The following is a 70,942-nucleotide window of genomic DNA, read 5'->3' on the forward strand; positions in this document are numbered from 1 at the left end:
TATCGGTAATTATTATTAAATAATACATAATATATATTTTTAATAACACTTTGAAATTATATTTTAGATAAGATTACTTAATTTTAGCACAAATTACGTTTATTCATATTTTTTGTTGCTTTTTATTTTAAAATATTTTATTTTGGTGGCAGCGCAAATCACGTTTTGATGAAAAGGCTACTCGGCAAGAAAAAAAATCTTTGCTTTACGTCAAATGTATGAAGACTTTGAAAAGTTTGAAGGGGACGAAGCTAGAAGCTCCTATCGTTTCTGCAACTATTGGAAGGCTTTGAAGAGGATAAAGGGGACGAAGCTTTGATGGTGATGATTTTCAGTTTTTGGGGGAAATTAGGATTTTGATAGGTGTTAATTAATTTCATTGCAAATTACGTTTATTCATATATTTTATTGCTTTTTATTTTTTTTTCAAAAATTATATTTTGGTGACAGCACAAATTACATTTTGACGAAGAAGCTACTCAACAAGTAAAATATCCTTTGCTTTGCACTAAATGTACGAAGACTTTGAAGGATTTGAAGGGGACGAAGTTGGAAGCTCTAATTGGAAGACTTTGAAGGTTTGAAGGGGATGAAGTTTTGATAGTGATGATTTTTGGCCTTTGAGGAAAAATTATGGTTTTGATAGGTGTTAATTGATTTGATTGTATTCAAAGGTAAAAATTAGGGGATAGATGTAATCATTATTTTTTATGAGTTTGAGTTAGTCATGGGGTATTTATGTTTTGTTGATAATTGTATTTGTTATGCAAGTTTTTTTATTTAGGTAAGAACATTTAAGATATTATTGCATTTCTATTTTATTAGTTTAAATTAAAATTTGATAATTTATCCAAAGACATTGGATTTGCTATTTTTCTTTATCATATCTCTCAAGACAAACTGTTTGGACTCACATTCCTTTTATATAAACCCCAATTCCTCCTAACATTTTGGTTTGGGACATGATGATGCTCAAATTCAAATATCCTCAAATTGCTTCCTAATCACAAAATAGACCAATCCATCATCTTCCTAGTCGCTGATTCAACCTCTCATCTCTACTCTACGGTGTTAAATAAAATCTTTTACAGAAGGATTTTTAATATGACAAAAATATTTTTATCCTTCCAAAAGCATTTGAGCCTAAATTATTTTAAATATGATGTTTTTCAATTTTTCGTAAAAGTCGAAATAATTAATGGTGTGTGCAGAATAAGTTTTAATTCAAGCATTCCCTTATGCCCCTTTGATATAAATAATAATTGTTACACATTAATGTCCTATCTACCTATGTGTGGAGTTGTGGACCATCAATTAATGTTCACCATTCTTTAAAATTCCATTTTTCATGGTTTTGACTCATGCTATCAATGCTATACAGAGTAAATAAAGTTATTGAATATTAATAAATTTCTAGAAAAACTTGAGAGAAATCTTCTTACAACAAATTGAGAGAAATCTTTTTACAAAAAACTTAGAGAGAAATTTGTGAATTTGAAATTTGAAGTTGCCATTTTATTAGTTTTGATTATTTGATTTAACCTAACAAACATTTAGTTTGATATAGGAAAAAATTTGATTTGTTTTAATTTGGTTTGATAATCTCCAAATATATTTATTTATTAATAGACAATTATTTACATTCCATTAACCAACTTGAAAATATCTTTTTTGAAAAATATAAAGTGAGTATACATTTGGTTTTTTCCACGTTACAAAAAAAGAAAGTATATAGATTTTATTACCAAGATTTAGGTTTATTTTATTTTACCAAAATATTTTTCATGTACCTACAAAATTTGTCTTACCAAATTCAAGATTTAATTTGATTCTTTTGTTTTATTATTTTTCTAAAACCTTTTATTAGATTCACTTTAATTTATTTAAAAGATTTAAATATTTTTGTTTTTAATAATCTAAAAGTTTTGATTGTCTTGGAATACATCTTTCTTAACCAGATACATCACAAGGCTGGTGAAGAAGGTAGATTTAAGTATTATTTTGTGACTCTCGATGCTTCTTTAGATGCTTGGAATTTATATTTACCTATAGTATCAGTTGATGGTGCATCTATGAAAAATAAATACTTAGGCACTTTACTTGCTGCTTGCACGCTTGATGGTAATTCAAAAATTGTCCCTTTAACTTTTGCTATTGTAGAATTAGATAACGATTTGTCATGGTTTTGATTTTTTTGCAACATTAAGGCTGCATTTTGGAGAACCTAATGATCTTGTTATTGTGTCTGATATTCATTAGAGTATAGCTAATGGATTTAGTTCTATGTATCATTCAGCAAAGTATGGTTTATGTGCATTTCATTTGTACAAGAATTAAAAAAAAAAAACCACAAGTCATGTTCAATTGAGGATTCTTTTTCATAGTTATGCTAGAGCATATACTACCTTTGAGTTTCAATATCACATGAGAAAGTTGGACGATATTTCACCGTCTATTAGACATGAGGTAGAGGAGATTTGTAAGCCGAGGTGGGCTAGGGCCTTTTGCAAAAAGAAAAAATTATTCATTGATGACAATCAATATGTCTGAAAGCATTTGAATTCATGGTTGAAAGAAGCACGAGAATTATCTATTATTTGTCTCCTAGAATCAATTTATGGTTTGGTTCAAAAATAGTTTTATGAACGTCGTACTCATTGGAGTTTCCAACATACACATTTTTCTACATTTGCCGAGGATATGATTCTAGAAGCATTAAAGGAGAGTCAAGCAATGAATGTAAGACTTATTTTATTTCAAAAAGTGTAATCATCATTATTAAGAGTAAAATTTGCAACTTATATCATAATTATTTCACTACAAGAAATCGGGATTTTCCCGACGCCGAAAAACGTCGGGGAAAGTGAAAAATATGTCGGGAAAAGATCTCCCGACGCAGTCCTCGACGTCGGGACAAACGTCGGGGTAAGTGAGTCGGGATAGGCTTTCCCGACGCTATGTTGGTCACGCGTCGGGAAAGCCTCTCCCGACGTCGTCTTTCCCGACGCAAACCACGACGTCGGAAAAGGCTCGTCTGCTTTTCCGACGCCATGTACTGCGTCGGGAAAGCCTCCCCCGACAGGCTTTACCGTGCAACTTTGTTAAGGAACCAGTTTGTCGACACTATACTGAAAGCTCGAGAAAAGCACTTGAAAAGGTTCGTTAAACTTGAGATTTTTCTTGTTTGTCCAATGTTAGGCCAACCCTATGATGCACAGACGCACACATATTCATTCAATGAAAGTTGTTTCAATAAAAAAAAAAATTCATTTAAGATATATTTGTTTTGAAAGTCATTGACTGACTTAGCTACAGGGTGACAAACGGGATCTTGAAAAAGTGAGAATGGAGAGAGAAGAACTTGAAGAGAGAAAAGAGAAGGTTGGCGGCGAGCTACGGACGGAGGAAGGCTGAAGCTGAAGTTGCAGTTGTGACGACGGACGGCGGCGACGGACGACAACGAAGATGGAAGGGACGGCGACGAGCTACGGACAACGACGGTTTCTCTCTTCTCCAAACCCTTGCCCTTTCGTTTTCAGTTCTGTGTAAAACAGAAACGAAATAAATAAGCAGGGGATCTCTCGACGCACTACTTACGGCGTCGGGAAAACCTAGGCCTTTCCCGACGCACTACTTGCCTTTCCCGACGCACACCTACGGCGTCGGGAAAACCTAAGCCTTGGGAACACCCCTTATTTTCCACGTGAGGCTTTTCCCGACGCACTATTTGCAGCATCGGGAAAACCTAGGCCTTTCCCGACGCCCTACTTGCCTTTCCCGACGCACACATACGACGTCGGAAAAACCTAAGCCTTGGGAACACCCCTTATTTCCCACGTGAGGCTTTTCCCGACACACGACTTACTGCGTCGGGAATACTCCTTATTTCCCGACGTCTTGTGGCCGACGCATGAATTGTGCGTCGGGAAAACCTCTTATTCCCGACGTCTTACTTTATGCGTCGAGAATAGCTTTTTCTCCCGACGTCTTACTTTATGCGTCAGAAGAACCTCTTATTCCCGATGTCTTTTATGCCGACGTCTTTTTTGACGTCGGAAAAAGTCCGATTTCTTGTAGTGTTTGTTATCAAATTTATCCTATAAACCAGCAAGAGTTTGAAGTGCATCATGAGACAGAACAATTTCTTGTCAACATGCTACATCGTACTTGCTCTTGTCGATGGTGGGACCTTGATTTGATCTCATGCTCTCATGCATGCATTGCATTGTCCTCAAGAAAGTTTCATATTCATATGTACGCTCATCAATTCTACCATGTTTCAAATTTGGCTCTATTATATAGGAAGGAAATACATCTGTTTACACGAGATTTTCGAAGAAATTTGATTCGTGGAGTTGAACTTGTGTTGATGTTGTATTTATGTTGATTTGATGCGATGTGGTTTGATCTCTAGAATTTGATCCTCTGATTCTCTCTCGGCTGGATGCTTACGCTTGATTTGAGTAAGCGAAGTACGTGATGTTCTTGGAGTTGGAGTCTTCGAAGAAAGCTTGGATCTTCAAAGGAGCTTCAAACTTTGAGGGTGTTCTTGAAGTTGGAGTCTTCGAAGCAAGCTTGGATCTTTAAAAGAGCTTCAATCTTTAAGGGTGTTCTTAAAGTTGGAGTTTTCGAAGAAAACTTAGATCTTCAATCTTTGAGGGTGTTCTTAAAGTTGGAGTCTTCGAAGAAAGCTTGTATCTTCGAAGGAGCTTCACAAATGAAGAGAACTCCTCTATTTATAGAGTTTCCTGGTGGACTTTTATGGACTTGGGTTGGTCTAGTTCATGGACCATACCCATGGACTTAATCACATGGATTTGGGTCATTTTCAATTTTGGATTTAATCACATGGTTAAATTAAACTTATTTTTGGACTCAATTAAATTTTAGCCCAACTAAATAATATTTAATTAAATCAAAATAATTAATTGGACCCAATTGCCATAATAAAGACACGTACATCATTAGAATTCTCCAATTTGTCTTTAAAATTAATTTGGGACACATGCCAATTTTTAGTTAATCCCAAATATAATTATTTTAGTAAATAATGTGGCAATTTGTGATTGGTTCCAAAATTTCTTATTCAACAACATCCTATTAGCAATGTCGAACAATTTACAAATATGCACCAAGTTGACTGATCCAATTCTTCCTCCTATGTAAAATTTTCTGCTAGGAGGCCTAAAAAAAAGAATTACTTCTTATTTGGAAAAGAAAGATACAGTTTGTTGTAATAGGTGTGGTGAGAGGGGTCATACTTAGATCTTGTAAAGAACCTTTACGACATTGAGTCTTATAGTAGTTAGTAACTTATATTTTTTTGTAGTCTGTTCATTAGTTAAACTATTTTAGGATTTTTTTTCGTAAATGAATTCTCTGCATTTTTTATTGCTATCAATTGGAATCTATTATTTTTTCCGCAATTTAACAAATTCGAATTATTGGTTAATTGACCAAGTTCGATTGCATTGATTATTTTATAGAATTACAGTATATTTGTACATGGATGACAAGTACTATTATTTTCGGATTAGTTCCATGGTATTTGACATAATGTATAACATATGTTGCTGATGGAATTACACTCTATGTTATGCTTTTAAACAATATAAGAAATTGTTGATTTTCTATCATGTTCACATATTCAAATGTTAATATGTATTTGCTCATCTATTCATATACCTTTTTGTGTAATCCATATACAGAAATTTGTAATTCATGTGTTTTATTTGGTGTATACTTTTCCAATCCAAGATGCTTAACATTTGGATGTATTTGTTACAAAACCAACAATAAGAACAATTTCCTAAACAGTTCAATTGAATTAATCAAGGTTGTTTAACTAACTAAACTTTATAATAACAAATAGAATTAGGATGTCCTAGACACAGTATATGTCGAGTATGAATGATGTTATAAACAACAGATTTGGGATACACGTCATTCACAATTTTATGATATCAATATGTCTATAAAGGTAATTTGCGCAAACATATATTGTTTCAAAGTTAAATACAATAAAATCAAAATAAAACAGTGCCAAATGTAGGATGTAAAGGCTTCAAAATCAGAAGCTTTAAAATAATTAAAATCTTTGAAATCAAAAGTTTTCTAAACAATTCAATTAAGACTAAACAAGTTCCTCACACAAAGTCTACTTCATAAAATCTAACGAAACGAAGATAAGCACAGTATAAAAGTCTAAATTCAAGTACGACATGTTCATGCTTGGCTTAGCTATAGATGAAAGGATGAAATATCTGGAGGAGTGTTTTCATCATTTTTCTTGGTTGGTGCTACTATTCCTTTGGCTGCATCTATCCATATACCATATACCTTTTGTTTCTCGCACTCCATCAATAGGGTCTTGATTTTAGGTGTTTTCACCTTCAGCCTTAATCTCCATGCTTCATTTTCAATGGACATTTCCACCGTTTATACTTTTGTTGTGTTTAGCTAACAAGATAAAGAAGACAATCAATAGTCAATATCACTTAATTGTGTAAATAAATATCAATTTAAAATATCGTTGATACTTACATCTTTCAGTATGATCATCGTTGCAGAATTATTTTTATCATTGTTGGACAACCTATTATTCAGGTTCAACTTCCTATTTAACTTTTAGTTATGATCAAAGAAAATAATATTTATTAGCAATCTAAATTAAGGTTTCAAAAAATAACTATATTAGACCATAAATCATCACTTGAGTTTTTGGTATGTGTTTTTTTCTTCAATCCCATAATGGTCGTACTTTGTCCTTTTTTTTTTTTGTCGTTTGCATGGGACCAATAATCTACAAAAAAGATTATTAGTAGTAATATAGTATATAGTATACGAATAAAGTGTATAAGTATATTTAATGTATCATACCTTTTTGTCCATTCTTTCCTTTTTTGATCTTTTGAGACTTTTTTATATTTTGGCTTCATCCATTGATAGTATAACATTTATTATTGCCTTCTTTGTGTCTTCGATGTTCTATGACAAATATCTTCATATGTAAAAAACATGCAATGGTAACGGAATCAATCTAACATGAATAATTGTGTTTCAAATATACCTTGCATTTGCTTCCTTCAGTTTGTTGCCTCACTGTTCCACTTGTTTTGTCTATTGCCTTTTCTCTATTTTTTTCTCTCTCCCAAACTTGAATTCTTATATTGGTTTCCATTTCTAGGTTGGTCTGAAGGAAAGTGATGCATGCGCAACAGAATAAGAATCTAATCATACTCTAATTGCATCTAAACACTTTAGAAGTTAACATGAATAATTCTAAAGAAATACTTACCTTCAAAGCCTCCCGATCCTTGAAATCTTCTCAAGAACACGATCACAGGACCACCACTAGAGTTAACCCGCTATCCTTTGGACTTAGAACCAGGTCATGGGACCCATAAGGTGGAGGAAATTGAGAGAGATGAAATTTTGGAGATGAAAAAAAAGGTTCAGAGATCTTAGATAAGATTTTTTTCACTTATTGTTTTTTTAATTTCAAAATATTAAAAATTGCCCAAAAGTGTTTTTCAATTTGAAAACAACAAGCTACTTACATACAAAATTGCATGTAATTAGTTTATTAAATCTCAACACCTAATAATCCACTAACCATTAGTGGAATTTAGTAGGCCACGTGTTTACATCTCATGTAGCCACCTATCCCACTAAGTGTTAGTAGAATTATCCAACAAAATGTTGGATTTTCCCACTAACTTAGTCCAAGGGCAATATGGTCAGTTGACCTTTTAAATTAAAGTCAAACTTTGACTTTTTCAGGTCAAAAGTCATCATTTTGACTTTTTTACCATTTTGTCCATCTTAACTAATTTCGACCTTTTGAGCATGAATCCGCATTTATTTTTTCAAAATTAAAATCACATTTGAATACAAAGTTGGTCAAGGTTTGACTTTCAAAGTCAAAAGTCGACATTTTGACCTTTTACAGCTTTGACTATTTCCATCAATTCTCAGCTTCCGAATATGAATCTGTATTCATATTTTTAGTATTTAAATCACATTTAAACATAAAGTTATATCTTAAAGCTATAATCGATTTCTCTCTCTTTACCTAATTCGAATAATTCGTATTATTCCAACATATTATCATAAGCTAATTCCATAAGAGCTAACATGGGAACCTAATGGATCTATAGATCATAGGCTCCAACAATTTGAGATTAATTGGCTAAACCCTTTTAGATCGAGCTGATTAACATTCGTTAACTAACAGGTCATTCCACTAAAGTCCCGTAGTTGCACTCCCCTCACTATATATTTATTTCTATTCATCTGATATAACCATAATTAGTAAGTTAATCATTTACAGGTTATTCGTAACCGCGGTTGGGTCAAAATACCATTTTATTCTCAAGGCTACATCTTGTTCCTTAAGTCTTACAGATCCACTATTGAACAATTAGTTTAAGGTCTAACCTATAAATCGAATCCCTATCGGGCTAATGAGAAGGTGGGGTCCCTTGTTCAAAACTTAGATTCAGTCTTTAAGTGGGTAGGAGTGAATTACATCTTGCACCCTATGTCTATAGCCATCCACCCGATCTTACCACTGAAATGAGAGGCTTATTGGGCCAGCGTCGTTGAGCTGCCCTCAACTATGCAAATCTAAGGATAATTCCATTTGAACAAAAGTTCATAGTTAGTTCAAGATTAAGATTAAGTTACCTAGGTCATCATAATCGAAATAGTCAGTTTTATATAGTCAACGGTGTTGTAACTTAAAAGTGACTATTTCATTATTCTAGTCTTATGTAATCTGTTTACATAGGATGCCCCACTCGCATGTCTCTACATGAACGACTCAGGATCACATCATTTGTGCTAAATACAGAGCAGGTTGCATCCATAACGTCTCTAGAATAAGACACCCAACTTTATTCATACACACTATAGACCATTTAGGCTATATACTCGAATTTGGTCATATTTTATGTCTACTTAAAGTTTAAGTCTACACTAGATAGCCTCGGAAACTTAGTTTATTGGATTCAAGATTATAGTATTCTATTTTCATTATATATGTCCTCAATAACCATTTTATTAAATAGAATGTAATTTAAACTACAAACTACGAGTTTTAGGACATAAATTCCAACACTATCTTGATCACCGATTCTTTTGTTGAGCACTGTTGAACATCAGATTCGAGATCTAGTTACTGTTTTTCTTTGTTTTTCTTATGGTCTTTCTCTATATCATCTATTTTCTTCTCAAAATCTCTTGCATCCTGTTTGTAAAAAATCTATTAACTACATTTATTGTCAAATATCTAAATATGGTGTAGGTTTAATATATATTATATGTAGTGTACTTGATGAAGTTTCAATTGGTGGATTCTTGATGTATTCGAGCATTTTGTTCACAGTTCTCACCAAATTTTCTATTTTCTTGTTCATATTGTCTTCAAAAGAATTTATGTACTCAAGCATGTCATGCGATTCTTTTGTTTGGTAACTCTTGGCACCTTTCTAGCACTTAAGTGATTCCATCAACATAAGAGGTAAATGGCATGCCTCTAGTTAATGAGAGTTGAACTACTCTTTCAACAGGTCCATTCTTTTTTAGCTCTTCTTTCACCTCTTTCAAGATTTGTTTCTCATCTTCAAAGAATAGTGTAAAATATGACATGTTTACGTCCTCCAGTGTTGCTAGGAGAGGACATATCTCGAGCTATGACAAAATATTAAAAGAGTATTAGATAAGAATTCATAATTTATAGACTTGCTACGAAAGGACTTAAATTGCTCATACGGCCTTTGTAGAATCAAATACTTTTGTCTCCAGATATATCCATTTGGGTTATGTATCCACAACTCAGTTAACTATTCGTTGCACTTTGTTTGACACTTTCAATGCAAAGAAATTCGATGAAGTGCTTAATGTAGGGATCACATCTCATATGCCCATGCCAGAAGGGGAAATACAAATCCTCCTAATAATATCCTCGTTTGCTCTTTAATTTGCTAGTTATTGCTCTATTCATGAATTCTACGAGCAATGCAAACGAAACGCATTCTCAAGGGTAACTATCAAACAATTCATCGTCGTCTACGATAAGTATGTGATTACAATCTAGAAGCAATCCTTCTTGTTTCAGTATAAGAAAACTCTTAAGAAAGTAAAACTTTGTCAACTTGATCCTATCATCGTTTGTTTTATCGTGCTGAGGTTGAATATGACATTAAGATATTGTCTTATTATTGATTTCAGGCTTTTAGAATACCTTTTTTTTCTTCAGATTTCCTCCTCCCTTTATGCTATCTTCATCAATTCTCGGTACCTCTCCACAGTTCAACCCAATTATAATTGAAAACTCACGTAATCCAAATTTTAGTACCCTCACCTCTATGAGGAGGTTTAATTGGGTGATAGATTTTGGTTTACATATCCTCTGAATAAGGTCTAGCAAGTGTTCGAAAATACTGTTCTTAAACCTTTTTATTATATGTTCTCCTAGGTTTTCTTTGATTTTGTCGATTACCCTACTTCTTGTATGCAAATTTATTTTCAATGGTTCATTATATTCCTCATCGAAGAAGGCATTAGGTACATACAATCCTAATATATGTTCAATAAAAAATATGTTATATTTAGAGTAGTGGCGGTTATGGAACACAAATACAATGTGTATTACATTGATATAAAAATATATTGCATTGGGTTGATAAAATGATACAAGGTAATATTACTTTAATAATGAATATCAATCATGAATTTTATGAATTCATTATTAGACATATATTATTTTACTTAATAGATATAACGAACATTGGTTTAAGCTATGAAAAAAAAGTTGTATCTTAACATATTCATGCATTCCAAACAAATTTGTCATTATCTCTTTAACAAATACCAAGGATTCAATTATAAGTTTAATAACTATAACTCACAGCAAAAATATCGAATACTAAATACTTTAAACTATGTACTAACTAAAAATAAAGGATATGCTAGATAAATGTTTGAGGTTGAAGACAGAAAATGCCAAATACTATGTATTGTAACGAATATAGTTTGTTAACATATATCAACATGAGTTTGAACTTCAACTGAGAGGTTTCAAACAACTAGCTATTTAAGGTTGATCTAGTTTACATGATACACGGTAATATTTTCTACCTATTTAATAGTGAATTTCAAGCATGATTTGGATATAAAAATATTAGAAATATAGTATTTTGACAATGAACAAATGTCGGCAAGTAACGAACAGATAGTTGATTTGTAGATGGCAATGAACGATGGTGGCTGCTTTGACAATTTTTTTCGACGGTGGCTTCTTGGACAAACGAATGTGGTTAGATTTCCTCCTCCGTGAACGTCAACAAGCAACAAACAAACCAGCGATGTGAAACCAACGACAATGACCAGCGACTGCTTGGACAAATGACTACTTAGATGAACGAATGAAACCAACAATGCTTGTGAGGCCCAGGTCCAAAAAAGGGAGTCTTATTGACAAGAAGCGTTGAAGAAAGGAATGATTATTCTAAATGGAATATATTGATCATTCTAAAGATAAATTTAGAGAAAAGATAATGAGAGGAGAAGTGTCAACGTCTAAGGATTGTCGTGATGAAACAGGGGTTTTGATTGAGAAAGTTAGACATTTTGTGTAGCATAAGGGAATTAAGTCTGGCGAGAAGGAGCGAAAATTCATCGTCTATCACAAAGAGAAGACAGAGGAAGAGTTCAGCATTCCAAGAAGATAAGTTTAGCATTTCAAGGGAGACGTCTAATCCTAAGTTGAGCATTCGAAGAACATAAGTCTAGAGTTCCAAGGAAAGTAATTAATCCTGAATTGACCATTGATAACGTGTTAAGTTATAATTGGTTACATGACCCAATAAATAAGTGAGTTGATGTGTGTAGAGTTATAATTAGGAACTGGCGGGCAAAGAGAGGAACCAGTCAAAAGAATTAGTATAAATAGGAGTGAAGATATCAAGAGGAGTATTGTTACTAGAAAAGTTGTCAAGAAAGTGTTAAGAGCTAAGTTGCTGAAAAAGCCTAGGCGAGAAGAGAAGAGAACTAGGTGCCTTGAAAAGAAGGAAATAAAGTGTTTTCGTGAGTGATTTTCGTAAAACTAAGTATTTGTGAATGATTTCTCAAAGAAATTAAGTCTGTGGTTATGTATATCTACTTATATATTGTTGCATTGATATGGATGTTGTCGTTTGAAATGAGAAAATTGTTGATTTATATGTATTGATTATGATGCTTGTGTATGAGCAAACCATTATTATAATTATTTCCTATCAAGTGAGCAACTATTATATGGTGTGCACATAATGTGTGAAGGTGTTGTGTGGACGACCTATGCAACAAGAAAGAAAAATCGGGAAAATTCTCGGACGCTATGGATGGAGAACATCACAGTAGTCAACATGCAGGATGATAGGAAAGTGAATTGTAGTAAGTTTTGGCGTGGGGAACGATTTTTGTTCTCGGTAGAAATGAATAAGAAGCTAATGTGTGATTTATATGAAGGGAAACTGAATTTATGTGTTTGTATTGTATTCCCCAAAAGGTTTTCTAAAGCACTCACTAAGTATTTGACTTATGTGCTGAGTTTTCCCTTCCCCTGGTGTTCTCAGGCTTGAAGTCAAGTAAAAAAGGTTAAGATGGGTTGTTACATGGGAAAGCTGATCCGTTATCGAATATTTTGTGTGAGGGATGAGCCTTTGCCTTAGGATGGGTTGCTAGGCGATCAAGGAGGAAGAGTGGAAAGAAGTGATTATACTCCTAAACACCTTGAGCGCAGAGGTCAGTGTCCCAGTTTGGTGAGAGTCAGGCGAGGCATTCAGAGCCTAAAATTTACCTTTGTACTAGGCGAGAAAGGAAAAAGAAATTTTACAACATTGGGTAGAGTAATAAAAGTAAAGTTGTATTTTCTATTTCATTGTGTCGTATACTTGTATTGTGCTTATTGTTTAGAAGCTTGAAAGCTTAAGTTTTTTTTCCCATCGGGTTGTGTTGAGAAAGTGTCGTGAGTTCTAAGTTGGAGCTCTACATTGAGACTGGCTTAAGAAGTTTTTCTACTTAATTACTAGGCATTCATCTTTCATCACGCGGTGTATTGATACACTTGTTGGATGCTTAGGCGACACGCCTTCACTTGGTTGCAAAGAGTGATTAAGTTGGAGCAGGGGGTTACAACATTAAACCAATGGTGGCTGCTTGGACGGAGGAACGCGTTTAGATTTCCTCCTCTGCGAAAGCCTGCAAGAAACAAACAAACCAATAACGACGTGAAAACCAACGACAATGATTGATGACTGCTTGGACGGGCAAACTAAAGCAACAACGTGAAACCAACAACGACTACTTGGACAGAAGAACAATGGAGATTTGTTTGTTTTGGTTCAAGTTTGAAAACAAGAGCTAAGGAGAATCCAAAGGGTTTCACATGTATTGAGGTAGGGAGAGAATATTTGGATATTTAATTAGATTAATTTGATTTTTGACAAGTAATTAATTCATTGTCTTGGTATTCAGTTTGATTACAGGGTATTTAGGGTTTTTTTTTTTAAAAACAAATTGTATGGTGATTCAAATCATTCAATTGGAAGTTGGGGTTTTAGATCGGGTGGGGTTATTTTTGGCATTCTATATTTTTCGTTTTGAATATATATTTTTTTTATTTTTCCATTTAAGTAATTTTATATTTAATTTGCTATTTTTCCAAATTAAAGTTAATAATTTGCTATTTATCTTGTTGTCTCTAGCTATTTTAGCTAGTTTTCAAATTTGCCTTTTGTCTCATTTGAGCTTTAACTTGTATTAGTCCAAACCTATTTATAACATGTATCGTCACAATATAAATAAAAAAAAAAAATCATTTTAAATCATTTAAATTTATATGTAGCTATAAATAAAATCAAATTTAATGAATGAAAAAGAAATATAACAAATTATAAAAGATTTTTAATAAGATACATATGAACAACATGTGAACTGAAATTATTTGGTATATGTAAACAATATTTGTTTCCTTGTCATATTCAGCATAAAAATCATGCAAAGTGACATGGAAGGACACATGTCTCATGTTGCATTATCCTTTTTTCTTTTCTTTTCTCATAGGATATTTTTAAAATTAGGTTTGTGTTTAACATTCTCTTTTTAAGAGAAAATAAAAACATCATTAAAGAAAAAATATATGTATATCTATAGCTTCGTTATCTATTGAGAAATATAACAAATCATCAAAATATTTATACTATATATAAAACAGTTTCAAAAACAAAAAAATCTCATAAGCCTACAGTAAAAAATCTAAAAATTTCCCGTCAACAACACACACAATATAGTTGGTACACGGTCCTTTAGATTTGATTATTATTTGGTACACGTTTAGATTTGGCTACACGATTGTTTATTTTTTTTACTTGATCATTTAGATTTGGCTATTTTTTGTACACGATCTTTTAGATTTGGTTATCCAAATCTAAACGACGCTTTTTCAAAATTCTCCATATTTAGTACATAATCTTAAACAACCAAATAACCGTTTAAAAAACTTAAAAAATAGATATTTTATATTATGGTATGCGATCTTGAACCAAATAACCTTTCGGAAAAAAATTATAAAAAAAAGGGAGAAAAGAAAGATGATGGAAAGAAAAAAATAGCAAAAAAGAAAGAGAAGAAAGACGATGAAAAAAATGACAAATATAGAATATTTTAAAAAATGATCATATTCATGAACTTTTTAATTTTATTACATTAACAGTAAATATTTCAATTATTTATTATATTTATGGAAATTAACCCTAACTACTTGAATTTAGTTAATATTTATTTTAAAGTTGAATAACAGCCATTTCTCTATATCTTTTTACCTCATAATTTTGATTATATACATGTATTCACCCAAGAAAAACATCTGATAATGAAAATGTTAGTATTCCATTGATCATATACGTAGATCTCCTCTGACTTGACCTATCTAGTTTGCATGTGGATAGCAAAACTCAGTAAGTACACAATTTTATATCAATGGAAGATATGAATTCAGCAGTTAGAGAATTGATATAGATATTAAGTTTTCTTCACCCATTAGCATACGGTTTCAGGTCAATAGATGAGTTAACCTGGTATAGGAGCTGTTAATCCAAAATCCAAAATCAAGAAAAACACAGCAACAATAAATTTGTTTAATTAAAGTAGATATTAGAATATGTAACTTGCAAAAAAAGAAAGCATTGAGTGATCTTTAGTACACATACCACTCTAATAATGCCTTAAATTAAAAAGTAAAAGAAACGGGAAGCTAGAGAATTTGAGATACCTTATTACGAGATTATATTGATGTATTTATAAAAGACGTTGACCAATTGTTTATTTGATAATATATGATCAAATGTTACAATAGAAGTCTTGAATTTGAGCTCAATGGAGAGATGTTAGCCTTGACCTTGAAGGTGTGATTGGATCAACTAGGCTCGTTGGCCTCAAAGGTCGAGGCAGACAAGCAAGGAGTGTTATTGGGCTCAAAGGTTCAACTCTCTCTTACTTCGGATACGATGATGTACTAGTTAGATTTATCTTTTTGAAAATAATTAGAAAAAAACGTAAATTGGTTATGATTTTACACAAATGTGTCATAAAATCTCATTTATTTTTATAGATAAGATTTCACGATTTTTATTAACCGATTTGTCCTTCATATTAAGTCTAAATATTATATATATTTTCAACAATATATATAATTTATTGCCATGAATATTTTATTAAACATTTATTATTTACATTAAAACTTACCTATTTAGTCTATTAATTAATTATCATAATATTTTCATATAATTTTAAGATTTGCATTTATTCGATATCTTGTATAAATATGATACGTAATTAATTCTATTATGGTAAATTATAACCAAAATTTCCTCAAAATTAATTATTCTTCTTTCAGTTGATTTTGTTCAAAAAGTACTCCAAAACTAGTTTTCCCTCCATCCAATCTCTCCCTTAGAAAGGAGGAAATAATAGATCACCAAGAGAATGAATAATATACATCATATAGTGTATAATATATCATATATTATGTCTATTGTACTTATAGATCGATATATGTTGCAATATTTAAAGTATATGCGGGTCTTATTTAAAAATACATATGCACTCATCGAAAAACTTGGAAGAGATAAACGAAATAAGAAAGAATGGATGGAAAGAGAGTATATTGGAAGAAGTTTTAACTGAAAACACCGGAAGAAAGATAATTGGGGGAAAATTTTGATTAGAATCTTACCATAATTAAATTAATTATATACGTTATTTAGGTAGGATATTTACGATCTTAAAATTAAATAAAAATAAATATATTAAGTAATTAATAGAGTAAATAGGGAAGTTTTAATATAAATAATAAATGTGTAATAAAATATTGATGACAATGGTTTATATATATTTTCGACTTAGGGATTCTCCTCTTTCCGTATATATATATTTTTTTTCTCTAGTATTAATATTAAATGTTGGTAGTTTTGTGAGTTGAGATCAATATTTATTTAAATTTGTAGCTCATGAGAATAGAACTTTTGAAAAAAAAAATATGGTAATATGGAGAGAACTGTATTTAGACTATTTCAGTTAAAAATCCTATCTTTCTTTTTTTTTTTTTTAATATGAAATAATAGACAATAATTACAGCAATATTAAAGAGATGGTAAAGCGATTAGTATGGGAGAAAAATATGGAGGAGACAGGAATTACAAATGAAATTTCATAAAGAAATGTAACAAACTAGGAATGGCCACATAGGCATATGATATTATTAAGAGGGATTTAATGAGCATATCTCTCTCCAACCATCCTTCTTTCATAAAAACGAAAAAAGAAAAATCACATTAAAGTAGCAAAGCTTTCAGGAAGAAATCATATGGACCACGCCCATCTCTCACTTATTACACCATCTTCACACTCCCTAATCCCACAACTAATAATAATAATAATAATAATATTACAATATTAGTATTTATATATTTTCCATCTTCCTTCCTTTTAAATTAGGATCTTTTAAAATAGGTCCTTTCAAAAATATAACAAAACGACAAGTAACTACGCTATATAGAATAATTTTGAAAATAAAAAAAAAAAAAAAAAAAAAAATCCTACTGTATAAAATATCAAAAATACTTCGTCTACTACGCCGTCAACAACGTGCGCGTAATATATTCGTTACACGATCGTTTAAATTTGACTATTGTTTGGTGTACGATCGTTTAGATATGACTACAATTTATTTTTTTCAATTCTATCGTTTAATTTTGTTCCACGATCATTTAATTTGGTTACGTTTAAATTTGGTTATACTAATCGTTTAGATTTGATCATTTAGATTTGGACCCAAATCTAAACGAACTTTTTTTTTCAAAATTTGGTTACACGATCGTTTAGATTTGGCTAAACAATTTTTTTTAATTCTTTTACTACACGATTGTTTATTCTTTTCTATCCGATCCTTTAGATTTGTTTACAATATCGTTTAGTTTTGGCTAAATGGTTTTTTTAATTCTTTTGGTACATGATTGTTTAGATTTGTCTACGCGATGATTTATATTTTTTTTACACTATCGTTTACATTTGGCTACTTCAATCTAAATAATTTTTTTTTCAAGATTTTTTATACACGACATTTCAGATTTTGCTATTTTTTGTATACGGTTGTTTAGATTTGGTTACCCAAATATAAATGACATAAAAGAAGAAGAGGAAAAGAAGAAAAATGATGGAAATAAATTGCAGCAAAAAAAGAAGAGGAAAAGAAAAAAACGATGAAAAGATTAAACGACGTAAATAAAGAATCAGAAAAGAAGAAAAACGATAAAAAGAAATCGCAGCAGAAAAAAAGAAGAGGAAAAGAAAAAAGGCGATGAATCGCAGCGAGGAGGAAGGCGATGAAAGAATCGTAGCAAGGAAAAAAGAAAGGCACAAACTTAAAATACTTAAAAAATGACTGATTTTATGAGTTTTATTACACGGACCATAAATAGTTTGGTGTTTTTGTTTAATTTACGAAAGTTTTCCATATAACAATTATATTCAAAATATTAGCGTATATAACAACAATTTAAAAGAAATTACAAGATCTATTAAAATTTATCGATGATAGACCAGATTGTAAATAGTGGTCAATTAATGATAGATTATAAGATCAGTCTATCAACGATAAAAGTATGTCATGCATAATTAAACTTTGTTATATTTGAACTTCCTCACGATTGTTGTTATATATTTAATATTATTTTTAAAATTTGTGTTTATGTGATCTCTACCTCTTAAAAATATGTGTAATAAGTTCATTGTAAATTTTGTATTCACTGTATAATTTTGGTTTTGTTTAGATAAGAAAAGAAAATCTAGAACCAATACAACCAAATACATTGAACACCTCTAAAAAATAAAAATAAGAGAAGGAAAAAACTATTTTTTTTTTAAAAAAAAAAAAAATCTTTTTTAGATCACACAACAATTTTAGAAGGAACCAAAAAAATGCAAAGCCATGGACATATATATTTGTTCTTTGTTCTCAAGAGATGTGAGAAAATGAACTATATTAACGGTGTTTCCAATAAAAAAAGTAAAAAGAAACACCTCAATAAGAATAAGAACATGTTTAATTTGCAACATTTCAAGTTGTAGAGGACGATATAAATAAATCAAAATTACATCGGAATAAAAGATCCTAAAGACATGAAAGTATATATAGAAAGGGAGTTAATAAAGAATTGAAAATTACATTAGTAATTTATACCAATGCAAAATCACCTTTCTTAAAAGAAAGTGATTCAATAACAGGGATTGTTAATGGTTGAAAAGACATGCATTGTTAATTGTTAATCTGATTTGGTTGGATCACAAATATGAGAATTAGCAGGTACCAAATCCAGATTGTGAATCTTGTAACTGCCAATTACATATAATAACTTGATGAACTTTAAAATTTGTATATTCTTAAAGAAAAGAACCACTTCCTCTCAACTGTACTCTTTCCCATCATACCCTTCTTTACTTTCTGCATTTGTTAATGGGACCATCTTCTCTTCCCTTAATAAATTCCTACCCACATATTCAACCTAGAAACTCTAACTAATTTTTACCCCCTTTTAATTAATTTTCCAACAAAAACAAGCTTGATTAAGTCTAATAATATTTTAATATGATTACCATCTTAATTAATCCACTCAATTGATTCCTCTCTAAAGACAAATTCTTGATATGAATATTTATATCTGTCAACTTCAATGTTACCACCCTTTTAATTTATTATACACTGTTCAACAACTACAAAGACTAAGCATTTAGAAACCCAAATAGCTTGTCCTAGCCTACTTCATATACCACCCAATTCTTTTTCCCTCCATTTGTCATTATTATATATCAATCAAATTCAGCTGCTTTGGATCTTGAAATCCAATTCTTAGATCCCTGGAAACACAGAAACAGAAGAGATCTCATTTTCATATATCGTTTTTGGGCTTCAAGATGCAAACTCAAAACTACGACCAAATCTCTCAAAAATCTTCCCAAATTACCAAACATGAAGATAGATTCTTCACTCGAGCCCTATCCAAGGAGCTCAATTCCACCACCAACTCCTCTTTTCGAGTCTATTACGGCGGCGCCACTGGTGCTATTCCCTTCCGGTGGGAGTCCCGACCGGGAACCCCAAAGCATACTTTTTCAGACACTTCAATCCCTCCTCTTACTCCTCCTCCGTCTTACTTTTCCTCTTCACATTCTACTTCCAAAGCCTCTTCCAAACCAACCCTTTTGAGCTCGATTTTTCCTCGCCTTACACCAAGGAAATCTCGAACTTTCCCATCTTTCTCCTCCTCTTCTGGCTCCTCTTCCTCATCCTCTTCATTAGCTTCATGGTCATCCTCTTTCTCATCGTCCTCCTCATCTCCCTCTCCTTTCGTTAGACCTAAATTCTTCAAACGTCGTCGTCACTTCTCGGATATTCCAAGCTTACCGTTTGAGTATACTTTTGACGATAAAGACGGAGACGAGGTGGTGGCCGGGAGTACTGCTCCGAATTCTCCTACTTCAATTTTGTGCTTTGGTGGTGGTTCTTCAGGCAGAGCTTCATTGTTTGGAGGTTGTTATCAGTTAGTGAGTGTGAAGAAAGCTTTGTTGTCCATTGTTGGCCATGGATCTGCAAGTAGAGGTACTCTTAATGATTAGTTGTGTGAATGAAATTAGTTAATTCTCACAAGTTTTTCTTTTTCTTTTCCTTTTTTTGGGTTCAATCTTCTCTCATTGTGCATTTGTGTTTGTGGAGTGAAATGTTATATTATATGGAACAGAAGTTCTTGAATTGATGTTTTTTGGGCTATTAGGCTCAAATTAAACATTAAATTTCTTGAATGTGACATATCTCATGTCAAATTATAACAAAAAATCAAAACATTTTTAGTTTTTGTTTACTTCTCTTTTCCTGCATATACCCACATTATTACATATATTCTTATTTTTTCTATTCTATTGCCATTAAGTAATAATATAAGAAGAAGAAGAAGAAGAAAAAAAAAAAAAGAAGTAAATTCATTTTAAAAAAATCATCAAGAGAACATAATGAGAATTTTGAATCTTTCCCAAACCCTAAATCCCATATGAACATGAAGACCAATAGTTGTAGTCAACAGATAATTACATATTTTCTAATTACATTTGATTCCAAGTTTTCATTTATTTTTCTTTACTCTTTCAATATCTATATCTAGACACAATAATCAAGCTATTTAATGACTGTGAAATGCAATACTAAGTAAACTTTACCTTTAAAACCCCATAAACATTAACTAGCTAGGGTAATTAAGTTACACAAACTACAATCAATGCATGTTGAATTAAATTTATAATAATTAGATTAATAAAGTTTTACCTGAAGTTAAGAAATCAAATTTATAAGACGTGTTTTGGAATGGTTTTGAGAATTTCAAGATCAAACTTAAACAAGTACCATTAAGTTCAATTAAAAACCGACATCCTTATTTTCAGCGTATAGAATAGGGCTCGAGTCAGGGTCGACGGAGAAACCTAATGAGAATAAAACTGAAATGAAGGCTAATAAAAAGAAGGGAAGAGTCAGGAAGCTGCCGTGTGGTTGCAGGAAGCTGAGAAATTAATATCAGAAGCAAGAACTAACTAAGTATGAAAATACTGTACTCTCCAAAAAATACTCTCTTATTTATTCACACATTAAATCCACTCTGCCTTGAAATAATTGTAAATTAAAGTTATTTTTGCTTGCCCTCAGAAAAAAAAAATGTTAATTTATATCCAAAAACTTCAGGGTTGCATATCGAATTAAATTCTAAACTTAGTATAATTAATTTACACTCTCATTTAATTTTTTTTAATTTTTCATATCTCTCATTGTAGCGTTACCGTGGGTGTACATGAATGGATTGAGTCATGGGATCTCTTGTACTAATCTGAAAAATCGGGTTAGGTAAATTGACAATAAAAAGGACTCCAACAAAGTCTCTAACACATCCTTCAAATTTTGGGTTCAAATGGACTGACTTCGAGTTATTTTTTCTTATTAATTTAAATTACTCACATTTATCTACCTACGTTCAGGTTTAATAACTAAAACTTCGTAAACACCCAAATGTTAAATATCAATATCTTTGATATATTGTTAAATTAAAAAAGAAAAGGTCATTCTTACAAGAAAAACAGTAAAAATTTTACAAATTCATCCTTCCTTTTACATATATTTACTAATATAATTGTGATTCGAGTTAAGTTGGGTTAACCCAAATTAAAACATATATAGGGTCGATCAGAAAAATAGCAAATTTACATGTTTACTTGGGATATAAATGGTAAAAATTAATTTAAATTGTTAATAAAGTAAAATTGTAAAAAATGAAATTTCAAATTTCAAATTAAAAAAGAATGACAAAATCAAATCCCAACAATTTTAATTAAATATAATATAAAATTATAAATAAATAAATAATTTACTTGATATAAATTATTAATAAATAGATAATAAATTACGATTTGATTGAGAAAAATCTCAAATTTAAAATATACAACAAATTTCAAATCACAACTTCAATTGAATAAACAAATAATCTTTAAATTTATAAGATAATTTCAACAAATTTTAAATCCCAACTACTTCAATTGAATAAGAAATTAAATTATTAATAAATAAATAATAATTTCTTATATAAATTATTAATAAATAGATAACATAAATTACGATTTGATTAAGAAAAAACTAAAATTTAAAAAATACAATAAATTTCAAATTCCAATCATTCAATTGAATACCAAATAATCTTAAAATTTATAATATAATCTTTTACCTCTTTTAAAATTAGGAATTCAATAACATAAATTTATTGTTTTTCTAAAAAAAAAAAGCTTTTACTTTACATTTAAAAGACATACCAATACTCATTTAACAAAAAAAAAATCCTTATTACCTAAAAATTATACCATCCTATAAATTAGTTTACAATTCGAATGTAATTTAAATATTTTGTTTTTTTAAATTGAAAAATAAATTTCAATACACAGGATAGAAGGAAAAAATTAGTGTATTGACAAAAGTGAAATTTTAAACATACTTAAATTTTAAAGAATTTAATAAAACTTTACTATTTAAAACATCAAAAAAGTGAATACAAAATACTTTGTATTTGCCACCAAAATAATCTTTTTTAAATAAAAGGCAATAAAAAATATGAAGAAACGTAATATGAAATTAAGAAATCTAATCTAAAATATAATTTCAAATTGTTATTAAAAATATATGTTGCGTATCATCTAATAATAATTAAAATATAATTTCAAATTTTTATTAAAAAATATATTATGTATTATTTAATAATAATTACGGACTATTGTTAATAAATTGTTTAAAACCTAACGGGGAATCTTGTAAAGATATTTGGCATCAATATAGGAGGTTGTTGTAATCTAGTTCAGCAACAAAATAACAGATTTAGTTAAAATTTATTAAATTTGAGGACTGTTATCAAAATATGCCTACTTTGTGAAATCTGATATCTTGCCTCATTTTGAATCCAATCAAATACACTCTACTTGCAATTATTATGTAACTGGGGTAGATTCGGGTTTAATATTTAAAAAAAAATAGGGGACACAACGGTTTTGCTATTTTTCTTTTTTTCTTTTTTTTCCGCTTTTTGCCAATTTTCGAGTTGTTATCTACAATTTTGCTATTTCCACATTTATCTCAAATATATACTCAACCCAAGACTAACTATACCCAAAAAAATTTGAAAAGATTCAACCTGACCAAGATGATCCCTTTAATTGGATTGGATAGTTAAGTTGTTTGAGTTATAAGATCATTTGAAGACCATATAATATTATTTTTTAAATTAAAATAGTTCATACATCAAATTTCTGAATTCTCGTGTGCTATTATTATTTATGGACAAAATATAATTAATATAGTAAATGAATACATCTTTCACAATTTTAATCATTTAACTCTTAAAATTTGAAAATATAAATTAATATATATTTGATAAACATATTAATCAATGATCATATGAATTGAGAAGACAAAAGGAAATGAAAATAAGTAATCTAATTATTTTTGCATTTATGGAAGATGGGAACTGATAAGTACAGAGTAGTAGTTTTTCTGAACCGTCAAATCCAAGTCAACTAACTTAATTAATGATTTAAAATTTTCATTATGTTTTAATTTTTAAGATAAATAAAACACATTAACACTCAACATATTACACATGTAATGATTAATTATATGCATTTAATCAAAATCAAGTTTGAGGTCTTCATCAACCTACCCCAACCCACCTCCATTAATATTGGATTTTTCCCATATTAATTTTCTCAACCATTCATGGTTTCAATTTTATTCTGGTACAGTTTAGTTATATTTACTTTCAATTGAGAGCTAGGGGTCTCTGTATAGGATATGTTTTCCAATTCAAAAAAGTTGTGAAAATTTTGAATCACATATTCTTTGGTCTTAATCGCTAATGGATATGATATATATATATATATATATATATATATATGCTTGTCCGAACTCGTGGAATCATTAAATTATATGTTAATAAAGAAATTTTTGGAAGCAATCAAAGAAATGAGGGTTTGAAAGGATTTTCTCAAAAAGCTCAGTGAATTAATAAGTATGTCTTCCACGTGGATTCTGTTTTCAAACACAAAATTCAAGATAATTATCCTGCAAATAAGGCACGTATCTATGTGAGGGCCGATGACTTCCATTTTCAGATTTGACCAATATATATATATATATATATATATACACACATCGACTTCTACTATATATCTTTTAACTATTCTTCTAAATTATCCAATTATAATAATACTTATACATATTTCTGTTTAATTCTTTTTTCGTTATGTATAGAGATGAGTGTATATGGAAATGCATTCGTATAACATTAACTAATCTAATTCCGCAATCACTTACATATACATATATATATATATATATATATATATATATATATATATATATATATATATATATATATTTATCTAAAAAAAAAAGAAAAAAAAATAAGATACTCACCGCTTATAATTTTTATTTGTAAAAAATGATAAATTTCACAAAATATTTACAATATATAACAAAATTTTAGATTATATCAATAATAGACATTGATATACTCACATACTTCGTATTGATAGACAATACTAGAAATCCATCGATATCTATCATTGAGAGGATCTAAAATTTTACTATATATATATATATATATATATATATATATATATATTGTTTATTTTTCTATATTTACAAATGCTCGTCGACTATAACGTTATATCAAAGCTATGGAGTGCATCCATTAAATTTCTTTTTATTAATAGTTGCATCAAGTTATTCTCTTAGCTTTAACGAGGAAATCAATTTAAACAGCCACCATAACTTTTTACAAGTTTATAATATTTTTGAATTGCAATAATTAATTTAAAATATTAGAGTATCTTATTAAATTTGAGTGATTTTTCTTCCCATTGTTTTCTTCTTCTTTTTTTTCTATAATTATTTAAAAATCGTTATGGGATAATTAAGTAGTTTTATGAAAATTATTATAAATGAAAAATAAATAAAATATTTATACAATACAGTAAAATTTTAAATTTTATTATATTTTATAAATAAATTTGATTCATTTTATTATAAATATTTAAAAATGATCCTAATTTTATTAATTTTGATTCACTTATTTTAAATAGAATCAAAGGTTTAGATGGTGTCCCGAGCTTAAAGATAAGTACTATGACTTGAGGTAATGTTTGGAGTAAAAGTTGGGATGTCTCATTTGTTAATGAGTTACTTTTAAGGCATAATTAATCAACTTTCAAAATTAACAAAAGGGTTTATAAAACAAACATTGTTTCTAAATATCGTTTACATAATGTTTTGAAAAAAGTATATTAAAAAAAAAAATGGCCTTCCAAGACGGACACAAATTATTGACACATCTGTTGCTAAATATTCGACAAATTGAGTCCTCAACCCGTTTAGTGTTGGTTATTTTATTTTAGAAACAATAGATAGTGTTGTGAAAATGGGTCCGATTGGAATACGAAAATGGAGAAAATAAACATAATATAATTGTAAATAATAATAAATAAAGAAAATAAGAAATTAAAAAACATGATCAATAAAAGTTGATATCTTCAAGGCACATGACATAGGAGTTGTATGCGAGGGAGAGTAACACATGGCTATATGGACGCTAAGTTTAATGGATAATGAGTATCTAGTAATAATAGTACATTTTTTTCTAAAAGTCGTAATGATAACATTTGGATCTCGTTTTTATTGAGTTTCGATATAGGCTCATTGTGAAATTGACCTCCAACCCACTTCTCTATAGTTCAGTCTTGAAGTACTTCGAGCTAACCTACATAAGAGAACTCTACACCAATTTGGTATCATCCAGTGTACTTTAATGTTTAAGTTAGTAGAAGTTGTGTCTAATTTAGTTAATTGAATAACAATAATAATATTAGAGATTTTTCTAGCATTTGAGGTTTCGAGGTGCCCATTCAGGTCTTCCTTATCTATTAATTTTTCAATTGATATTTACTTATCTGTTCAGTTGGTCGAACAAAATTTCGAGGCACTGAACATTTTCAATTTTGAGATATGTGCTTCTTGTATTTCTTCCTAGTTTTTTTTTTTTTTTTTTATGGATTTTTGCTTATCCATGCTTGTTGAGCAACCCCTAACATGGAGTTTGATTGTTTTCCTAGAGATAAGTTATCTTCGTAGAAAAACTAAAATAAATAAATAGTAAATTATAGTTTTCTAACTATGATTATTTAACTCATAATAAGTCTGGTATGATGATGAATTTCGTTATTGTATAAACTTAGACCAAATTATTTAACTGTTTCCACTCAATAATATAGTGATGGTAGTAATGGGTAGAACCTAGGGAACCTTCGAAATTTTTTAATTGAACTGTAAATTGTCTTAAGGTAACCAAAGGCGGTATAGATATTGTTTTGATTACAAAAAATAAATTACACAATTTAAAAAAAGTATGAATTCAGTAATTAAAGTGGTATAGCTGAGGCTTTTGAGTTGTTCCTCAAATTATAATGTGATCATATATTCATCAAACTAATTTCCTATTCCATCTAAGCTTAGCTAAACTTACTTTGGAAAAGTCAATTAGAGTCCAAATTAATCAATTAGCCAATTCAATAAGATGAAAGCATCTAATTAATTAAAGTGAATAACATACGAATAATAGGGGATTATGTTAAAGGTGAATATCAACTAGGAACAACCTATATTAATATTCATCTTGGTTCTTTCCTAGGTTGATTATAACAAAGAAGCTAACCTTAGTTTTTGCAACTTTGGTCAAATCACCATTATATGTCACCCATTGTGATTCAATATCCAGCTAGTGACCATATAATTACCAGGTAGTGATATATAATCATAAACATGCAATACATTAAAAAAAAAAAAAAAAAAAAAAAACAAAGACAAAGTACAGAATTATAATATAAATATAAATCTCTCACAACTTACAATATCAAGAAAAACAACTCTACGAACTTAAACTATCATTGACATACTGATTGAGAACGATGACTTCTTGTACATGAAAAAACCCAAAACAGAAGAGAAAAGTAGAAAGAAAACTAAAAAACATCGATTGGGATAAAAGTCAATGGACTTGGTTACTTAAGAGTCAATATATATATATATATATATATATATATATATATATATATATATAAAGTCTCAAGATGCTAGGATGCAGCGCCACGAGCTTTGAGGCGTGTGCGCAGGGGAGGTTGTAAGAGTGACGTTGTCCTCTAATGGAGCGTCGATTGTGGTGCTCTATGCATCGCAAAGAAAGGTAGCCTTCTTTCTTAGAGCGTGGGGTAGGTGCAACGCCATCGCAACTACATCCTCTTAAATATGAATATATGAAAAAAGTTCAAATATGGTTGAGGATTCATTTTGTGATCAAGCAAACTTGAAAATCAAATTAGAGTGAAAATAAAAGTAATTTGTACCTAATTTTAAAGCACGAGTCATTTAAAATATAGCAAAAAAGCTATCTCTCAGAATATTGTTAATGGAATTAAAAAAAAATTGACACGATTGGTTAGAAACTTAGAATATGCATGTCAACAAAACATAAACCAGTGGCAACTACAAATATCACATACAATAAAAGAAATTACAAGTGACTGAAACGACAATGAAAATATAGAAGTTATGATTGAATTCTCAAAATTCAAACCTCCCATAATTCTCAAAATATAGAAAAGCTTCTTACTAAAAACACAATTTAATTAGAGTATTACTTTTCCTTTGATTTTCCCAATTTTGAAATAATAACAAATAAAGAATAATTATTGTAGTGTACAAATGACATAATTTAATAGGAGGAGAAATAACAACCTATTTAACGGATTACATTTCTCACATACACCTACAAATTTTCATTACCCTGATGATTCGACTCCAACAAGACAGAGGATGCTGACTGGATATCTTGGTCACAATGGTTGTCTCTAACATCCCCCCTTAAATAAGAGTTGGTGGACTAACAACTCTGAGTTTGGAATGGAGAAAATGAAACTGAGAGTGTGTTAGAGGTTTGGTTAGACAGTCTGTCAACTGATCTGCTGAAGGAACATACCGAACATATAGAACACCTTTAAGAACTTGATCCCGAACGAAGTGGACATCGATCTAAATCTTCTACGCATAACCATGACACTACCAAATATGCAATCTTGTCTGACCAATCTGTAGTTCTCAAGTAAATATTGTGCAAAAGTGGCTCAGTATTGCATTCTGATGGGATATCTTATTTAAAAGGGAAATTGCATAAGATCAGAAAAAAATTTAGAAAAAATAGCCCATAGCATCTCTTTTTTGCATATTGCGAATATGACAAATATGATGTCTATCATACGGTTATCGAAGAGCTATCATAGTGTTACCGGAGGGCTATCAGATGGTTATCCGCTTTTTAAATTTGCTACTTTTGCAATTTAGAAAATGTAGCGACATGAGCTCTATTTTTTTTTTTTTTTTTTTTTTTTTTTTGCTATTTTTGCAAAAGTCTCTAATTAAAATCAAACTGTTTGATCACCATATCAAGATAATGACACTCATCAATATGAAAACATATGAGACGACTGATGATCCGTCATATATTTTGACCATTCTTACAAATAAAATGGATAAATTATCAATTACATTTTTGTAAGACTGTCAAATCATCTGAAACACCATATATTTACATTATAAATAAATAAATATATGCATACTAATGTTTGAAGAAGTATCAACGGACCAACAATTTTACGAAAATCTCGCTTCGATGTTTTGCATAAAGATTTTTTTATAGTTATATAGATCTAATTTTTAAACTTGACCTAATATTAGGATCTCTTTCTAACATTTATATGTTTTTTAATATACACGCCTAAAATATGAGATGAATTTAGTAGTATAACTCTTATAACTTAATATCATAACAATAAAATTATAGATCCACTACAAACATGTAAAACCCTAAATAATGTAGTAATATACGCCTGTAATATAATTTTAATATCAAAATGAAACCATAGATTTACTGATAATATGCTTCTAATTAATAATTTTCTTATCATGACATCATAAATCAATATTAAATGAAAAGAAACCTACAAATTGAATAACGATTATACTTTTTCCTCAAATAGATGATGATTCTTTTTTTCTTTTTCTTTTTCTTTTTTTATATTAATCCAACCCAACAAAACTACACGAAAAAAATAATATAACGAGAAATTTAGTATAAATTATTAAAAACATAAAAAAAATTATTAACTACAGTTTATCTATCTGACAATTTGTTTCGTTATTTATGTATCAATCTACAAAAACGTAGGAGGAGTATCGTAATATAAATAAAATCTATAATTAAAACAAAATATAAAGTCAATAAAATAAATACTAACTATTAAACAAATTTAAATTTTCATTTTCGAAAAACAGAGGATTGATTTAATTTATTTTTTAGGTAAAAGAAAATTATTATTATTTTATTATTTAGAAAGTAAAGAGAAATCGGAGGATGAGGAAGAAATATTATTATTTATTGGGCCTATGTCCGATCTTGAATACCAGACATCCTTTTTCTAATATAGTTCGGGTCTTCAACATCTAACCTATTTAAATATATATAATATTTAACTAAATACTTTTCCAACTACAATATTTAAATAACTAAATAATTCTTTTATATTTTAAATGAATGTAATTTAGTTATTAAAACATATTTTAATTTACATTTAATTTTTTTTTAATTACAGAGTCATTATTAAAAAAGAAATAGTTCAACGATCATAGTTTTTAATAATTAAAAGAAAACAATTATAAATTTTCATATAATTATAGATTTTCATCGAATTAGTGACAAATGAATGAAAGATAAAAGAATTGAAAGTTCCATAGTGTTTGATTTAAGAGAAAAAAAATATTTTTTAAAATATCCATACAAATTTTCCATGAAGTATTAAAGAAAATAAAGCAAAGTCAATTAGAGAGAAAACAAGTAAGGAAGAAGGAACAATAACCAAATTTAAATTTTTACAAAATACTAAAAGGCAAACCTTAAGACTTCCAGAGAAAACAAGCTCTTGGTTTGAACCCAAGACCTTGGAGGGAGAGGACAAAATATTTTTAAAACTATTAGTAACTACAATGTTATAATAAATATTTTTAAAATTACAATAAATCTCAAAATATTTCTTTCATTTACAATATTTAAATAAAACCTCCCTCTTATGTATAAATTTCAATTCCACTGAATCCAATTAAAATTGAATTTTAAATTAAAAACAAATAACACGATAATAATAAAATTAAGATAATTAAATTAGAAATTAGTTTTTGGGTGTTACATGATCATTTACCGATCCTTAACTAGAAGCATTGTGGAAGCTCTGCTATTGCTACAATTACAGGATTGAAAATAGCTTAATTTGGTTAATCGTGTATGTCATGCATAATCCAAAAGTATCACATTGGCAAGTTAAGAAGAGAATACTTAGATATCTAAAAGGAACAACAAGTCAGGCCTATTATTAAAGAAACCTTCTCAGCTTTCTATCCAAGCATTTGCTGATGCTGATTGGGCAACAAATCCAGATACTAGACATTCAACTTTGGAGAGCCAAAAAGCAACAGATTGCAAAGTACAGAAGCAAGTGTCTTGCAAATGTTGCTCAAGAACTTATCTAGTTAGCTTCATTGTTCAAAAAATTACAAATGTCTCTTCCAAAAGCACCAATTAGTTTTGGTGAGACAATCCAGTAGTTATTCATCTAAGTGCCAACCCCATCTTACATTCCAAAATTAAAAATGTAAAGTAGGATATGTACTTCATGAGAGATATTGTTCGGTTAGAAATGACATATGGGCTTTTGGCCCATAAGCAAACTTAGTTTACTTTATCCCATATTGATAATTTTTGAAAAGTGGGTTTATATAGCAAAGACATGAAATGAAAATACAAAATGTGTTAGTGGTGATACCATAATCCTGTCACTACACGCACAACACTGCCACCATCCGTCCAATCAGACAAGCGAGTTTGGGTAATTGCGCTCGCACGAATAAAGGAAGTAATTTTTTTACTTGACCGATTATTTGTTTGGAGATTATTTTTATTCCCAATAGGTATCTTCACTGTACACATGTTCGGTCCACGACTTTTTATTTCAATGTATGTGGGTCGCTCGGACGTTTAGTGTTCTCAAGCTATTTTCGACCCGTGCGATCTTCCATCCGTCCATTGTCTTTTTCGGATTGCAGTTAGAGTTCCTTTTCTATAAATTGAGTCTCGTTCCTCATTTGTTTCGTCATCAAAATCATCATTCATCCTTTCTTCTCACTTACCGAATTCTCTCTTCCCACTTACTGACTCTGAGTTCTGAGCTTCTGGTTATTGTTTCTATTCCTTGTTAGGACAATTGCACGTTAAAATAGGAAAGTTGTGTTAACCTTGGGGAGCAACCGGCAACACAATTAACACAAGGGTCGACCGAAATTGCCTTCAGGACAGTGGTTCGTCACAATACAATAATTTTTTATTAATCGACATTCTCAAATATTTTCCAACAAATTATAGTTCAACTCAGGTTGCAAACATTTTCACCTTAGTCATTGTATTCTCATTCATTCATCCTATTAAAAAGAGTTAAGGGGGTGTTTAGTGCGCAGGTTTGAAATCAAATTCCTGGGAATTAAATGTTTATAGGCTTATTTAATAGGGTTATGATGTCTGAAAATTATAAATGTTTGTGTTTGGGGTGCAAGACTTAGGAATCTAGATTTTTGATGCCTATAATTGTGTAGTTTTGAATTCTTGAGTTTAGCTAATCTGTTTTTTTTTTTTTTTTTTTTTGAATTCTACACTCTAAATTTATCGTGAATCAAAATTTTAATTGATTTTTTCATATTTTGGACTTCTCATTCAATTTTTTAACTCTATTGATTTGTCCTGACAGTAATGTAAAAATGAAATGTTTTAATATTCAATAACAATAATTTTGATTAAACTTGCATTAACATGAATGGTGATTATTACAAATCATTCATAAAATATAATAAGTAGAATGGTGTTTATGAAAATTTCAGTTAAGCAACATTAAAAAGGTTTAATAGGTTTCAAAATAAGCATAACAAAATGATCATACAAAAACAAAAGTCAAATAGAGTTACTTTTAATCATAGTTATGGTTACGTTGATACGCATGCAACCTATTTTAAACCACTCCTATCTAAAGAGTTTAAATAAAAATGAGTTCTTTTTTATACACCTTTCTCTTAAGTCAATCCAATGAGTTCTAAGTCTTTAACTAAATTGACCAAAAAAAAATAAAAAATGTTATTAAATTAAAAATAAATCGTGGTATATGTGATATATATTTAAAATTTCTATCATATTACCAATATATTAATATTTGATTTATATATACTTGAGATCATAATAGGTAGTTCATCTATTTTCACCTATTAAAAATATAACAAAATAAACAAAATCTCTTAAAATTGAGAAAGATTAGCTTAAACAAGAGAAAATAGATAATTAAAAAAGATGATCTAATCATTATTATTAAAAAAATTCAAGAAGAGAAGAATGAAAAATATGTATTTTAAAAATATTATTGTGATTAATCAAAGATGTATTTGGAAAATAACTTAGAGAAATTTTTTTCAAAAATTCATTTTTATTAATTTCTCAAGGATTGTTGCAGTTATCGGAGTTGGTGGTTGGAAGTTCGCCGACGGAACAATACCCAATAATCGTCCGACAATGGTCACTGGGGTAGTGTTCGAAGTTGGCCGACGAATTTTCTAGATTGAATTAGAATAAAAAAAAAAGTAATCCATGAGTTTGAATATTGTTTACTATTCAAACCCATAGGAAAAAGTGTAAGAAACCTTTGGTGAAGCGGTCGTTGATCAATGATGAAGACCATCAACGATCATCAATGTTTAATTAAGACAATTGGTTGGTCGTCAATTATCGTGACAATCGATCGTCAAAGGTCATGGCTATTGGTCATTGACCATCATGACAAAAGGGATGACATCGATAATTAACGATAACGATTAGTCGTCGATCAAAATGTTCACCTTTCAACCAAAACGTCCAAAGTTGTAGTTCATCAATGATCAAAATGATTGGTCACTAATGATCGATAATCGACAGTCAATACGATCTGAAGGTGATAATCAAGATGATCCAGAGTAAACATTAAGACGATCGGTCGTCGTGATCGTGAGTAAACATTAAGATGATCGGTCGTCGTGATCGTCGATCGATCATGATCGATCGTCATGATCATTATGATTGATCATTAAGTTGGCTAATATTTGTTATCAACAGTCATCAATGATTAATAGTAAGAGGTTGAAGTAAAATATTTTCTAAAACAACACTCAACAAAAAAATTTAAAAACAAAAGACATTCTAAAACCATGGCCAAGCACCCTATAGATGCTATCGACATTGGCTTAAGGGAGATATCAAAGGCATTTAAAAAGCCAATAAGCTCAAATAAATGGACAGTCCTTCAATCACAACAATTAAAGAAATTTCTTCTCTAACAATGAATGAAATCTGTGTTAACTTGTTTAAATGCATTTAAATGTAATTAGTTACTAAACTAATCTATTTAAATGTAGAATGTTATTGTGAAAAATAAAATTGACAACTGACCACCATTACCATAATTGGTCACTTCCACCACAAAGGCCATAATCCCTTCCAACACTTGCAAGATTTTGAGCTTTATAATCAAACAATTTTAATAACACAGTTTATTGACTTCAATTGCTATATATATTTGTTTCGGGGGCCGTTAATTCAACCAAATACAAATTTGAATAGTGCATAAATTCATAAGATCGAAGTGTTATTTCACATTAATAATTAGTTCTTCCAATGCCACAGTAAAATATAGATATAAAAAAAGAAGTTGGCACAGACATACAATCAAAACAGCTTTAATATTTCTGAACAAAAGAGAGTAAAGTTACATAAAATCCTAAAACTAAACACTTCAAGTAAAGAGATGACAGATCTAAAGCAAAGATCCAAATCAATCGATAAAAAACCTAACCACCGAATCCATACAAGGTCCTTCCCTGCCTTTTCAGAGCATAAACCACATCCATGGCGGTCACCGTCTTCCTCCTAGCGTGCTCTGTGTAAGTCACAGCATCACGAATCACATTCTCGAGGAAGATCTTCAAAACACCTCTAGTTTCTTCATAGATCAAACCACTAATTCGCTTAACTCCACCTCTACGAGCCAGTCGGCGAATAGCCGGCTTCGTAATTCCTTGAATGTTATCCCTCAAAACCTTCCTATGACGCTTTGCTCCTCCTTTCCCCAACCCTTTACCTCCTTTTCCACGTCCTGACATTGTCGAAGCCTGATGTAGAGATTAGAGAACGTATATTAGAGACGTATGGAAGGGATCTGAAATTGACGTTGAGAGTTAAAGCAATTGGGGGATTGTATTTGTATTTATATGTGTGAATTGGACGCCTGTGTGAATAACTTGTTTGCGCGGGGAGATATAGCGTTCGTTGGATGGTGTGTTGATCTGAGGGTTTAGAAGGTCTATCCGAGTGAAACGTCCGCGGATTGTGCTTTCGAAATGATATTTTGAATTTGGATTTGTCCGGTTATTGGTGGGAGGGAAAACACAAATTTTTCATTTTTTCTTTTTGAAAAAACAAAATCTTTACTCTTGTTTCAAAATTAACACTTTAACACTTTCATAATACTCATTAACATCCTTTAAATTTTAATTTTCAAGCAATTTTATTTTATTTATATTTTTATATATCAAACAATACCAATATATTACCTAATTACTAAAATTAATTATTACTTCATTATTATTAATGATCAAAGTTTACATTAGATAGTTAAAATAACCTACAATGTTAACCATCAAACTACCACTTCACATTTATTAAGTTTTAATAATAAAACTATATGTGATAATTAATTTTATTATATTTGTTATGTATCATTTTGAACCATAAGGGAATTTTTACGAAATAGCACATTTTTTATTTTACATTTTAAAAGTAGTACACTTTTGAAAAACTCCTAAGTTTGTTTTTCTCGGTCAATCTCGTCGAATTCGACACCGAGATTCTTCACAATTTTTAAAAGACTCTTTCAACATAATTTCTAGGTCCCTCTCGGTCGATTTAGGAAACTAGGTTGTGCATTTTTTGTTAATTTGAAAATAAAGAGGTTTATCAAATGACCAAAATATTTTTTGAAAGCCCAAACGTTACATATTCTTACAAAACACTAAACATTTGGTGTGCTCATTTAGCTAAGAAGTGAACGAGCTCGCTCCCAAATTCAAACTTGGACAACTCATCATCGAACTTAAATCTTCCAAGGTGAAGTACTTTTAAAAATTTTATAGTTTTAGTTTTTAGTTTAAAATCTTAGGTGGATGGGAAACATTGTAATTGGTGGTCTAATGCAGTAAAATGTACAAACATTGTTTTAAGTCAATGCATGTGGTATCCTTCAATGAATCTCAGCGATTTCATCAAATCCAGATCTATGCAGATGAAGAATCTCAGTCAAGATCTATGAAATTTCTGCAAGAATCGTTGAAGAAGTCACGAGATCGTTGTGTTTCACATGCATTTTGTGGGTAATCTCGGGATTGATTTCGCCCAAGATTTGGCTGAGATTACCCCATAGAGTACTTGTAAAACCTCTATCTCGTGCCATCCTGGGGTAATGTTGCCTGAGTTCAATTGGCATTTCATGTGGTTTCCGATCGAGATTGCCTCGAGATCACCCAAGCTTTAACACATAATACTTTAGATTTTTTTTCTATTATGTGCTTTTTTTGTTTTGCAAATACCTCTTGTAATCAAAATCAACTCCAAGGACTCTTTCCTTGCAAACTTAACTTGTTGTTTGCATCTGTCGAAGACCGTGTCAAGTAAAAAAATAAGTTAACACCTAAGTAGCTTCATATGTTTAGGAAAGCCGTCCTTGGACACTTCTTGGATGTAAAGTTAGTGTTCAATGGACCTTTATGTCATTATATTTTGTTGAAAGAGGTCAAGGAGAGACAAGATAACACAAATAGTTTTAAGTCACTAGGTGAGAAAGTCTCATTTGGGTAGGAGGATTTTGACATAATATTGGGGTAGAGGCATAAGCCCAGACGTGAGGTTTAGTTTGAACCAAACAAAATCTTTCGATTAAGAAGGTTATATTTGGGGGATTGGACAAACATGAATGGGTCTGATGGTGTGTTTGGATTATCTATGAAAAAAAATATTTTTCAAGAATACATTTTCTTTTAAACATTTTCTTGAAAATAAATTTAAAATTTAAACATTTAGGGTGTGTTTGGGGGGAAGGGTTGAGTTATGGAAGGGTTAGTATTATGATAAACCTAGTTTTATCATAACCCTTGTTTGGAGGAAGGGTTTAAAAACTTAGTCTTATAGAGGTGTTTGGAGAAAGGGTTATGAATAAGATGTGTTTGGGGGAAAAGTTATGTGGGTAGGTTTATGGGGATTTTATGATAAGATGTGTTTGGGGGAAGAGTTATGTGGGTTGGGTTATGAATGTATTTTTTTTAATAGTTTTTTTTTAATTCACATTGTACATATATGAAAGAAATTATTATTGCATTTTTTTTACGAAAGCGTCAAACCTCTCTTATTACAATTTTTTTTTCTATGTCTAATGTTATTAAACTAGTAAACACAGTTGACCAGTTTCAAAATAATTTGTTAACAAATTGTACTAATTTTATTCTAAGTCATTTTTTTACCAAATAGAAACTTTTTGTGATTTTTTATTTCTAAATCAAAAACCAAGCTCTCATTGGGTAGTATGATCCGTGTAGAACTTGGTAAATCTAAATTTATGTCTTGTTAACTGTTTTGGCTACCATGAAATATACAGTCTGAAAAAGCAACTTTAAGTAAAGAATCGAACAAAGTCCCTTTTGATGACTCGATTCTTCATGTGATGCGCCAGGACGTGCAAGAACATTACAACCATTTCCTCCACATCGACTGTCCATTAGAGTACTTTGGCAACATACTAGGTCTGACACGTGGATCATACGAAAGTATGATAGCTACCTAATTCTATGTCTAGTGTCATACAATGTATGTGTTAACCGCTTATTGTCGTTCATATGCCTCCAACGTTAGCAGTTACTGACGTTGAGAAACTGTAAATGCAGTTAGTATTGTAGCAATGTTTTGTGAGTCCATTGGAATGTAACCATTGTGAACGTGTATAATTAGAATGTTATTACACCTACAACGCATGTGTTACACATGAATAGTGATATACATTTTAAAAAAATGTAAACATACAGTGCAAAATGGAAACATATCTATAACTCTTGTAAAAATTCTATTTGAAAAATGGTAATACTTATGATGGATGTGGATGATAAAAAAAATATTTACAACTCTTGCAAAAATCCTAATTTGAAATAAGTAATACTAAAAACAATTAGAAATATAAAAATAGTGTATACTATGTGGGTTGAATTAACCATGTCAATTATTGAACTCACATCGCTTACATCAAAATTGTACTAAAAAGAATTATTATGAACTTAGTGGTGGTTAACTTTGGAAACATATAAATAGTTTTAGACCTCTGTTTTGTAATGTGAAAAAAAAATGGTTAACTTAAGATGTGTTAAAATAACCATTGATAGTAGTTTGGAGAACTTTCTTAGCATGATTTGTAAGCATATTAGCGGGAGTATGATTTTTTTTTTTTTTTTGTATAAATGAACATAGTAATGGAAATGTAATGTGATAATTTTTTTAGTTCCAATTTTTTTGTCATTAAATTTGCGGGCATGGTTTTTATTGTAAACAAACATAGTCACTTTTGTAAAAAAATATATGGTTCCTAATTTTCTTCAACTAATGTGACAAGTATCTTTGCATGGCAAATAGTAATGAAATGCAATTTAAGTAGATTGTTAGAAACAAATGCGGATTTAAAGGTGTGAAAAAAAAAATTAGAGCGATGCAATTTTAGCGTCCATACAATAAAAGGATACTACAAATGTTCGTTTTACAGTGCAATAGCTAAATACAAGACCAAAAGAAGTCAAATTACAAAACCGATAGTTTGTTGGGAACAATTCAATTGAAATTACACTGTCTTAACTAACAAAATGAAACGACAAGAAAATAAAAAATATACTACAAATGGCTAATCCATAGTACCTCTTACAAGAGTATTATAAAGGCCGACGTCCTGCAAAAGAAAACGAAAATTAGGAAACAACACAGCAACGTGAGCACAGACTATTCTAAATGAGTCGAGTAATTGAAAAAAATAAAAAGAAACCATAAACAATAAGTACCGTGTATGTCGACGAATGTACCCAAAAATCAAAATAAAAATGAAGCTCGTTAATAGTAAGCATAAAAATGTAAATAGTTTTAGAAAAAAAAATAGCCTCAAAGAAAGAAATCTGTTCAATAATTTGAACCGAATTTCTAGTAGTAGAAACATCAATAAAAATAGCAGATCAACAAAACATCAATTGTCATAAGGATTGAAGACACAAAACAATCAATAAGGAATAGAAACAGCGGCTGAATTGATTTCCCAAAAGACCAGTCATTATACAGATATTGAAATAAACAAGTAAATGCAAGTGAATGGAAATTACAAAAATAGAGACAGCACAAGTTCAGAATGAACAGTCTCCAAAGAGGTACAATCCTCACCGAGACGAAAGAACAACCTCAATAGAAACTATTGTACATACAAACATAGAGATATAGCAAGCCAATATCGGTAAAACATAGCAAAATACAAACCTACACAAACAGGAAGCAAAAAGAAATTAAAATAATAGATCCCAACTTGCACAGAGAGTATGAAAATTTAAAATAACATATAAAAAAGCAAAAAAAAAAATTAAATATACTAAAAAAAATTAATTGAAATCAGAATCGTATACCTCATTATCGGCTTCGAAAATAAATAAAATTCAACCGAGAATTACCTACCATGCTTGAAAATCACCTATTACCATAGCAAGGAATGTGTAGCACCTGTCTTAACTCAGTGAAGGAAAACACCGATTGGCAAGGGAAAGACCTTGACAAAAGAGAAGTCGAGCGGCAAGGGGAATTCTAAGGGACATTAACGAAGGACTTGTATGTTCACCGAGAAGACTCATAGAACATGCAAGGCAACGTTTCGACAGCAAGGAATCATCCCAGTCGTTTAACAAAATCGAAAAGGGAAAACCAAAAAGTCTCGGAGGCAACGTCGTTGGAGCGAAGCCTTCAACAAAATGAATCACAGTTTCGAAGAGTGAAAGAGAATGTGGAACCAATTTAGAGATGGATTGTGAAGAGAATAGAAAGGGGTTTTAGATCCAAGAAAAGAAAATTTCGACGAGAAAATGAATGATAAAGCTCTCACAAACATACGAATTGGCCAAAAAAAATTTACATAGCGTGTATAAATGAGTTGAAGGAGAAAAAGGGAAGGGTTGAGGATAGGTTGAAAATGGTTTGTACAAGGACTCAAGGAAGGGGGAACACAGATTGAAGAGACAAAACACATGTTGAAGGGGAGAAAGAAAGAAGAAAATTCGGCAAGTTTGAGGAAGGAAGAATGGGGGGTTAAAGGGGTAAAATGGGTATTATGGAAACCCTAAAACTAGGGTTTCCATAAAATGAGGCCCAGACGTGGGGTTAGGGTTATCTAAACCTAACCCCATAGTGTTAATACTAAGCCTAAACAGGCCTTTACATGTTTGATTAGATATTTTTATAAGTGTTCACACATAATTTTGTTTGGTTTGTCATATACAAAAAATCTTTATACTTAAGTCAAAGGGCTGACAAGAACAATAACAAAATAGAAGGTTTACTTTGGATAAATGAATTTTTTTTATTTAAATTGATAAAATAGCAAAATCGAAAAATATGGAAAATAAGATTGTTGGAATAATGTCTTAAATGTCCCTACTAAGTGAAAAAAATTGAATCATAAATACAATTATTCAATAAACTACAAATACCCTATAATTAAAATCAAACTTCCAACACACAATTAACATCTATCAACACCAAAGCTCCAAATAATTTCTGCAGTCATTTCATATCTTCTTCAAATTGTGTGCATTCAGGGAGAAACGATTGGAGCTAGCTTCCAACTTTGTCCCCTTCAACCCTCCAAAGTCTTCATACATTTGGCGCAAATCAAGGAATTTTCTTTTTGTCAACTCCTCCGATCGAGACTCACATGTCGAACAACCCATTGCAAACCCCAAGAAGAACTACGACTAAAAAATAGCACACCCACGATGAAACTCACATGAAACTCGCTGGAAATGCCGCTCGACCCTTCTATCCTCTTGCCCGCAGCTAATCCTGTGAAAGCTGACTAAAACTGACACCAACAAACATCAAAACGTCAAAACCCGCTGCAAACTCATAACCAACTTCGAACATCGTCAAACGCTGCTCGAAAAATCAGTCGTCGCTTACATCAAAACTCCGATGTCTTCCTCTCCGTCGGCCGCACTTTTCTCCTCTCTTGTTTGCAAGAAAAACTTTCTCCCTCTCACTATGTTTGTCTCTTCTGTCGGCTACCCCCTCTCTCTCAATCTCATTCTTTTCTTTTCACAATAAAACCTAAAAGAAGAAGATTCAGATAATTGCAAAAATGTCATTGAGGCATAATTACAATTCTAAAATTTAAATTCAAATTGTTATTAAAAATATATATTATGATTATTTAATAAATTGTTTAAAATATAAAAAAACTGAAAAATCTTGTATTTATATTTGGCATTATTTTAAGGGAGGATCTAAAATTTAAATTCAAATTATTATTAAAAATATATATTATGTATTATTTAATAAATTTACCAAATTGTTTAAAATATAACAAGGTTGAAAATCTTGTATATATATTTGCCATTATCACAGAGGAGGTTGCCGTAATCTTGTCCAACAACAATTTAGTAGATTTAGTTAAGATTTATCAAATTTTAATGTTATTTTTTTTAGTTATTCAAATACACTGTGTTCGGAATATATGGATTATCTTATACTCAAGAGAATGATATTATATCTTGATGACCAAAATTTTGACCTTTGTGTGTGTCCTAAATCTGTTGTTTATAACATCATTCATACTCGATACATACTATGATGGAGAAATCTTAATTCTATTGGTTATTATAAAGTTCAATTAGTTAAACAACCGTGATTATGATTCAATGATATTATTTAGGAAATTGTTCTTATTCTTGGTTTTTTAACAAATCCATCTTAATGTTAAGTTTTTTGGATTGGAAAAATATATGATTATAGGGGCTCTTGCAAAAATAACAATTATAGTATCATAAATTAGGCCCACAACACATCATTTTTACATTTGCAAAAATACCAAAATTGAAACCCAGCCTAAAAGGATAAAAAGCCCTTTACAACTGAAGAATTACAGAGACCCAATTTTAATTGAAACCTAAAAATGCCAATACATTGGTAAAATAATTATAAAATTAATTTCTATGGTTAAGCATGCTTTAATAAAATTACAAAGAAGAATAAAGAAGATGAAACTTACGATGGTTGACATCTCTGTATCTACAAAGCTCTAAATTAGGGAACACCACCACTTGGGATTGAGATGGATTGTGGGAACCAAATTGGATTAAAGAAATTTTTCTTTACAAAGAAAAATTTTCAGAGAGAATTGGAGAGTGTTCACTTATTCGCAGAACTCACCTTCTGTTTTGTTACGCAAAAATTCTCACTTCTTCAGACGGAAGAAGTGGAAAGTTGAGAGAATAAATGAGAACGTGGAAATACCACCCACGTTCCTTATTAATTTAATAAATAAATATTAAATTAATATATATTAAAATAATTAGTTAATTAAATTAAATATTTAATTAATTTAATAATTAATTAAATCATATTTAATTAATATTTCATTTAAATCATATTTAAATGAATATCTCTCGCATAACCTATAGTTTTAATTTAATTAATTTAATTAAATCAAACTAAACTAGACTTTAATTAATTCTCCAATTAATTAATTTCTAAATTAAATATCTTATATTTAATTTAATCCAAAATTTGAATCATATTCAAATATAAATTTCTCTCATAACCTATAGTTTTAATATGTATCACACACATTAAATTTTAACCTAAAGTTTTAATATGAATCTAATTCTCTCGTAATTATCACATACACATTAAATTTTAACCTATAGTTTTAATATGTATCACATATACATTAAATATTTTATTCTCTCGTAATTTAATTTTGAATCATATCCAAAATTAAATTTATATAATAAAGTCTAATTAAAATATAAACTTTATATTATAATGTATCAATATGTAACGCTCCGAAAATTTAAGGTAAAATTTTCCTCGTTTTACGTAAAGTGCAAGTTGATATAATAATAATATAATATTAATTATATTATTATTATTAATATTTATTTTATTTGTTATAATATTAATATTATAATTATTATTATTAATTAATATTATAGAAATATTATTATTTCTAAAAAATATATAGAAATATTATTATAATTATTATTATTAATTAATATTATAGAAATATAATAGATTGTTATTTATTTAATATTAATATTATTAATATATTATTATTATTACTTTATTATTATTATTATTTATATTTAATATATATATTATTATATAATTTAAATTATTAATATTATATAATTATTAAGAATTATATATATATATATATAATAAATTTTTTTTAAAACAACCCTAATTCGCGCCTACCCCTTCGGCTTCTTCTTCTTCTTCTTCCTCCATCCTTCATCCGACGCCGCCGCCAGCTCTCCTCTTTCTTTCTCGCCCGTTCGCGTAGCCGCCTGGTCTCTGTCTCAATCCATTTCCGTCTCTGACTTCATCTCCGTCTCCATCTCTGTTGTTGCCGTCGTCGTCTCCGCTTCCGAAATCGAACAGCCGCCGCGACCCGTCCGTTTCGATCTCCTCTCGGGTTCAAACAGCCAAACGCCGTCGTGCATCCTCCGTCAGACCGTATCCACCGTCGCCCTCCGCCGCGTGGAAGTAGGGCAGTCGTCGGACAAGCTACGGGACACCCCCGTCGTCGAACGCCCGAAGCTGTCGATTGAATCTGCCCGTTTTCATCCAAACCCGACCCGGTTCCAAGCTGACCCGACCCGAGACCCATTTGCAGCCGAGCCACGAGCCACAAGCAAACCCAGCCGAGCCGCGAGCCACCAGCAGATCCAGCCGAGCCGCGAACCGCGAGTCGAGCCGCGAGCCGAGCCGCGAGCCGAACCAAGCCGAGCCGCGAGCCGAGTGAGCCGAGCCGAGTTATATTAATTCCCAAAGTAAATTTGAACATTTCAAATTACAACCAATATAAATAAATCTCATTACTCTTTATGAGCTAGGAAGAAGACCTAATGGACCTACAGATCAGAAGCTACAACGATATGAGATTAATTAGCTAAACTCATTAACCACATTAATCAATATTCGTTAACTGTGTGTACACTCCACTAAAGACTCACAGCTGAACTCTTCTCACTGTAGATATATTTTTGTGTCCATGGATATAGACCAATACCAGTAAGTTAGTCATTCACAAGTGTTCGTAACACCAGTTGGGTCAAATTACCGTTTTACCCCTAGGTTACTTCTAGTCCTTAAACACCAGTGTTCCTCTAATGAACAACATGTTTATGGTCCAACCACTAAACATAAACCTCTCTTGTGCCATCGAGAAGGTAGGGCCCTTTATTCAAGTCCCGGAGACACTATTTAAGGAAATATTTATCTACTTACCCTAAAGGTAGGAAGGAGTGAATTCCATCTTATGTGATTATGTTCCCAACTTCCCACTCGGTCTTGTCCCGAAAATGATAAGCATATTGAGTCGGCAATCTAGCCACTCTCACTCGTACAAATCAAAGGACAATTTCTTGCAAACAGAAGTTCATAATAGACTCAGGATTAAGACTAAGTTACCTACACTAGTAGAAAAAGGGTCTACAATGACAGTTAAATGCTGCCATTAAAGGTTTTCATGACAGTTTTTTGGAGTCATTGATGCGGCAGTCATGGAAAGTATTTTATGACAGTTGTAAAAAACTGTCACAAAATGTGGTTTTCATGACATATAATAAATGTCACGGATGAAACATTTTATGACAGATTATAACTGTCAATATTTAGTTTCGATGACAGTTAATAACTATCACAGTTTACATTTTATGACAGATTGTAACTATCATTATTAATTTTCGATGATAATTAATAACTATCATTGTTTATTTTTATGACAGCTTATAACTATCATAATTTACATTTTATGACGGAAGATAACAATCATTGTTAAGATTCTATGACTGATATTAAATGTCATTATTTATCATTTATTACACTTTTTAACTGTCATCATTTTACTTACCATGACTTTAATTAAATGTCAATAAAACTTTTTCGATGATAGTTTTATTTTTCAATTTAAATGTCATATTTCTGTTTTTAGTCACTGTTTTCAACATCCCTCTTTCTTTTTGAATCCTGTATTTCTTGTTGCCATGCCATTACACATACTATTACAAACATATGGAAAAATGGTGAACGCTTTTATAGATCCAACACACTTTGTAATATTATTTTAATTGTTGGTACAAATGTGTTTTGGTACCAACAAACTATTTAAATAACTACATTTAAACAAAAAACTTTCCTACCAAACCTACAAAAAAGCCTATACATCAATGAATTACGTAAATATGGCTTCATTGCTCCAATGGATTGTGGTAAAACGTAATAAGATAAGAGAAGGAAAAAAAATGATTCAACAAAACAACACATTCACCCAAATAAACACATCACATTCACTTCATGACGAACAACACACTTCAACAACATAGAGCACATACACACTTCAAGAATAATAACTTCTAAGCTTAGCTAAATTCATCCCACAAACTAAGATAAATTACATACACACTTCAACAACACTTTTTTATCAACAACACACTTCAACAACACTTTTTTATCAACAACACTTCATGATCAACAACACACTTGAACAACATAGAGCAAATACTTAGCTAAATTACATACACACTTCAAGTTCAACAACACACATCAATGGCTAAAAGTAAGAAAATTGATCGAACGATGCACTAGCACAAAGTACAAAAGGAGAGAAAACCAACCTATTGAATGAAAATGGATTATGAAGTGCTGGGATTTAGAAGAGGAGAGAGAAAACCTTATGAAATTTACTTTGTAATTTAATTGGGTATTAAATCGATTCTAGAATCTTATGAAATTGGAGATTGATATTATGTATTGGTTAAAAAGAAATGGATTAGAACCTGGGTACGCGAAAGATTCGGAGCTGCGCGGAAGAGGGTTTGGGGCTGCGCGATGACGGGTGGAAGAGGGTTACAGGTTGCGCTGATGGCTGATGGAAATTGGGGCTACGTACGGTGAAGGATGACCGGTGTTCGGCTAGGTATGCGGTAAAGGATGAGGCTGGGTCTAGTGAACGATTCGACTGGGTACGGTGAAGAATCGACTGGGTGCAGTAAAGATTCGGCAATGTGAGGTGAAGATTCGGCTGGGTGTAGTCGGGCGTCGGCTGAAACTGGGCTGGTTGGGCGTCGGCGGAAGCTGGGATGGTCGGGCGTCAGTGGAAGCAGGGTTGGTCGGCAGTCGGCGGAAGATTCAGCTGTCGCGCGTTGGTGGAAGAATGGAACCACGCCGGTTTAGGTTAGGGAAGGACGCGTGGAAGATGAAAAGTGAAAATGAAGACGAAGAAAAATTAGGGATTTGATGTGTTTTTTTAATAAAATTGGGTTTTTTATTTTAATAAATTATATTAAAAAAATCCTATACCCTTTTATGACACTAAATAACTATCACGAAAAACAATTTCTAAAAACGTCTTTTCCTGCCAAAAAAGCGCATTTTCACATATTATGACAATTGTTTCTCCTCTCCTCTCAATTTTTTTTTCTTTAGAAATGTCATGGAAAGTCACTTTTCTTGTAGTGCTAGGTCATCCTAATGAAATAGAAACACAACTAGTTAACGGAGTTACATCTAGTGATTACTATTTCGTGGTCCAGTCTTATGAAAACTCATTGCATAGAATACCCTCACTCGCATGTTGCATACATGAACGCATTGGATCAATGTGTTTGTATTAAATACAAAGTGAGCCGTATCCATAGTGTTAATAGGATAAGGTACCCAATTTTAACCTTATACTATAGACCCTTTAAGCTGATCTTGAACATTGATCCTCATATGTCTCTACATATTGTTCAAAACTCATCAAACAACTTAGGATGTTAGTTTATTAAGACAAAACTAATAATATAATCAATAACACTTATTGAAATTATAATAATAAAACATTAATAACAGTTAATTGATTATATTTACTATCTACGAGTTTTAGGACATAAAACCAAACACAACCCACATTTTAAAAATACGAAATTACGAAGCTACCCTTCAGTCATTTCAAATTTTTTTCTTCCCTTTACGTTTTAACTTTTCATTTTTTTTCAAAATTTAAGGTAATTATTGATACCAATATACATTCTTGATACACCTAATTTGTTTTGCTGATGTATTGCTCATACACTTTTTTTTACTCTATAATACTTCACTAATACATATTATTAGTTTGAAACACTTGATATGTTGTTGATACACTTGCTCAATTGTTGATACACTCAATCAATTAAATAGACTTGATGCACTAAGAACGATACACTTTATATATCGTTGATACACTTGTTATTGTCTGTTGATACACTTGATATATTTAATACACTTAATCACTTGCTAAACTTCATTAATACATATTATTAGTTTGATACACTTGATATATGGTTGATACAGTTGCTCGACTGTTGATATACTCAATCAATTAAATACACTTTGATGCACTAAGAATGATACACTTTATATATCGTTGATACACATGTTATTGTTTGATGATACATTTGATAGATTCAATACACTTAATCACTTGCCAAACTTCATTAATACATATTATTAGTTTGAAACACTTGATATGTTGTTGATACACTTGTTAAACTGTTGATACACTCAATCAATTAAGTACATCTGATGCACTAAGCATGATACACTTTATGTAATGTCGATACAGATGTTATGGTATCTTTACAATCTTAAGAACATGTTGAACATCATTACTGCCTATAGTCAACAAATTAAAACTGGAAGTTCAATACATGACTCAACCTGAGTTCCAGGTATGAATCAAGTTCACAAAAGAATCAAATGATGATATCACTCCATCAACCAAAACACAATTTGTTTTGTAATCCACGTAGCCATGTTGCTCATCCCATTGACCACTATGAAAAACAATTACTGCTAGTTTAATCATAACTACAATGAACTGCAACAATTTTGGAAAAATAAAAAATACGTAGTAAGTGTATTAGTCAACTAATACATATAATATCAGTATATCATACCACCGATATAAAAAACTGATACAAATTAAAAAAACAAAACAAAACCAGGCGTAACTAAATAAAACCTAATGGATTTACAAAGCCCCTTTCAGTAAAAGATATGAGGAACAAATAAAAGAACAAATAAAAGAACAAATAAAAGAGATGAGGAAGAACAAATCGTAGCCTTAATTTTAATAAATAATAAATATGAGCGATTCACAGAAAAAAGAAGGAAAAGATAATGATCAAACTTTCTTACCAATTTCGAACACCAACATACGTACATAAGTATAAGAAAGAATAATAGGGCTTTAAAAAAGGAAAATAAATACATACATAATTCTTGTATTCCTTGGAGAAAAAATGAGAAGAATGAGTGAAGAAAACTAGGAGAAGATGATAAAAAAAGAAGCAAACGAAGAGGGAGAAATCTAAAAGAATGAAACAAAAGAGAGAATAGAAGGACGATGGAGGAGAAATAGGCGAAGAGGAGAAACCGTGAAGAAGAACGGTGGAGAAGATCAGGAGAAGAAAATGAAGAAGAAACCATGAAGAAGAACGGTGGAGAAGATCAGGAGAAGAAAATGAAGAATGAAGGAGAACGATAAAAGAAAGAAACTGAAGAGGAAAAGAAAAAAAGTAGAGATTCAGAAAAGGGCAATTTCGGAATAATGAAAAAATTTAAACAAAAAATATCAACTAAAATTAAAAAGTTGTTATATTTGCAAAATTGAAAAGGTTAGTGCTAATATTGCTAAATAAGACTTTTATTGTACCACCCAATACGATTTTCCATTATTATATGAGTAAATAAATATTAATATTTGAATATGTGATGATGATATAGAACGAATAGCTTATCACACTATTTAAAAGCATAAATTACAATGTAATGTGAGCAACATATGCCATTTTGTCAAATACTATGGATCTAATAGGAAAAGAATAATATTGTCATGTAGTAAAACACTATAACTCTATAGAAAATCAACGCAATCAAACTTAGTCGATTTAATAAATAAATCAATTTTGTTAAATTAAGGAAAAAAAATAAATGAACATTAAAACAAACGATACAAATTTATACTTTCCTTATATTTTTCAAACAAATATTTTCAAGTTGGTTACTGACCATAAAAATATTTTTAACCATAAAAATATATTTAAGGAGCTCAGTGAAATATTTTGGATTAAATTAAAATTATTAATTTTTGTTAATAAATAAATAAATTTGGATATTATCAAAACAAATTAAAAATAATAACATATTTTCCTATATCAAATTAACTGGTTTTTCTAAAAAAATACCAAAACTAATAAATTTTTAATTTCAAATTTGCACATTTCTATCCAGTTTGTTAAAAAAATTAATAAATTAATAAATTTTAAATTGAAATTGTTATTATAAGTTTGTATTATATATTATTTAATTGTTTTATAAATATTTTAGAATAGAAGTTGTTAAATTTTATATTATAACAATTTTAATTTTAAATTTTAAATTCAAAATGTTATTAATAATTTATCTTTGCCATTATTTTAGGGATATTACGTAAGATTTGAATTCAAATTGAAGATTTTAGGGGAAGATATAAAATCTAAATTCAAATTGTTATTAAAAGTATGTATTATGTATTATTTAATAAATATTTTATAAATATTATGAAATATAAAGAATTCGAACCTATTGAATTTATATTTGTCATTATTTTAGGGGTTTTATCTAAAATTTGAATTCAAATCGCTATTAAACATATCTATTATGAATTATAGGCACAAATTGTTAATTAATTGATTTAAATCCTAAGAATCCGAAAATTTGGTAGAAATTACAGCTATATTTTTAAGGGATGGTCCAATTTTCTACGACAAGAAAATATCGTGTTTAGTTAAGATTTACCAAAAGTGAATGTTGTTTACAAAGACAATATATTCGTGATATGTGATATTCTGTCTCATTTTTTGACCTATCCACATACACTATATGTAATTGCTCTATATAAAGGGGTATAATTGGGTATAAAAAAGTCAAAAAAGTCTGTTGCCGACAGTTTTGTTATAAATCAAGAGATTTTCGAGATTTTCTTTTCTCGGTTTGTTATTTATTATTTTGCTACTTACACGGTTATCTCTAAGTCAAATTACCATAAAGGACTACTAAACACTATGACCTAATTTCATAAAGAAATACATATATTTTGATTCTTTAGAAAGAAACATATTTTGAAATTCATAGAGAACACAAGCAAGAAAAATTGTAAGTAGTCGCCTACGCATCAATCTAATTACGACAATCTAAATATAAGTAGCAACAATTAACCATGAATGATGAGTTAAATATCGTAAATTGGCATCTGCACAGATCCTCTCTTGAGTGCATTTTCCATTTAATATACATCATCAGCAAATCCATGGGATACATAAATTCAAATATTAGTAACGTAATATTTAAATAAAAATTTCATATTGGCCGTGAGGATGGAAAAAGGGAGCATTGTCATCTCGGAGAGAAGCATCGGGGATATCCTCGTAACCTTTCATAAATGGGATATTAAGAACCCGATCTAGGTATGCAAGCTCCTCATATGTAGGCTCAATTGCTTGTATACGGGCTTGAATTTGGGACCCAGAGACTTATGACTAAAATCACCTTTAACCCAAATGAGTAAGTTCAACTCCATCGCATCATGCAAAGTCCTATTGGCTATCTGCCCACTTATGGATGACACTATCTCGTACGCCCAAACTTAAATATGTTAAAAGAATGGTAACAAAAGAACAACAATCACAAAGCATATACTTAACCAAATCTAAAAAGCAAGGTTGGGTTACTAACCTAAAAGGCAAAGGGGAAGCCATATAGGCTATAGGACTTGGGGGACTTCTTGTTTGGGGGGTTTATTATTATGCATGGCCAACTTGTCCCTCAGTGCCCCTTTCAAGCTAGTTAGGGTCTTTATCCATATCAACTCACTTCAGTCGTAGCTCATGAAGTTCTCAAGGTCATGGATGAGGCCTAACATGGTCCAATACCTGTAATGTGTCCTCTCCTTCCCCATCATGGCCAATTCAATGAAATAGAAGAACGACATCTTTACAACATCCTCATCGCTCTCAAAATTTAGGGTTGGGTACTCTTTGTCCAACTCTAACCCATTCATGTTGGACTTATCACCCAGGTACAAGTGTCTTAACCTTCAAGCTTTATCCTCTTCAAACTAGATAGGACGTCTCAATTGACCTAAACCTCAACTTTGTGATTGTATCAAAATCCACCCACTCAAATGAGACTTTTTGGCTGAGTAATTTAAAAGAGATAACATCGTCCTGTTTGTCTTTCACCTCTCTTAAGAGGATGTAGTAACAAAGCGATCCATTGAACACTAGCTTCATATCCAGGAAATAACCAAATAGGGTTTTCCTAAACATGTATAGTTGCTCCAACGTAAGCTTCTTTTTTATGTTTGACACTATCTTTGTTAAGTACAAACAACATGTTAGGTTGGCCAAGAAAAAGTTCTTGGAGTTGATTTTGTGACAAGAGATATTTGCAAGAAAGAAAACACACACAACAAAGCAGAATTAGTATTCTGTGATGAATCTCAGGGGATTCTCGGTTGTGAACCGAACAAATTCACAATCTTTGTATCTATTTCAATCGATGAAAGTAAAACTTGCCTACAACCGAAGATGAATTTATCCTTTTAAACTACACATAGGTTCTAATCTATCTTGCTGTGAAACCACCCTTAATTGAGGAAAAATAATAAACAAAATATTAATTTCCTAAATTAGATACATAACTAAGGAAAGATATGTAAGACTTTTGGTGATTGGTGAAACAAATCTCCTTGATTTAAGGGATTTGATTTCTTAATTGAATGGCAGATTTGGTGGCCTAATTTGATGCCTCTTTTACTTATTTCGTGGTTGCTAATTTGGTGTTTGATGTTGGTGTGCTATGACTGATGATGTTTGGCCTTTTAGTCTAATTTTTTTTATTATTCTTCTTCAAGCTGGAGGTAGGTACGCACCAAACTCCAAGTTTGTTCCATAGAGAGCGAAAAGTGGTTTGTAAATAAATATGCAAGTTGTTCTGTGAGTGGACGTATCTAGTAGTGAGTAAGTCAAGGGCGACTTTTTCTCGAACAAAATGATAATCTATTTCAACATGTTTTGTTTAACATGAAAAACTAGACTAATAAAAATATGAAAAATAGTTAAGACTTGTATAATAAAGGTATGTGCATATCTCTAAGTAAAAATGGTATCCATGTTAGTTTCATAGTTGTATTTTTCATTGCTCTATATTCAACCTTGGAACTAGATCTTGACATCGTTGGTTGTTTCTTGGAAGACCAAGAAATTAAATTGGCGCCTAAGACACACATTCTTGTAGTACTCCTTGTTGTAGTTGGACAACCTGTCTAATCTACATATCTCATATAATGCATGTAAATTAGTAGGGTTGTTTCTATGAAAGGATATACTATGTGCTGGTGTTCCTTTACAGTAATGAAGTATTCTCTTCATTGCTTGAAGCTATTGGTACTATGGTTGTTAAAGGTGCTGACACACTTTATTTACGGCATGTACAATATCAGGTCGAGTCAATGTAAGGTACTGAAGTGAACCTACAAGGCTCCTATAATTTGATGGATCAACTAATTTAGTGTCTTTTTGGAGTTTTTGACATAGATGTAGACATTAGTGAGACAATGGATGAGGCATTGAGCATGCCAGCTTTATGTAGCACTTCTCTTGTGTATTTAGCTTAAGTTAAGTGCATTCCTTTACTAGTGGTTTGAGCTTTCACACCTAAGAAAAAATGTAATGCCCCTAAGTTCTTGAAAGGAAACTCAGTACTTAGTTGTGTCATAAGTTGAGACAAACAAAATGGGTTAGTTCCAGTTAATATTATGTCATCCACAACATATATGCAATAATAGATTCATTTAAAAAAAAAAAAAAAAAAGATGGATCAGCTTTACTACATATGAAACCATTAACCAAAATAAATTGAGATAATCTATCAACCCAAGCTCAAGGAGCTTGTTTTAAACCATATAATGATCTTTTTAGTTTGCACACATAATGAGGAAGTTTAAGATGTTTAAAACCTTGTGGTTGTTTCATGTACACTTCTTCTTTCAAAAATTCATGGAGAAACACGTTTTTGACATCCAACTGTCTTAATGGCCAATTGTGAGACACAGATAAAGCAATTATTAGTCGGACAGTGGTGTGTTTGATAACTAGACTGAAAGTTTCATTATAGTCTATCCCTTCAGTTTGAGAGTACCCTTGAGCTACTAATCTTGCTTTAAATCTTTTCACAGATTCATTTTCTTTGAGTTTAGTCTTGAATATCCACTTAGAACCTATGATGTTATTATTTTCTGGTATAAATGTGAGTTCCCACATTTGATTTACATTTAATGCCTCAATTTCTTCTTTCATGGATGTCTTCTAGTGAGGGATTTTAAATATTGCACTCTTGCAGTATTTTGGTTCATTTAGTTGGTTAGTAACCAAGTAAGAGCGGGACTTGTTTCTGCCCATTGAAGAGTATTAATGAGTTGTTTTACTTCTAGTCATCATGGGGTAATTGTTCTGTGTATTTGATTTCTGCAAGGAGAAATTTAAAGTGTCAGTGTGATTAATTGAAAGTTAAATGTACAAATTAGCTGCTAATATCTGGTAGGTGTGAGAATTGTACTTGTTCCCAGCTTCTCTGTTGGTGTGGTTCAATGCTTCTAATATTTGTGGAGTAGTACTATTAGCTTCTATTTTAGGTGTTTCAGCAATTGTTCTTTCAAAATGACTTGATCTCTACTACTTCAATTGAGCAAGTTTTGGCCTCTGACCTTTGAATGGTTGTGTCATTGGTACTTTTTTTAGATGTTTCATCAATTGTTGCTTGTGATATTTCAGCTTGGTTGGAGTATAAATGTTGATTCTAGTTTATCACATAAGGTTCCATGACTTTAATAGTTGGATTTTGCATAAGTTCATTATATTTATTTTGTTTTGTCTCGATTGCATTGTCCAATACTTGGCCTTTGTATTTGTTTGATTAGCAAATTTTCATTGGGGCACATCCAACAAACATGGTCACTCCGAGTTCTTGATTTGTGCCTAAAGTTATGCATAATACAAATTTTTTTGAAAGGAAAACTATCTTCATCAAAAACAACATGCCTTGATACATAAACTCTATTGTTAGTAGCTAGGAGCAAGACATCTGTAGCCTTTGTGTAGAGAACTATATCCTAAAAACATACATGGATGTGTTCGTTTAGAGAATTTATCCATAGTATAATTTCTCAAGTAAAGAAAGCACTTGCATCCAAATATTTTCGAGTTGTTGTAACTTGGTTTTCTATTATATAAGCATTCAAATGGTTTAATCATTCCTAAAATGCTAGATGGCATGCAGTTTATTAAAAAACGGCAGTTAGAAAAGCATCCACCCAATATTTAGTTGGAATACTAGATTGAAAGAGTAAACCTAGTCCAGTATATCAATAATATGTCTATGTTTTCTTTTAGCTACACTGTTTTGTGAGGTATATGTGAACATGACATTTGATGTTTCTCATTAAGATCTAATAGATTCTTTAGAATAGAAGCAATAAATTCACCTCCTCCGTCGGTATGAAAGATCTTAATCTTCCTTTCAAATTGATTTTCAACCCGTCTTTGAAACTTTGAAAAACAATCAACTAATTCAGATTTCTTCTTTAAAGGGTACATCCAAGTTTATCTAGAATAGTCATCTATAAAGCTCACATAATATTTATGTTGTTGATAAGATAAAACAGATGTTGGTCCCATAAGTCACAATGTATTTCATCTAAAGGAAACAAACAATGTTCATTTAATAGAAGGAAAAGACAGTTTGCAACTTTTACTCATTTGGAAACTAGAACAAATAGATTCAACTTTCCTTCCAACGAGTAATAAATATCATATTCTGATTACATAGGTTTTTAATTGAGGCTTCATTTAGGTGCCCCAATCTTTTGTACCCTACATTATAATCAACTTTATTTGAATTAGAAAAAGAAGTAAAGATAACAACTTGATCAGGATCTTCTAGCACATACAAACCTTCTCTTTTAGTTCTCCGTGCTATGATTTTCCCCTGTTTGTTCTTTATAACAAAGTCATTTGCAGAAAATGTTATTAAACAACCATTATCAGCTGTAAGTTTTCTTATTGACAATAAGTTTCTCCTTATTTTATGAACAACAAGAACATTTTTTTTAATTTTAAGGAGCTATTACTAAATTGAATTATTTCATTGCCTATATATGTCATTGTTAGCGTATCACCCTTTCCAACAAATAGTTTTTTCATTCCTTTATAAGGTTTTGCATTATAAATCATACTTGAGGAGTTGATTACATGTGAGCTAGCATTTGAGTCTGCATACAGCATGGGATCAATAGCTTCTTCCATTGTCATAGAAGTAAGTGCCTTCGATAATTCCTCAAGTTAAAAAGTATGATCAAATATGTTCCAGCATTTTAAGGCAATATGGTTAAATCTATCACATCTTTTGCGAGGATTTATATTACCTTGAGTGAATGTTGGATTTATATTCATCTTTGAATTAGTGCAGTTTTCTTATGGTTATTTTACATAGGTAGTTGGAGTTTGATTGGCTTGGAATTCTCTTCCTCATGGTGTGAAGATTCTTCCTCGTCCACAAGACCTTCCTCTTTGACTATAAAAAGCAAGGTTATGGTTGATGGCAACACTTCTTTCTTCAGCTTCCAAATTATTCATTTGCTCATGTACCTTCAATGCAAGAATAAATTTGTTAAATGTTGGATATGGCGCCTTTGCTAACATTGTTATCTTGAAGTGTTTATATTCATCGCCAAGTCCTCTTACTAGCATAAACACCTTGGTTAGATCATCAAGTGGCTTCTTCATTGCTACTAGTTTGTCACTTAGTATCTTAAAGCATTTGATATATTCTTCCATCGTTAACAATTCTTTTTTCAATGTGTGCAAAGATTCATTTGTATGGATTTTATTTTCTGTAGTGATTGAAAGTAACATCTCTTCCAAGGAATTCCACACTTGATGGGCATTCTCCAATCCTTCTAACATGATCAACACTTCTTTTAAGATATGATCCCTAGCAATCATGATGTTAGAAGTCCATTGGTGAGCCAGGTAGTGTAATATGGGTTTGAAGTGAGATTCCCATCCGCATCTTTGATCCTTTTCTCAGGATTTGAGTTCTCTATTAGATGTCATTCTAACCCAAGACTTCTTATCTGCAGCACAACATGTGACTTCCATGAGAGAAAATTGGATGTTGTCAACTTGAGTGAAACAAGGCTAGAACATTGATGGAATGATTGTATTGTGAGTATTGTTTTAGGCTTTTCCAAGAGTTCCGTAAGAATAGAAATCAACAAAGATTGATGCCAAGATTCTTCACTTATGTGTAGGTGAATTTGTCCTTTTAAACTACACATAATTTCTAACCTATCTTGATGTCAAACCACCATTAATTGGGGAAAATTAATAAACAAAATATTAATTTCCTAAATTAGATACATAACTAAGGAAAAATATGTAAGACTTTTGGTGATTGGTGAAACCAATCTCCTTGATTTAACCGATTTGACTTCTTGATTAAATGGCAGATTTGGTAGCCTGATTTGTTGCCTTTGTTACTAATTTTGTGGCTGCTAATTTGGTGTCTCATGTTGGTGTGCTATGAGTGATGATGTTTGGGCTTTTAGTTTGGTCTTCTTTACGAAGAACAACATGAATAAGCAATTGAATTCGAACAACATTACACCAGGATTATCCTACAAAATGCATGTGAAATGCATCAAATCTCGGAACTCCTTCATCAAATCTAGGGACAATTTCATAAATCTCGATCAAGATTCTTCATCTACATGAGCCAGATTGATGAAATCGTCGAGATTCATCGAATGAGACCACATCCAATAACTTAAAACTTAGTTCACATCCAACTAAATCAGGATACAAACTACAAAGTTTCCCATTCACTTAAGATTTCAAACTAAAAACTAAACTCTAAACTATGGAATCGTTCAAAGTAATTCACCTTAAGCGATTTGAGTTCGAGCATAGCTTCTTCAAATTTGGCCGAGGAAAAAAAATCAAAGAAATTCGTTCAATTTTGGAAGCAATCTCGTTTAGTTCTTGGCTGAAATAAGCATAGTTTTTAGGGTTTAAAGTTTTTTGAGAATATCTAACGTTTGGGCTTTCATGGTATTTTGGTCATTTGACACAATACACAATCTCGATGTCGTGCTCAGTCAAGATGGACTGAAAAATCACGTCAAACAAGTTTTTTAAGCATCTCAGACCAATGTTGCCCGAGTTCAATTGGTAAATTATGTTGTTCTCGATCGAAATTACTTGAGATTCCTCCAAGTTTTAACGCCGAATATTGATTGTGCTTTGTTGTGTTTTGCAAACTTTGGACTTTAGAATAATTTTTCTTCCAAGCTTTTGTTCCTTGGGAGCATCAACAAGACAAACCTTAAAAAAATGGAGATTTAAACTAATCCTACGTTATATTTGTGTTAGCTATTAAATCAAGTGTCTATCAAACAAGTCAACCAACAACCACCTCAATTTTTATTCTCAAATTTTGCTATAAATTTAGCTTAATCACAATAAAGTTATTAATATATGATGGAGACTCATCAAGACAAGATGAGACCAAGGAAGATTTTGAAGAGATGGAATGAAAGATTTTGAAGAGATAAAAAAAGATTACCACAATGATAGCAAAAAGAACTAAGATGGCGTGGGATGTATCTTTGGATTAGAAACGAAGTTGAAAAGATGGCATATAATTAATGATAATTAAGTGATATTTCTTCAATTTTGGGAGCAAACTCCTTGTTTTGATCATTTGATAAATCAATTTATTTAGGGAATTTGGTTATTTGATAAGTTACTTTATTTTAAGTTATAAAAGATGTACAATCTCGATAACGAACTCAACCAAAAGGGACCAAGAAATCATAATGTCGAGATCAACCAAGGAGTTTTCGGGAGTGTTCTACTTAGTGTAGAGGTAGAAGTGCGATACTATTGTCAATTTTCCAACCTAGAGTCATTTAACTATGAATAAAAAATTAAAATAACAAACCAGGAAAGGAAAGGAAATTAGCACAAGGTGCTAGCCTCCTTGTCTGTGTTTTTGAGTCTTTTGATTTTATCCTTTTCCTTTAGAAATTCGAGTTGTCCAACTCTGCTAAGGAGAATTTTGTACGGATGATCTAAAATCATGTAATTATGCTTAACCCAGTGAAACTCATAGCTTAAGCTTTTGAGTTATGCTCATCAACTAACATAACCAAAAGAAGTACTAAACAGTTCTTCATCTTCTCCTCCTCTTTGCTTTAATGTCGGTAGACAGTGTAATTAAAACTTTGAAATTAAACTCGTTCAGTCGGTGGAGGATTAGGTCATTTACAAGTCTGGAATAATCAAATCGTCGCATTCGAGAACAAACCAAAAATCTTCCAATATACCAACGCTCTAACCCCATCAAGTAGACCAAGTCTTTGCTCAAATTTATAAAATTCTCAACCACACCGCAGCCCTCCTACATCCAAAATTCATAATCTAACGTTTCTTCAAATCATAAACATTCGACTCGTTTCTGACAAAATTTAGCTTTGTTGCATGTTCATAATCTTTTTACAGTCACAAACGAAAATGCACCAAACATTAGTTATCCAACGTTTCTAGACTATAAAAACCCGAAGAAGAACGAAACAAATTGAACGAAAAAAAATAAGAAGATCATATCATGATTCGAGTAATATTTCAATTACTGAACAACAGAGACTAGGGTACAAAAAATTTATCAACGCTAAGAAAGAAAAAAACAGATCTAAAGCCAAGATCTACAATCCTCCATTCGATTAATCTACAACCTAACCTCCGAAACCATACAAAGTCCTTCCCTGCCTTTTCAAAGCATAAACCACATCCATGGCAGTCACCGTCTTCCTCCTAGCGTGCTCAGTGTAAGTCACAGCATCACGAATAACATTCTCGAGGAAGATCTTTAAAACACCTCTGGTTTCTTCATAAATCAAACCGCTGATTCGCTTCACACCGCCACGACGAGCCAAACGGCGAATTGCAGGCTTTGTAATACCTTGAATGTTATCTCTCAAGACTTTCCGATGACGCTTGGCTCCTCCTTTCCCCAAACCCTTACCTCCCTTGCCACGGCCAGACATTGTCAGAGCTTGATTGTGAAGAGTATGGTATACGATTAATCAGAAATTTTGAAATTGGTGAGAAATGAGAGTGGTCGGGTTGAATTTATAGTGGAGTCAAATCTCTAATTGGATGCGCGGCTTTTGAAGGTGTTTTGAGGGGGAAGCATATTGTTCGTTGGATTTGAGATGAATCGACGGTGTCAAAGCTCAATCCGCGTGAACATATAGCGGATTGTGCTTTTTAATTTGATGAAATTTGTGGCGCTAGGCGGCGCCATTTGCCTAAATTTGTGGACCAAATTGCAATTAAAAGCCCATAACTAGTCAATTTTTTGGTCAACAAATTTGGGCCTACGTAACAATGTGCTCGACATTATTGGCCCAAGATCCATGAGCTAATTTCAGTTGTGTACTGACCCCAACAATCGGTCCACCTAATTTACAAATACAACTTTGACATTTTGCTATTTCTAAACATATCATTTTTCACAATCTTTTTCGAAGTTTTAGGTATATCGTTAAGTACTATTTTTTATAGTGATAAACATTTTTTTTATTTCAACGATAAATCATTTCTATTACCAATTGTCTGCAAACCAATTGGTGTCATTCTTGGAGGTGAATGGGTTATTCTCATTTGTCATCATTAAAGCAATAAGGGTTTTTCCAGTATTGTTTTACTGATTATTTCCTTCATTGTTTCAATTTAAGCCTGAGTTGGAAACGAACTCTTTGTTGAAGCGATTGTAACATAGTTGTATGACCTATTTTTGTGTAGACTTCACAGGTAGGTCGATATCGATCCTTGCCCCTTCTTCGATATCCAGTGGAGTAACCACCATGCACCACAACCATGTACATGCCCTTGAGTGGTTTGACTTGACATTCCTCTAACATTCATTATATTGATTGGTGGATTCTAGTTAAAAGCTCATACTCGTAGTGAGTTTTGAGCTTCTAGTCTTTTCTCATATAACAACAGTTCATATTGTATTTGCAGCTAAATTAGGTCAGGATTTCCTTGAAGTGTAGCAACAATGGCATTCATCAAGTCCAAGTAGGACTTGAGAAATTAAGGCTCTAGTTAGTATTGGACTCCCAACTTGTCCTAAATTATCATATGAAGTTTCATTAGTCTTACTAAAATATCATATAAAGTTTCATTAGTCTTAGATATTCAGACATATATATTGTTGTTACCTTTTCAAGTTTGTTTAAAAGTTTGGCGAAAATAATCCTCCTTAGCTCAAGATTGTATTACAAACAATTCTTGAATGGCATCCCAAAGGCCTTTTAACCGATTGTACCCCATGACTTGTGTGGTTACTTTTAGAGTCATTAAGTTATACAATCATCCCAAGAGAAATTGATTGGCTACAAGCCAAGTTTCATACTTTGGGTTGAAAATTTCAATTGATTTGGTTTGTGTGGTTCTGCTTCCAATTGTTTGCGTATAGGAAGAAGCTTTAGTAGCATTTGCGTTTTTCATCTCACCTGCAGTTGCAGCAATTGCTTCAAATTATGTAGATTAGTGGACGCAGAATCTGTCCTTAAAGGTACCATTCAATCTTATACCAACAGAGTATAGGAAGAGCAATGGTCTTCCACTGTAAAAGTTAGTTCAATAGCTGATTGAGGGGAGGTGTATTAAAAATTGGTGTGTTGATGGAGGTGTTAGCTATTTTGCACTTATACCACGATAAGTAAATAACAAAGAGCAATTGTAAGTGTAACTTTATTGATTTTTCTGTATATTTCTTGTTTTGATTATTACAATATACATGTATAAATATACAAAAAAATAAGGCTAAGTAAGGAAATAACAATGGTGTTAAATACAGAATAATCTACTCCATGATAGTTGCTCTAATTTCATTAATACCCTCCCTCAAACTCAAGATGGGAGTGTCGAGATCACCTTGAGTTTGTGAATTAACTGAGTGAAACGAGGAGAATAGAGAGCTTTGGTGAATATATCTGCAGGTTGATCGGTGGTAGAGATGGGTTGGAGATGGAGAGTGTTGCTTTGTAGGTGATGACGAACAAAGTGACAATCATTCTCAATATGCTTTGTTCGTTTATGGAATACATCATTGTGTGCAATCTGAATAGCACTGCGATTATCACAATGAAGAATAGTGGGTGATGTCTGTGAGGCCCCCATATCAGTAAGAAGCCAAACGAAGCCAAATTAATTCTGAAGTGGCATCAGCCAGGGCACGATATTCAAACTCTGTGCTAGAACGAGAAACAACAGATTGTTTCTTACTTCGTCAGGAGATAAGAGCGTCACCTAGATAGAAGCAATAACCAGTGGTAGACCGTCTATCAGTAGGATCGCCCGCCCAATCAGCATCAGAGAAACCAGAGAGAACCAGGGAGGATTGGGAGGAGAACTGTAGACCATGACCCAAAGTACCTTCGATGTAGCGAAGAATACGAAGGACGGCAGTGAAGTGAATTGTGCGAGGGGTAGCCATGAACTGACTAAAATATGAACTGCATACGCAATATCTGGATGAGTCACAGTTAGATAAATTAGGCTGCCGACTAGTTGCCTATACAAAGTGGGATCTTTAAGGGGAACACCATCAAAAGTAGTAAGACGCACATTCGGATCCAGAGGTGTTGAGAAAGTGGCAGAATCAGTAATACCAGATCGATTGAGGACGTCAGACGCATATTTTGCTTGAGATAAATAGTAGCCACTAGATGATGAGGAGATCTCAAGACCAAGAAAATAGTTGAGATTTCCTAAGTCCATCTCAAAAAGCTTACCGAGGTAACATTGCAAATCAGATATGGCTTGAGGGTCATCACCTGTAATAATCATGTCATCAACATATAAGAGAAGGAGAACAATAACATTAGGGGTCTGACGAGTGAATAAGGCAGAATCATGAGAACTGGAGGTGAACCCGAGTTGTGTAATGGTGGAACTAAATGTTGCAAACCAAGCTCGAGGAGCCTGTTTGAGGCCGTAGAGAGCACGGCGAAGAAGGCATACTTTCTGTGGTGGTGGAGTAGTGCCAAGTGGTGGTTTCATATAAATTTCTTCATATAGGGTTCCATTCAGGAACACATTTTTAACATCCATTTGAAGAAGGGGCCATTGTTTTGCAGCTGCAATGGCTAAAAGATTACGGACAGATGTCATTCGAGCTACTGGAGCAAACGTTTCTTCATAATCAATCCCATATTCCTGAGAATATCCTTTAGCAACAAGATGTGCTTTGTATCGTTTAATAGAGCCATCAGAGTGCGTTTTTATTTTAAAAATCCACTTACAACCAATAGGTTTCTTACCAGGAAGTAAGTCAACATAATCCCAGGTGTGAGATTTTGCTAAGGCTTGAAGTTCATCATCCATTGCTTGCTGCCACAAGGGGTTAGTACTGGCTTCCTTATACGAGGAAGGTTCAGCTAAGGACATGATAGTAGAAAAACAACGGTACTCTTTGAGATGAGAAGGAGTTTCTCTTACCCGGGTGGACCGTCGGACAGGTGCATGTTCAGGTTCCTCATAGGGGACAGATGGGAGGTCCGGGAGTGCGAAGGTAGTGTGAGATTGAGTGAGCTCAGATGTGAGTGGGGGACAATATGTAGTGTTGGATGGTGAATCAGGAGTGGGAAATAGAGGGGTAGAAGGATCAGTAAAGAATGAGCGTGGACTAGATAGAGAGGCATGAAATGAAGAAAGACTAGAAAACATACGATGTTCCCAAAAGGTGACATGGTGAGAAATACGTAATCGTTGAGAGATAGGATCCCAACAACGGAAACCTTTATGTTCGGTGCCATAACCCAAGAAACAACATAGACGAGCACGAGGTTCCAGTTTGGTATGTTCATGGGGATGTAATAACACAAAGCATGCACACCCAAAGACTTTGAGATGAGAGTAAGAAGGAGGAGCACCGTATAGTCGTTCAAATGGGGAAATATTGTGTATGACTTAAGATGGAAGGCGATTGATGACATAAACAGAGGTGAGGGCAGCTTTTCCCCAAAAATTTTCAGGACAGGATCCAGAGAAGAGTTGGGCACAAACAGAGTCTAAAATGTGACGGTGTTTGCATTCCGCTCGTCCATTTTGCTGGGAAGTGTGAGGACATGAGCGTTGAATCAAAGTGCCTTGTTGTGCAAGGAAGGAAAGAAAACAGAGTCCTTATATTCCATCGCATTATCAGTGCGAAGAATTTTAATTTTGCTAGAAAATTGTGTTTGAACCATATTTGCAAAATCAACATATATTTGATATAAGGAGGAACGATTTCTAAGAAAGTAAATCCAAGTAAAACGAGAATAATCATCAATAAATAACACAAAATATCGATAGCCATTAACAGTAGGACATGGAGCAGGTCCCCAAATATCAAAGTGAATTAGGCCAAAAGGTTTATCACATAAAGAAGCAGATTTAGGGAAGGTCAAAGCAGGTTGTTTCGCCATTTTGCAATGTAAACAATCGAAAGTATTAAACTGAGAAACATTACTTAAAAGACCAGTAGAAGTTAAACTACGGAGTTTATTAGAGGATGCATGACCTAAACGAAGATGCCACTGAAATAGGGTGTTATCAGTGACGGGAGCAGAGATGGCTGGAAACACAAGAGAATGCTGGAGGGATGTGAGCTCAAATAATCGACCTACCTTCCGTCTCGTACCAATCACTTGTCCCGTCTAAGAATCCTGAACCTGACAACCATGAGAAGAAAAAATAATAGTAAGTCCGAGATCACATAATTGACCAATAGAGGCTAGATTGAATGTGAGATTTGGGACATGGTGTTGGAAAGTTTGATGGTGGGTGTATTAATGGTGCCAATGTGGGAAATAGACATGAAATTACCATCAGCAGAGTGAATCGGGGGAAGTGATTGAACAGGAATATGAGATGATGATAAGGAAATGTCAGAAGTCATGTGATTACAACAGGTAGAGTCAAGGAGCCAAGAGGTACCTGAGGTGACAGCAAGAGCAGTAGATTGGGAAGAGATCACCTGTTTCAGTAAATCATGAAGATCGGTCAACTGAAGACTCGAAGGTTCAATGATGTCAGATGATGTAGCAGCAGCAACAACAGATGAAGAACCGACTTTATGGGAAAACTTGGGTTTGTGTGAGTGACCAGGAGGGCGGGGTGGACGTGTTGGACAATTATCCAAAATATGACCTCGTTTGTGACAATACCTGCACTCAATGGTAGGACAGTTAGCAAACTTATGGCCATGAAGTTTGCAATTTTTGCAAAAGATGGTCTCATTAGCTTGTCGGAGATGAGTAGTTGCAAGAGCGACATCAGAGTGCAGAGAGGAGACAATGCCAAGTCTTTTCTCCTCAAATAAGATTTCTTGAACAGCAGCATCAAGAGATGGCAGAGGATTGCGATGTAACAGAGCAGCACGAACGAATTCATTAATACTTTGATGAGACGAATATGGTAAGGGCTAATTTTTTGCCTGATCCAACTGAGTCCAAATAGGCTGAAGAGTGGCTAGATATTCATTCACAGATTGTCCCACTTCCTGATTGAGACTAACAAGTGTAGAATGCAGCTGATAAAAATGAGCCAGTCCTATAGACTGAAAAACGTGTGTATAGAAAATCCCAGAGTTCTTTCGCACTATTAAAGACATCAAACTGAGTATGGATGGCTAGAATAGAAGTATTACCTAACCAAGTGATAATTTGGTGATTTTTGTTGTCCCAGTCCTCAAGTCTTTCAATGTACTGAATATCCTCTGAACTGGTTTCATGGACAATAGATTTGACAGGTTTGGTAATATCTCCCGTGACGATACGCCATAACTTTCGACCTATTAGAAAACTCCTCATTTGGTGGGCCCAGGTAATATAGTTTGTGCATTCAAGGATGGTGCTAATGGGGCGAGCTACGTCATTTTTCTCCATCTCTAAGGATTAAAGTGGCAAAATTTAATCCTTGAACTTAATCTCACGGATTAGCTAGCACAGATCACAGAAATGATTCCGCAGACGATTAGCTGGTACAGATCTGAAGTATTTGAAGTACGGCAGGAATGATTCCACAGACGAGAGACTCGACAGTTTCACGTGGCGGCGGTTGGTCGGATTTGCACGTGGTCGATTTGTAGATCTCACGGCGAACTTCCTCACGGTCGGATAGAGGGGGCGGACTTGGGAGCTGAGCAAACTGAGGTACGAACAAAGAGGCCGACAGAATGGATCTGCAGGTGGTCGGACTACAAAACTCACGACTGATTTCTTCAAGGTGGGACGGAGAGGGGCGGATGTGTTCTGTGGAGGCGAGATTCGGAAGGCGAGATTCGACTGGATCTGCAGGAAGGGGAGGATGTGGAAGCGAGAGTTCGGGAGTTTGTGGAGGCGAGATTCAGATGTGGAAGCGGAAATCGGGTTGTGACGGAACTCGATCTATGGACAGAAATCGAGCGGCAGACGAGAATCGGAGCAGACTGTGGCGGAAATAGACCGGCGGCGGATGGAAAGCTGCAGGCGGAACTGGAGTTGTGGCAAAAATCAGGCGGCAGATAGATGAACAACTCGAGCAGAAGACTGATGTGCAGAAACTGATTCGCGGATGAGGGCGACGACAGCGGCTAGGTTAGAAACTTTGCTCTGATACCATGTAACTTTATTCATTTTCTGTATATTTCTTGTTTTGATTATTACAATATACATGTATAAATATACACAAAAATAAGGCTAAATAAGGAAATAACAATGGTGTTAAATACAGAATAATAAATACAAAATAATCTACTCTATGATAGTTGCTCTAATTTCATTAATAGTGAGAATAATATTTTCTTTCTATCTTTTAGAAGTGATTCAATATGATCAATTTATACAAGGAAACACAAATTATGGCAAATAATAATATAGGAAGATATTTAAATAAATGATACACATGACACAATATCATAGGAACACTTAATATTCATAGAAATAGAATCCTAACAAACTTGGTCTTATGGAGAACTACTAATATGGCTTTTCTTATTTAGCTAACTAGGGATTAGAGTGTACGTGGACTTGCATATATAGATGGTCGACTCATTCTCTTATATAATATCAACAACTCATGAGATATCACATGGTCACACAAACAAATCACACAGATAGAGGTGTACACTAGAAGAGACTAAATAAAGGTGGGAAGAGTAGGAGATATAGGTGGAAGCGTAAAGGTATTCGATAGAGGTGGAGGATTCTAGCGAGGATTGTTCTGAAAAGAACCACGAACACCAAAAGCCGATGGAGTTAAAGGTGGGTCTGATAGTTGCGTTTGGGAAACGATCGATTGGAGGAATTTTAGAAAAATGGTTGACGACAAGGTAAAGGGTAGGGTTTCATTCTCTTTTTCGTTGTTAGGTACTTGATCCTGACGCCATTATAAGAAAAAAGAACTTAAGCTTTGATACCATGTATGTTGAATAAAGAAAGTACATCAAAATGATAAAAGTTCTATGTACAAAGAGAGCAAGCAAAGACCATCATTCATATAAATAGTCAAAATAAAAACACATGTTCAATATATATTGGAAAACAAATATCAGAAAGGAATAAGGAAAATACCAACAAACTATAGAAAAATAAACCAAATAGAAAAAGATAAAAAACACAAATCTATTAGTTTGTCTTTCGAAAATCCTAGATTCTCACATAGAATGAGCATATGGAGTACCTCGTTTATTTTGTGGCAGTATTGTAAGATATCATGTGGTATATTAAGATTCTCGTTGTTCTTATGGAGGATATCTCAAGAGTTTTGGATGTCCTCCCAAAACATGAATCTTTTGAATTCTCATGTTGAGGGCATCGTCATTATATTTTATTATTTTACCATTTTTTTTTCTTATATGCATATATCAACTCATCTATATTTGCATTATATATTTAAAATAAATATTACCGATCAAATATCATTACTAATTTTTAAGCAAAATATTAAAATTCAAAATCAAATTAATATTTTTTTTAAAAAAAATTATTATACCTTATTTTTGTTGAGAAAATAACATGTAGAATACTATACATTATATTTTAAAAAAGAATCAAATTGATAAAAACAAGTATTTTATATAATTAGTTCAAATTATATTAAATTAATAATGAATTAATAAAAACTTGTAAATCATTCTTGGAACATTAAGTAAAATAAGACATTATTTAGTAGAAATCCTACAAAACAAACACAATAGTTATGGAAGTGTTCTTAGATATCTGTAAAACAAAAAAATACTACAAAACAAACATGCAGATTATTTTAGATATAAAAAATATATAATTATAGGCATCTAAAGATTTCGGTCATCTGCATTCGCAAAAAAGAAACAACCCTTAAAAAGCATTCCAGGATGGATCTTTGACATTTCGCAAAGTGGTTCTTCACACTACACACGTTCTAAAGAACTCTCTTGAGAGGAACTTCTGTTCTTAATAAGTTTCTAAGGGTGTGTTTGGGGGAGGGAAAGAGTTATGAGGGAAAAGGATTATGATAATATGTGTTTGGGGGAAGTGTTATTATTGGTAGTGTTGTTATAATATGTGTTTGGGGGAAGAAATATGAAAGGTAGTGTTATGATAGTATGTGTTTGGGAAAGGGATTATTATAGTAGTGTTATAATAATATGTGTTTGAGGAAAGGATTATTATTGTAGTATTATTATAAATTGTGTTTGGAGGAAGAGTTATGAGTGTAATATTATTATAAAACTTGTTTGGGGCAAACATTACGTTAATTGGATTTATGATATTTTTTTAAATAAGGAAGGTTAATATAAGAATAAAAAATATATAATTTAATATATTTTTTAAATGATCAATATTCAATTATGTAATTATAATAACCCAAACATATTTTTGTATATACTTTTGAAATATTTTTTTTACGTACCTGTGAGTAACAAAATATTTATTTTCTAAAATAGTTATATTGAGTCTCATTTAATAATTTTGTTTCTTCTCTTATGTTATGTCATGCAAAATTAATTCGTAAATCCGTAAATTCATTAGTGCATTTAAACAAATTATTTCCACGTGTACGCAATTTAGAAATATTGTAAAAAAGAACTTGATCAAAAACAGTACATTAATATGATAATACAACAATATCAAACCATTACATTGGAAAGCGAAATGAAAATACAAACCAAGCTTGAACAGAAAGAGAAGTTTGTTAGATAATAAGACAAAACAAGTAAGAAGAAGAACATATAGTCCAAGTAAAAAAATCACTAATACAAATACAACAAACAAACTAGTCATCGGTTCTCTTGAAGAATGATGCTGCAGTACGGGTACTTCATATTGTCGGGAACCTCAAGGAAAGCTTTTATGTCATCGATGTTACGCATAAGTATACGCATTAAGTGACACCTATCCATCAATGTTAGCTCAGGGATGGACTCCAACTGTCGGACAACCTCTTGACGTGTTTGGCTTGTGTCTTGATGTTGTAGGACAGGCCATTCAGCAATGCGGTTCAGTTGTTCATTTCCATACTTAATCGCAGTGCGAAGTACGTCCCCACTGTCTGCGGCCTGTCCTCCACGTTTCTGCTTAGACCCGCTCGAAACATACCTACCTTCACTAACCCGAGCGGTTCTTGTTCCCATCAATTCATAAGGCGACATGTTCAATCCTTGACTGTACATAGGCTGGAAGTCCGTATCCCACGTAGCGTCAGCGATAAATGCCTCGTACCCAACAGGATCGTTTGACCCAACGTTCACAAAACTCTAGGCTCGGCCTCCCCTTGCACAATCTTTGCCAAACACATACGACAGTTCGTCATAGTGGGGAAACGACTTATTAAGCAGGCCCTTGGTCGTCGGATGACTCTGTATAAGTGCAATAATAAATTGTTAGTCCATTTTTTGAAATATACTACAGTAATCACACAAATTACTAGTAACGCACCTTGACCCAATTGTCGAAGACTTCTTTCTCCACGACGATGAATTTTTGTTCATCATTCCACCCAAAACCACTGCAAGTTGGGCCACGCATCTCCGCAATTGCATGAAACATTCTCTTCAACAATTTTATTCGGCTATCAATCGTTGAAGCATAGACGTTAGAACCTGGGATCTTTAAGACCATCATTCTCGCCAGCTGATTTAGGTACCCGGGCCGAAACGTCCTATTGTCGAACCTCCACCCACCAGCATTGACTAACTCCACGAGGCACTCGATGAGGCCTGCCTCTTCCTTTTTAGTTCAATTGTGCTTAGGTAGTCTCGATGAACTTGCCATGCTAGAAATGAAACGCAAACATATTAGTTTCATTAAATTCCTACGATTACATACATAGTACATTCAAGTCGTATTGAATAACAGTTTGCCATTAAAAAGTTCGGTAATCAATACATTGAAGATAAATATATTCCAAAAACTATGACAAAATTAGACCGAGTGCAAGCACTACTTAAGTATGAAAATGAACGGTGAATATTTAATTATTCTAATGGTTACGCAACTCTCATTCACTAAACATTTCTTCAGCAAGGTCGTCCCTCCACCGAGTCCACTCATTGGACGTCTCTATGTAATGTATGTCATCGGTGGCACTAGTCGCGTTGGTGGAATCAACCTCATCTATGTCGTCCACTATATTAAAGGTTGTCATCTCTCTATCGATAAGGTTGTGGAGGAGGCAACATGCGAGTATTGTGTGACATTGGACTTCTACAGGGTAGTATGACTTTCCCCGTAGTATCGCCCATCGACCCTTCAAGACATCGAATGCTCTTTCGATTACATTACAAGCAGAAAAATGCTTCATATTGAAGAACTCTTTCGAAGTTGAAGGTGCATTTTCAGCGCCACGCCATTCTTGCAAGTGGTAGTGTTGGCCTTTATATGGTGCGAGGAAACCTTCTGCATTTGGGTACCCGGCATCAACCAGGTAGTAATAGCCTGTCATCACATTGCATGATTAAAATTTCGCAACTATTAATTGCAAAATTGCATTTGTAGGTACAATGTTGTTGGTAGTTACCCTGGGCACATTCAGGCCATTAGGTCTTGAAATGGCATCACGGAGGATGCGTGAGTCCGCAGCTGATCCTTCCCAACCGGCAAGTACGTAAATAAAATCACCTTTCGTGTCACACACGCCAAGTACATTTGTGGCGACCTCCCCCTTGCGTGTTCTGTACCTAGCCCGGTCACTTTTTATAACGTTGACTTTTATGTACATTCCATCTAATGCACCTAGGCAATTCTGTAATGCATATATAATGATTATTGACAAGATCAAATGTTGTTGGGGTGGAAGCACAAAGTTGCAGACAAATGTCTACCTCAAACCACCTCCATCTTTGATCTGTGCAATCGTTAGTCACTGGTTGTGGTTTTTTCAAAAGCTCGTCATGAAGTCGAATAATGGCCAACAAAACCATGTGAAAATGATGGGAAATTGTCTCACCCGACCACATGAACTCCCGTTGAAAGACATGATTTTTCACGTCATGCGCAAGAATATGGAGGAACATTGCTACCATCTCCTCAATATCGACGACTTCGGTCGACGTTAGTCCACTAATGGTCCTTAGTAGGTGGCAGAGAATGGCGAAACATCTTCGATCCATTCTCGTACTCTGGCGACACACTAGGTCTGAGGCATGAATCACGCGGAAATAGGCCAACTGTCTAATCCTATGCCTAGTGTCATGAGGGATGTGTGTTATCCTCTTCGTGTCATTATTTAATAGGTTCGACATTAGTAGTAACTGACGTTGGAATGTTATAAACGCATTTAGAAGGACGCAAATTTGTGTTCGTCTATTACAAATACTAAATTTACAACCTGTTCAAAAAGAATCCTAAGAACGCGTTACATTCAAATGCTATTAGCCTAATGAAATACTTGAAATTAAATTTAAAATGTTGGCAATATGTTGCATTTTAACATTTGTTTATAAATTAACCAGTGCATGTTGAAAAATATGTTTATAATTAACTATTGCATTTTGTAAAATATGTTTAAAGTAACGAGGGGAGTTTGTAAAAAATGTTCATAAATATAAATTTGTTTGTAAATTAATTT

The 70,942-nt window shown here is 32.1% G+C and overlaps 3 protein-coding genes across 4 annotated transcripts; 1 reads left to right on the forward strand and 2 right to left on the reverse strand.

The window, feature by feature from the left end:
- Window positions 1-19,333: 19,333 nt before the first annotated feature.
- On the forward strand, window positions 19,334-21,528 carry LOC103496610 (uncharacterized). 2 transcript variants are annotated; one of them, XM_051082789.1, is made up of 2 exons: window positions 19,334-20,200; window positions 21,034-21,380. In XM_051082789.1, the coding sequence occupies exons 1-2, from the start codon at window positions 19,516-19,518 to the stop codon at window positions 21,159-21,161; spliced, it is 813 nt and encodes a 270-aa protein (XP_050938746.1). In that variant the 5' UTR covers window positions 19,334-19,515; the 3' UTR covers window positions 21,162-21,380. The 2 variants fall into 2 exon arrangements, with proteins under 2 accessions (XP_050938746.1, XP_016901982.2); XM_017046493.2 differs by lacking the exon at window positions 21,034-21,380 and adding an exon at window positions 21,418-21,528 and having other exon boundaries at window positions 19,335-20,200.
- A 12,534-nt stretch (window positions 21,529-34,062) lies between these two features.
- On the reverse strand, window positions 34,063-34,606 carry LOC103496609 (histone H4). Its single transcript, XM_008458543.3, has one exon. The coding sequence runs from the start codon at window positions 34,499-34,501 to the stop codon at window positions 34,190-34,192; it is 312 nt and encodes a 103-aa protein (XP_008456765.1). The 5' UTR covers window positions 34,502-34,606; the 3' UTR covers window positions 34,063-34,189.
- A 23,830-nt stretch (window positions 34,607-58,436) lies between these two features.
- Window positions 58,437-58,992, reverse strand: LOC103496608 (histone H4). Its single transcript, XM_008458542.3, has one exon. The coding sequence runs from the start codon at window positions 58,903-58,905 to the stop codon at window positions 58,594-58,596; it is 312 nt and encodes a 103-aa protein (XP_008456764.1). The 5' UTR covers window positions 58,906-58,992; the 3' UTR covers window positions 58,437-58,593.
- Between the last annotated feature and the right edge of the window lie 11,950 nt (window positions 58,993-70,942).

Source organism: Cucumis melo, chromosome 3 (genome assembly GCF_025177605.1).
Source record: "Cucumis melo cultivar AY chromosome 3, USDA_Cmelo_AY_1.0, whole genome shotgun sequence".
NCBI lineage: Eukaryota > Viridiplantae > Streptophyta > Magnoliopsida > Cucurbitales > Cucurbitaceae > Cucumis > Cucumis melo.

Bases quoted from the DNA above. Each gene is read 5' to 3' on its own strand.
- LOC103496610 (XM_051082789.1), top strand. From the start codon at position 19,516: ATGCAAACTCAAAACTACGACCAAATCTCTCAAAAATCTTCCCAAATT. The intron at 20,201-21,033 runs GTACTCTTAATG...CCTTATTTTCAG, and splicing joins CCATGGATCTGCAAGTAGAG to CGTATAGAATAGGGCTCGAG.
- LOC103496609 (XM_008458543.3), bottom strand. From the start codon at position 34,501: ATGTCAGGACGTGGAAAAGGAGGTAAAGGGTTGGGGAAAGGAGGAGCA.
- LOC103496608 (XM_008458542.3), bottom strand. From the start codon at position 58,905: ATGTCTGGCCGTGGCAAGGGAGGTAAGGGTTTGGGGAAAGGAGGAGCC.